The sequence below is a fragment of the Pyrus communis genome, chromosome 10, assembly GCF_963583255.1.
Source record: "Pyrus communis chromosome 10, drPyrComm1.1, whole genome shotgun sequence".
Taxonomy (NCBI): Eukaryota; Viridiplantae; Streptophyta; class Magnoliopsida; order Rosales; family Rosaceae; genus Pyrus; species Pyrus communis.
This window is the reverse complement of record NC_084812.1, coordinates 11,131,940-11,199,326: the sequence shown is the minus strand read 5'-3', so window position 1 is coordinate 11,199,326 and position 67,387 is coordinate 11,131,940. Positions and strand designations below refer to the sequence as shown.

The 67,387-nt window shown below is 37.1% G+C and overlaps 2 protein-coding genes across 3 annotated transcripts; one reads left to right on the top strand and one right to left on the bottom strand.

Moving 5' to 3' along the window:
- Nucleotides 1-41,806: 41,806 nt before the first annotated feature.
- On the top strand, nucleotides 41,807-47,560 carry LOC137748464 (filament-like plant protein 7). Of its 2 annotated transcripts, none has more exons than XM_068488617.1 (6): nucleotides 41,807-42,086; nucleotides 42,213-42,361; nucleotides 43,647-43,791; nucleotides 43,875-46,293; nucleotides 46,398-46,452; nucleotides 46,770-47,560. In XM_068488617.1, the coding sequence occupies exons 2-6, from the start codon at nucleotides 42,257-42,259 to the stop codon at nucleotides 47,238-47,240; spliced, it is 3,195 nt and encodes a 1,064-aa protein (XP_068344718.1). In that variant the 5' UTR covers nucleotides 41,807-42,086; nucleotides 42,213-42,256; the 3' UTR covers nucleotides 47,241-47,560. The 2 variants fall into 2 exon arrangements, with proteins under 2 accessions (XP_068344718.1, XP_068344717.1); XM_068488616.1 differs by having other exon boundaries at nucleotides 41,807-42,090.
- A 1,093-nt stretch (nucleotides 47,561-48,653) lies between these two features.
- On the bottom strand, nucleotides 48,654-51,103 carry LOC137747711 (protein IN CHLOROPLAST ATPASE BIOGENESIS, chloroplastic-like). Its single transcript, XM_068487872.1, has 11 exons — nucleotides 50,976-51,103; nucleotides 50,791-50,874; nucleotides 50,274-50,348; nucleotides 50,124-50,166; nucleotides 49,997-50,054; nucleotides 49,711-49,878; nucleotides 49,568-49,630; nucleotides 49,381-49,475; nucleotides 49,211-49,292; nucleotides 49,003-49,113; nucleotides 48,654-48,904 (listed from the first exon to the last, which is right to left on the bottom strand). Exons 1-11 carry the CDS (start codon nucleotides 51,088-51,090, stop codon nucleotides 48,764-48,766), a joined length of 1,035 nt encoding a protein of 344 aa, XP_068343973.1. The 5' UTR covers nucleotides 51,091-51,103; the 3' UTR covers nucleotides 48,654-48,763.
- Between the last annotated feature and the right edge of the window lie 16,284 nt (nucleotides 51,104-67,387).

The following is a 67,387-nucleotide window of genomic DNA, read 5'->3' as shown; positions in this document are numbered from 1 at the left end:
ACCTCTAACATGCTTTTTTGCCATCTCAAAAATTTTGGAAATGAGAAGAAATGGTAGAAAGAAAAATTGGAAGAATTGTAGGAGAAAAGTGAGTTTTGTGTGGATGTTTGAACAAATACATAGGTATTTATAGAGTTTTTGGTTGAATTTTAAGTTGAATAATTTTTTTAAATTATTTTAGCCGTTGGATTTAAATTTGGACCGTTAAATCTTTTTTTTTTTACCGTTAGATTTGATTATATTCGATCTAAGCCGTTGGATTCAATAAATATATAAATATAAAACTTAAAAAAAATAATTTGAATCTAAACCGTTGGATTAACCAACGGCCCATTTAAATGGAGCCGTTGGATGAAGAAAACTAGCCGTTGGGCTACTGTGAAACTGGCAGCAGATGGGACAGCCCACGTGGGTAGGCTTCAACTGCACTGTTCATCCCTGTTTGGCAGATTGGATTTTGGGGTGTGGGTCCCATTTCAATTTGTGGGCTAAATTTGTGACTAGTACTTGGGTTCATTTTAAGTTTTAGGTTTTAGGTTTGGTTTAGGTTTTGGGTTGGAGTGGATTTTGGGGGGGGAAAAAAAGGGAAAATTTAGGTTATAAGCCACCATTGGAGATGGTCTTAAGGATCATTATGTGGAATTGTATTGGGATTATTATGACATTATGAAAAGTATGTGATTATCTTGAGCATTTTTTTATGAGTATTATGAACATGTTTCTTATATTAATGCACTGCTTTGGAAACAATAACACTATGAGCATTTGTCAAATTATTAATTTGTTAGAGAAAACAAAAATGGTAGTACATGCTTCAAGAAAAAGACTAACTTAGCTACTTATGAAGACAATAACACCATATGTCATTTCTCATGCATAGGAATGAGAAGGAAAAATAAAATCGAGGATAGGAATTAGCGGAAAAAAATAAAGGGAAAGTTTTGTTTTGTTTTGTTTTTTTTCTTCAGTTTTTTAATCATTTTTAAGAGTGAAATGACTTAACCACCCTCACATGTTGTGCCATGGTCTCACTTAACAGAAATATGGATGGAATATATGAAAAACTAATGGTAGGGGGCAAATTGGCTAAAAAAAATTAGTTTGAGTCCTTAATTTTCCAATATAAATGTTCAGGGGAGAAATCGAAAGCTAGGTGATAGGAGCATATTCATGCGACTTAAATGGCTTGTTCTCGTACATTTACGTTATGTTTCTTTAGTTATTTTAGTCCTTTATGCTTCTTTCGTGTGTTTTTAGGTTCATATGGCTAAGGAAGCAAAAAGATGCATTTTGGAGCATTTTGGAGCAAAATCGGACTTGGAATGGATAGCTTATGTTTGGAGCAAAAGGAATGGACGAAATTGAAGACCAAACTATCATAACCACCTATCATACACTTGTACACTTATCATAACAACATATCATACACTTATCATAACAAAATATTATTCACTTATCACTTATCACTTATCATAATCATTCACTTATTCTTTCATCATTCAACCACCAATTCAACACATGCATCTTCAAACATATCAACCCTACATGCACATTCATCATCATTCACTCTAGTTTTAATTCACATGCAAACACATGCATTTCCAACACCACACACCTTATGCCGTGCACTCCCCTCCACATTCCAGCTTTCCTTCTCTTTGCAGCCACACTTCCACATGCATTCCCTCTTTTCCTAGCTGTTTTTCCATCATTATTTCAACCTAACATTCACCCACATGCACCCTTTAAACAAACCCAAACATGCAGCCACAAAAACTACACCTTTTGCCGTGCAAAACATCTCCATTTCAGCACACTCCACATGCAATTCCAGCTTTCCAACCTAGCCACATTCACATGCATTCACTCATAATCATTCACTAACATTGCAGCCACATTTCCACCCACCTCCTAGCTGTCATGTTCCCTCTTATTTACCTATAAATAAGCATCCATTGCAGCCACAATTCATTCATTCCATTCACAACACAACACACAACACAAACACCAACCCTTGCCGTGCATCTCCTTCCATTTCTGCACCATTTTCTTCTCCTCCATTGCAGCCACTCCAACCATTCCCCACTCCATTCCACATACACCTAAAGCCCTAAACATCTCCTTAGACCTTGTTCTACAACAACGAGGAAGAGAAGAGTGCCTAAACGTTCATACAATTCAAGTTTGAGTTGTTGGAATGTTTAGGTGTTTCTTTGATTTCAATGTTTAAATTCAATTCTCTTTGTTTTGTACGTATGAGGAATGGAAGAGAAGAGTGCCTAAACGTTCATACAATTCAAGTTTGAGTTGTTGGAATGTTTAGGTGTTTCTTTGATTTCAAAGTTATGAGGAACTAAACCCCCTTTAGCTAGGGGGTGATTCGAAACTATGTTTATATTTGCAATATGAATTGATTAACTTTCGTTGGAATTTCATAAGTTGTGGATTCAATTTGTTTAACCGTTTGATTGATAACTTATTTATGTACGTTTATTAAGAATGCGCGCTTAATTTTCATGCATGAATATGACGCTAGAATATAAGTGAGTTTCACCTAATCATTACGAACTAATATTCACAAGTAGTGGAGGTTGCTTATAAACAATCGCGTTAAATGAATTCTTGGCACGAGTTTCATGCTCATCATAGTAACGAATGCCTCGTCAACACTTATAGTTTTCATAATGCTTAATGATCTTTGATTGTATCTTTATTGTGCTTTTCACGTAAAGGACTTTTGGAGAATGTTGTGAATTGCGTTGCGCAAACCCATCCAATTCATTAACTTAAGGAAAACTTGACGGTTAATTTAAGCGGACCTAATTAACCCGGGGTGTTGAGTTTCATAATTTATCGAAAGACCAACTGAGAATCAATCTTGTATGCAAGTGTAACATGTGTGGAGAAGAACCCCTTGGCTATTCCATCATCCATATTTTTATCACATTTATATTTACGTTTTGCCTTTAATTACAATTTGTGCATTTTAGTTAATTTTCGTCAAATCAAACCCCACCCTTTACTTTCTTGTTCTTTAATGCTTAGAATTTGTTTAGTTTATGTTTTAAAGTATTTTTGAATTCTTTGAGTCTAGTATAGTGTTTTATATTGTGTTTTTACGTTTTTGAGTCAAATCCAAGTGATTAACAATCCCTCCTAATCCCCGGTCCAGAACGATCCCTACTTACATACTTACTACAATTGTCAAAAAGAGGGTTTAATTTGTGTACGTATAATTCTCGCATCAAATTTTGGCGCCGTTGCCGGGGATTGGCAAAATTGGTAATCCCTTGTCTTGAGTCTTGTTTAAATAGTTTAAGTTTCTGTTTTGTTTTAATTTTTTTTTGCACCTTGTGTATGTGTTTTGTTTTTGTGCCGTGTGGGTCAACTTGTTTTCTTACTTGTGCCAAGTCTATTAAGTTGGTTACTTATCTTGTTTACTCTTGTGTGTAGGTACTAGTTTATGACTCGTAGCTCACAACCTGTTCGTGAGCATATCTCCGACTTTGACGGTGATTTCGAGAGGACGTTGAGAAAGAAAAAGAAATCACAAGCATCTAATCCTCCTAGTCCCGAACCTGAATTTAAAGAGGAAGTACCAACCATGGCAGTGGACAATCGAACAATCAAAGAGCTTTCTGCCTCGGGTTTGGCCAATGCAGCCCCTCTTTGCATCCAATACCCCAATGCAGCCCCTGAGAAAACCGATGAGTTTGAACCTAAGTCTAGTTTATTACATCATATTCCTAAATTGCATGGGTTGTCCATGGAAGATCCTAACAAACATCTTAAGGAATTTGAAGTAGTTTGCTCAAGTATGACACCCATCAACGTTGATGGGAGTATTTTGAAGATGAAGGCCTTTCCATTCTCACTTATGGACAAGGCCAAATATTGGTTGTTTGAATTGTCCCCTGGACCTGTCAATTCTTGGGAAAGTATGAAACGTGCATTCTTAGAGAAATTCTTTCCCACTGCAAAAATCATTCTCTTGAGGAAACGAATTAGTGGCATCCAACAAAATCAAGGTGAGTCGTTTCCATCTTATTATGAACGTTTTAAATCACTTGTTGCTTCATGTCCATAGCACCAAATGAAGGAGGAGCTGCTCATTCAATATTTCTACGAGGGACTCCTTCCCATGGAACGTCAAATGCTAGATGCTTCGGCGAGTGGTGCATTAGTGGACAAGACTCTAGTGGATGCCAAAGCTCTAATTGCCAACCGAGCACACAACGCTCAACAATATGAAGGTGTTGGACAAAGAGAGGGGCCACGACAACAAAGTGTGAATGAGGTAAGTGCAATCTCTGATATTCAGTCACATATGGCTAAACTTACTTCTCTCGTGTCTCAGGTTGTCAAGGGGTCAAAACCACAAGAGAACCAAGTGTGTGGCGTGTGTTCAATGCAAGGGCATCCATCCGAGACATGCCCTCAGTTGATAGAGAATGGAGGATGGGAATCTGCCAATGCCATGGGCTATGGGAATCAAAACCAACCGAGGAACGATCCATATTCTAACAAATATAATCCAGGTTGGAGAGACCATCCAAATTTCAAATGGCGGGATCCTCAACAACCCCAACAATAAGGAGGATTTAGGCAGCAACCACCGGGCTTTTATACAAAGCCATTCATCCCTAATCAAAACCAAGTGCAATCTGCCCCAACAACCTCAAGTATGTCTTTGGATAATGATCAACTTGTTAAGTTACTTACTACTTTAACGCAGGAAGTACAAACTCAAAATAAGGAGTGACAATTCCAAAACACAAGGGTGGATAATTTGGAGAAGCAAATGGGTCAAATTGCCGAGTTTATGGGGCAAATTAGAGAGCAAGGCAAATTGCCTAGTTCAACCATTATAAACCCGAAGGGAGGATTTGAAACCGCTAAAGCCATCATGTTGAGAAGTGGTAAACAGGTTGGAACGGACTCAAATACACCCAAATCAAGTCAAGACGAGGAGGACAAGTTGCTGCAAGGAGAAGCACAGGGAGCAAAGCCCACGGCCAAGGATGACCAAACATTGCCGAATTCATCTAGTCCTCCTAAACCGTCCCAAACCACCAAGGTAAGTCCCAATTTGACTTTTTCTAGTTCTATTCCACTAAACGTGCCCTTTCCTAGCAGGTTTAGGCAATCAAAGAAGGTAGAAGCCGAGAAGGACATTCTAGAGACCTTTCGGAAAGTTCAAGTCAATATCCCGCTCCTTGATGCGATCAAGCAAGTCCCGAGGTATGCTAAGTTTTTAAAAGAACTTTGTACAACAAGGAGAAGAATTTCAAACAAAGAGGTGGTTCAAGTAAGTGAAAATGTCTCTGCTGTGTTACAAAGGAAATTACCCCCTAAATGCAAAGATCCGGGTAGTTTTACAATTCTGTGCGTTATTGGTAATACTAAGTTTGAACAATGCATGTTAGACTTAGGGGCTTCGATTAACGTTATGTCATACTCTATTTATGCATCTATGAACTTAGGTGAGCTTAAAAATGATGGTGTGATAATTCAATTAGCCGATCGTTCTAATGCATATCCAAAGGGTGTTTTGGAAGATGTTTTGGTACAGGTTGGTGACTTGATTTTTCCAGCGGACTTCTACGTGCTTGACATGGAGGATTCACCCCATTCCACCCCATTGCCAATTCTATTAGGGAGACCCTTCATGAAAACAGCCTGCACCAAGATAGATGTGTTTAAAGGAACTTTAACGATGGAATTTGATGGGGAAGTCATTGATTTCAATCTTTCTGAAAGTATTAAATTTCCTAAGGAAGATCATTCTTGCTTTTCTATTGATATAATTGATGATTTGGCATAGGAATTTTTCGATTCTTTGGGGAAGGATACACTCGAAACAACAATTGCACAAGGAATTGGGCAAACAGCTGGTTTAGCCGTACCTAGAAATGTGGAGGAGGCCGAGATAGTGGCTGCCCTTGAGTCACTACCTCAACACCATGGTAAGCCTTCCAACCCAATTTCAATTTCCATTTCAACTAATAGGTTGTTACCTTCTTTGGTGCAGGTACCCAATCAATTTCAAGGAGCATACAGTGGAGGACATACCCCTCCATACAGTGGGCTCTAAGTAAGAAATGAAGGTTTCGTCCGGCTGCAAGACATAAAAGAAAGCGCTACTTGGGAGGCAACCCATGCATTCAACAAAGAAGACTTAGAAAGCACTCCAATTCCAGATTTTGCATTCCTAAACTCTTCTTTTTGTTGCTATTTCGTTTCTGCCATGTTAGGTTGTTTAGTTGTTTTGTTTGTTTGTTTGTTAATAGTGTGAGTTTATGATTGGAACATTAAGAAAATGCTTGATTTATTGATAGACACTGTTAAACAAAGAAAGATGGAGCCTTCACAAAGGTCGTTTACTTGAAGCCCCACTACTTGGGAAAACTACAGAAGCGGGAGGCATCAAAGAAGAGGCCTCAATTGGTGGAACGCTGGATGAGCCAGGAAAAAGGTGCCTCTGGAAGTAAGCTGCAAGCCTTTGACGGTCACTTTGAATTCGACCATTGGATTCTTGCAGCTCATCAAGCTTCCTCTTCATGCTGGTCGAATAGTTATTTGCAAGCACATGCAAACTCCGATTCTCGTGCTTAAGCTGTTTGATCTCGTGCTTAAGAGTTTCCACCTCCGCCATCAAGGATTCCACTTGGCGGGAACGAGCAAGTAGGCGTTGGCCCATGTTGGACACAGAGCCTGCGCACTGAACACTAAGAGCTAGGGACTCCTGAACGGCCAAATCATCAGACCGTTCTGAAAGCAGCCGACTATCTTTTGGAGTGAGAAGGTTCCTAGCTACTATCGTAGCTGTTGTTGTGTCCTTCATCACAGAGTCTTCACCTGTCAAAGGGCCATTAGAAGAAAAGAAAGAAGGGCACCATACATTTACCTGCGGCGCACTCGGATCACTGCTTAGACTCAAATCTAAGCAAATGTTAGACGGGTTTGCCATTGTCAAAGGGTTAAAAGAGAAAGCTGGATGGAATAAAATCTGAAAGGGCCGAAGACGGTTTTCGCAAATGGGCAATCTTCAGAGTGTGCATGTTGGGGGTGATCGATACCTCTATAAAAAGCCAAGGCGACACGACCACCGATTCAAAGAGCCGGATTTTCCTGCGTGAAGTTCGGCGACGCTTTCGCGGCTTTTCAGACAACGCGTTCAACTTTGTCAAAAGCTCTCTGACAAAGTTGAAAACACGTGAAGGTTATCAGCCCAACTACGCACTTTTGCCAACACGCGGGGTGACAGAGCCGCACCCGTGACTACTTTTTCCATTCAGAAATCGAAGAGGCGCTCGCTCAGAAATCGAAGAGCCGTTTGCTCAGAAATTGAAGAGACGTTTGTCGACAAGGGTAAAAGAACAGTACCACCACTTGCTATTGAGAAATCCCTATATATGTCGACCTTCATCTCTTATGGCAAGGCAGACCTGAAGAAAATGCCCAACTCTTCCTCACCTCTGAGGGCGCACTCCCAGCAAAGCCTCTTGAAATACTCAATTTTTTCTCCCCCAAAGAAGATACCAGATACCTGGAGTATAAATGAAGCAGGAGGAAATGGTAGATTGAAGCATGTAGAGACAACCACAACAAATACATGTGCTGATTCATTCGCCGCTTCTTCAAAAGCAAAGGTATCTCATATCATCAAGGTCAAAAGCAAAAGTATCTCATATCATGCTCTTTCCCTGTCCTTTCATTTGTCTTTGTTATTACTCGCATGGCAAAGTGAAAGAGAGCAATCAGAGGCACTTGAAGTTAGCCTTCCGATCTGGAACCGACTACCTGGAATGTATTCCTGGTTGCTTACCTAGTATTGCTCTCGAGTAGTCATCTTCAACGGTTGATACACTTCCAGAGAAGGGACAGAGAAGACGGGTGACAATGAAACATCAATCTTTCCAATTTGTATTCAATACGAATTGGAAAGATTGAACAAAGAAGAGGAGTAAGCTCAGACCTTCGGGGGAGAACAAAAGAATCCTCCAGCCCAGTTCAAGAGTAGCACAAAGGAAAATCAACGATGGGAGGAAACCAGTTCAAGATTAAGCCTGTGGAATCACCAACATCAAGCCTCAATGCAATCAACAAGGAGAATATGGAATTTACATTCCACAAACAGATTTGCGTCTCTAAACTCTTCTCTTTGTTATTTACATTCTGCCATGTTTAGTATGTTTCGTTGCTATTTTTATGTTTACTTTTGTTTGGTGTGATTTTAAGCTTAAAACATTGAGGACAATGTTTGATTTAAGTGTTGGGGGGGGGGGGTAACTAAGTATATTTGATGCAAATTCGTGGGATTTTATCACCCATAACTTCAAATGTTGTTCCTTGCTGTTTTAAAATGTTTTTAAGCTGTTTTAGAGTGTTTTAGTATTTTTTTGTTTTATAACTCCGAAAAGCACATAAAAATTTGAAAAACATGTTTTGAAAAACCTAAAAAGAGTGTTTTGAGTCGTTTTTGTGTGTTTGTGTCTTAGGATACCTTCCAACACAATGACGAGGATTTGGTTTGTAATTCCATGACTGTTAAAAAGAGTTATAAACATGGATGAAAGTTTGATTTACTGTTGGTATATGCTTGGTTATGGTTATAATGTATGACTTCACATGCAATCATAAAAGAAAAATTCGTTTCTGTAACATGCTTGAAGGAAGGAACTCATAATAATGCTACGTCCCTGTGAGACTCGAGCCATTACTTTCTTTGGAGAGTTATAATCTGTGATTCTTTGTTTTCTAAAGTTGTTGCATGATCTCATTATTCCTTGCTTGGTTGCTACTTAGAATGCAATTGTATCATGATAGAACTAAATGCTAGAACTTATATCCGTTTCATTCAAAGCATGACATTGAATTGCATAACATATATCAAGATGAAGTTGTGTAGTTGCCATCATAGCCAAATAGCCTTACTTCCCATATTTCGTATATGTTGTAAGATTTAACCCCGTTGAGCCTTGTTTAACCCATGTTCTTTGTTAACTCATATCATCCTCACCTAGCCTAGTTTAGGACCATCCGTACCCTTGTTCTTGAAGTATAGTGAGCATGACTTAAATGAATTCCTTTTGAGTTACATTATGCAAGAAAATGAGTGTGGGGGAGTAAAAGTTTGTTCTTAAGTTTATATGTATGTTTTGAGATTCAAAAGAAAAAGAAGAAGAAAAGAAAGAAAAGGAGTGAAAATAAGTAAGAATGAACTCACAAGCGTTGATGGTTGAAGAAAGGGTCCAAAAAAGTTGAATATGGCCCTAAGTTTTGTGTGATTCCCCCTTGGGTGTTCAAAGTTGATTTTTGCGTTCTAAAGGGAATTCTAAATGTCTAATTCATTACTTTGCTCACTATTGCTTAAAGAACCTTTGTTTTCCATACTCCTTCTTTGTTATCCAAACACCCCAACCCCCAGTATAACCCGTGACTTCAATCTTGAGTGTCATGTATTTCAATTGTGGAGTTTGAACTTCGTATGAACATATGGTGTCACTGGTTCTCGCATCTAAGTAGTAGCATTCCATTCATGAGATCATATCTAAACATGCTTATTAACTCCAGAAATTGCTTCCTTTGAAATACATATATGTGAGTGTTCGTTTTTATGTTTACATCAATCTTTTCACATATAACTAGTTTAGGGTGTGTAGTCAGAAAATCTGAGTGAAAACAGAGTGCATATCTTGTAAGGAATTGAGCAAATTCTCTAAGGCATGTTACTACATTCAAAACATGGTTTTAAATGCTTAATTGTGAACTAATATGTGGTGACTATGATTAAGTATGTACTTAAGTGTAAGGATGATCAAAATCTGTGGGAATGATGATTTTTGACATGTCATGTGCATTGGAAATCCCTGAGGCAACGTTGGAAGGTTTAAGATTGTGTTTGGTTTGTTTCGTTTCGTTTTATTTTGTTTTTCTGTTTTGCTCGAGGACTAGCAAAAGCTAAGTGTGGGGGTATTTGATAGGAGCATATTCATGCGACTTAAATGGCTTGTTCTCGTACATTTACGTTATGTTTCTTTAGTTATTTTAGTCCTTTATGCTTCTTTCATGTGTTTTTAGGTTCATATGGCTAAGGAAGCAAAAAGATGCATTTTGGAGCATTTTGGAGCAAAATCGGACTTGGAATGGATAGCTTATGTTTGGAGCAAAAGGAATGGACGAAATTGAAGACCAAACTATCATAACCACCTATCATACACTTGTACACTTATCATAACAACATATCATACACTTATCATAACAACATATTATTCACTTATCACTTATCATAATCATTCACTTATTCTTTCATCATTCAACCACCAATTCAACACATGCATCTTCAAACATATCAACCCTACATGCACATTCATCATCATTCACTCTAGTTTTAATTCACATGCAAACACATGCATTTCCAACACCAAACACCTTATGCCGTGCACTCCCCTCCACTTCCAGCTTTCCTTCTCTTTGCAGCCACACTTCCACATGCATTCCCTCTTTTCCTAGCTATTTTTCCATCATTATTTCAACCTAACATTCACCCACATGCACCCTTTAAACAAACCCAAACATGCAGCCACAAAAACTACACCCTTTGCCGTGCAAAACATCTCCATTTCAGCACACTCCACATGCAATTCCAGCTTTCCAACCTAGCCACATTCACATGCATTCACTCATAATCATTCACTAACATTGCAGCCACATTTCCACCCACCTCCTAGCTGTCATGTTCCCTCTTATTTACCTATAAATAAGCATCAATTGCAGCCACAATTCATTCATTCCATTCACAACACAACACACAACACAAACACCAACCCTTGCCGTGCATCTCCTTCCATTTCTGCACCATTTTCTTCTCCTCCATTGTAGCCACTCCAACCATTCCCCACTCCATTCCACATACACCTAAAGCCCTAAACATCTCCTTAGACCTTGTGCTACAACAACGAGGAAGAGAAGAGTGCCTAAACGTTCATACAATTCAAGTTTGAGTTGTTGGAATGTTTAGGTGTTTCTTTGATTTCAATGTTTAAATTCAATTCTCTTTGTTTTGTACGTATAAGGAATGGAAGAGAAGAGTGCCTAAACGTTCATACAATTCAAGTTTGAGTTGTTGGAATGTTTAGGTGTTTCTTTGATTTCAAAGTTATGAGGAACTAAACCCCCTTTAGCTAGGGGGTGATTCGAAACTATGTTTATATTTGCAATATGAATTGATTAACTTTCGTTGGAATTTCATAAGTTGTGGATTCAATTTGTTTAACCGTTTGATTGATAACTTATTTATGTACGTTTATTAAGAATGCGCGCTTAATTTTCATGCATGAATATGACGCTAGAATATAAGTGAGTTTCACCTAATCGTTACGAACTTATATTCACAAGTAATGGAGGTTGCTTATAAACAATCGCGTTAAATGAATTCTTGGCACGAGTTTCATGCTCATCATAGTAACGAATGCCTCGTCAACACTTATAGTTTTCATAATGCTTAATGATCTTTGATTGTATCTTTATTGTGCTGTTCACGTAAAGGACTTTTGGAGAATGTTGTGAATTGCGTTGCGCAAACCCATCCAATTCATTAACTTAAGGAAAACTTGACGGTTAATTTAAGCGGACCTAATTAACTCGGAGTGTTGAGTTTCATAATTTATCGAAAGACCAACTGAGAATCAATCTTGTATGCAAGTGTAACATGTGTGGAGAAGAACCCCTTGGCTATTCCATCATCCATATTTTTATCACATTTATATTTACGTTTTGCCTTTAATTACAATTTGTGCATTTTAGTTAATTTTCGTCAAATCAAACCCCCCCTTACTTTCTTGTTCTTTAATGCTTAGAATTTGTTTAGTTTATGTTTTAAAGTATTTTTGAATTCTTTGAGTCTAGTATAGTGTTTTATATTGTGTTTTTACGTTTTTGAGTCAAATCCAAGTGATTAACAATCCCTCCTAATCCCCGGTCCAGAACGATCCCTACTTACATACTTACTACAATTGTCAAAAAGAGGGTTTAATTTGTGTGCGTATAATTCTCGCATCACTTGGTAAAAGTTCAGGGGGTAAATCGACAGTTTGCTCAAATATATAAACACCAAAAAAAAATAAAATTTATAATAATAATAAAATAATAATAATAATAATAATGTAACATGTTAGAGAACATATATGAAAAGAATAATGTTAGACTAATTTTTTTACACCACATTTGCAAATTATGGAATGTGTCACCAATAAAAAATAAACACGTTAACTAATACTTAAGTAATAATTAAATCATCAACAACCACGTCATAATTGAGATGAGTAGGTTACAAATAACATAAATGTAATAAATAAATAAATTATCATGGAACACTACGTATACTAGTTATCATAGTGAACAATGTAGCTGAGAATTTTTGATATGTTATTCTTCTGTGAACATGTTTTATTTATGGGGTTCTTGAATTTTAATTCTTCAAGAAGATTAAAATTTAATAAAAACCTGGTGTTATATTAGATATTGATTTTAATCCCTTAATGTGTACTTAATTCAAATTCATATTATCTTTTTGTTTTAATATTTAATAGATATCTATTTAATGTCATTACATTAAATTCATTATAATACACATTTTAATTCATTAATTTTATTTAACTTCCTTTAATTAGCGTACGTAAATGTTTGTATCATAATATATTTTACTAAATTAGTGTACTGAAATGTGCGTACCTAAATATATTGTAGTGAATTAGTGGCACATAAGAAAATATGCAAAAACATAATCGTACCAAAAATTTCATGCCTAACAATATGATACTAAACTAGTGTACCAAAATGTCGGTACCTAATATATTATACTAAACTAGTGTACTGAAATGTCTGTACCTAAACATATTATACTAATCCAGTGTACCGAAATGTTTGTACATAGATATATTGTAATAAAATTAGTGGCACATAAAAAAATATGCAAAAACATAAGTGTATTGAAAAATCTCTACTAAATATTTTCTTATATAAGATACTCACCATAATGAGAATTAAAATTTATAACATTTAAATAAAATTTAATTTATGGACATCATAAAATTACAAATAAAAAGGAGAGACAGTGCATACATATGCTGATATTAAATAGAGCCTAGGAATTAAAATCAATTTTTAATATTGTATAAGACATTTTTCTAAACTTCATCTTATTTAGAGATTGAAATCTAGTTTTCTATTTATATATTTATTCTTCTTCAATGTGAAGGTAAATTTCTGAGGCCCTCACCTAAAAAACGACCATGTGTACAAATTCATTTTACATCAATTTGAACAATTAAATTAGTTGTTACTAATATAATGATGCTAGTATAGGGGAATACTTTAACGTGATAAAAAAATAACAATGAATTAGGTGGAACGCTAAAACGGTCATAATTTGCAACAACACACAAGTACAGATATATTACTATTAAATGAAAAGTTTAGGGGTCAAAATAAAGACCATATTAATGTCATTTGTCTTGGGACCAATTTTATGTATGCAGTTAGAAAAAATTTGAGGTTTCACTGGAAATATAATTGGTAATATATAGGTAGAACTTTAATTACTTAGAAGTACATGTAAGGTCTCTATTTTTCTCGATGTGAGATTGATACTCTTAGCACACCTCCTCATGTGTGGCAAATTTTCAAATCTAGAACACGAACAACACAAATCGGATGGGAGTAGGATTCTCTCCCTCCTATTTCTATCCTCTCCTTTCACATATTATTTTTTGTCTTATTGTCTCTATAAAAAAATCAATATAAAATGATGACGTGGTTAAACCGTAATCGTTCAAATAGAAGGGAAGGGAAGGAGGGAGAGATTAGGAGGGGAGAAAATCCTCCTCTAATCGGGTGACATGGACCACTTGTGACCGTTGGACTTCACACGCAAGATAACCTGCTCTGATACAATAAAAAAATTGAGATTTCATTGTAAAACTAATTGGTAATATGCGAAGTAACCTAACTTACTTAGAAGCACATAAAAAATCTCTCATCCTATCAATATGAAATTCATTTTCAATGCACTTTAGTTCAATTTGAAGGAGGGTTTCCATGAATGTGGTTACTTTAAATCGTTGGAAATCGGTTTTTTATTTACTGAGTTTCATTATTGGAGTGGCGCGTCATTGTCTTCTCACGTTGTTTGTGTCTGATAGATACCCATTTTACATATTTTTCGGTTGAGAAGATATTTTTTTGATGATAAGTTATGAATGTGACTGTCACTCAGCTGTGAGGAGGGACTCAGACTGGGACTTGACTCTGGAAGGTGCCATTGCATTGCACTGCATTGGTCCTACAATTATATATATATATATATATATATATATATATATATATATTATACAATATACACACACATACACATACACATATATATACTGTGTTAGGTCGCTTTCATCATTCACTCGGACAAACTACTTCTTCGGTTCCCTTTCTGGGACGCGTTTAAGCTTTTCCACTCACAACTCCCTCCCTCCATCTCTCTCTCTCTCAATCTCTCTGACTCACTCTGCCCTGTTTCCTTATATGGAATTGTTATTGTGTCCACAAAATTTATGCCCATCTGCCCCATCACGCCTTCCTTGCACGGATCTCTTTAATCATGTTTGCAACATTGAAGTGCTCTAGCCCCACCTGCACTTCAAGGAGAGTGCCATATGCTCTTGTTGTATTCTTTTCGTTTTCCTTTTTAGTCAAAATTATCTTTGACATAACTTTTTACTTTGATTCATGAGATTTGAGATTAATAGAAATGGTCATTGCATTTGTTCATCATTAATTATTTTGGTCATTCCATAAAAATTCTATTAAATAATGACCAAAATGATAAAAATACCCTCAATATAATAAACAATGGCCAAAATAATTTGACAAATTTTTTTTTGTCATTTTATCTTTATTTAATTGAGATTTTTCATGAAATAACCAAAATGATTTATGATAGATAAACGCAAAGACCATTTCTATTGATTTCAAATCTCAAGAACCAAAATGAGGAGATATGCCAATCTCAGAAACCATTTTGACTAAAAAGCGTTTTTGTTTAGATCGAATCAAACTTTAGAAGAATGAGTAAGAACTTACATGACACATGCATATGAAATATGGACCTCAAAGCAAATATTAGCTAGAAAATATACAAGGGAGATCCCTAGCAAGAGCTCCACTTGTGTCAATTACACAATTGTAAACTCATTAGAAGTAATATTCAATTCCTTAACTACGAATGACCTATAGCCAACAAACAGATAAAATAACACTCGCGAAGACTAAAAATTGCAAGCCAAAGAACTACTATAGGGGCACCACAAGAAAAAAAAGTTATACAACTGTCTGATGATTTTCTAATTGTTGGTGAAGAAACATTGTTGTTATTAGTCGCCTCCCGTAAACATCGAACTTCCTCCTCATAGTCATTTTTCAAGCGCAAAAACCAAAATCTCATATTTCAACAACAAACGCTCTAAGATTTGAAGTTGAGCCGTCCCATAAGCGTTACAAAATGTTATCCTTAACAGAGCGAGAGAAACCACAACCACAACCACAAAAGCTTTTCTCATAGAGCAAAAGAGTACCACGGAACAAATCATAACAACATAATCATGATACTATGATATCAATTCATTTATGTTCTAATATTAAATGATTACCACGCGGTGGTGTTATAATTACTTACAACGAAAATTATTACTTAAAAGAGTTTTTGCTTAAAGTAATTTTTTACACTTTACTAATAGTGATTTTATTAAAAGAATATAGGTTTGCAAGGTGTTTGCAAGTTAGTTGGTTAAGTTTATTTTTTATTTTTTATTTTTTTATGGAAATTATTTTATATTTGAGGTTTGGTATATGATTTTCTTTTCCTTAATATCGCTTGTATAGAAGAAAAACATATATAAGTTTATTTCATTTATACAAAGATTCGAATACTTCTTATACTAGTGAACATTCTCGCTTCTCATATTAAGATGTAACAATGCACACTACATGCACATTACGGAACAAATTTCACAAATTTCTACAATTGAACACTTGAACTAGAAAATGTTCTTTCTCAGTTTTGTAGCACGTCAAAACTTAAAATTTATTCAACAACCCATATGCCCCAACATGAAACACAAACCCTAATTTAACTTCTAAGTATTAATTCAAATTAAAGAACTCATTTATTTCATAAATCATTGATGAAGGAACTTGGAACTAAACACCCTACCTTATTATGCCTACCAAAGCTTCAGTCGTCGGAAAAAATGGAACTTTTCGACTAAAACAGAAAATATAGTACAAACATCCTATCTTTAAGGATGGAACAATTTGTTGTGTTTGGTTATGGAAGAATAACACACATAGCTCACAGATCTAAGCTAAAACCCGAAAACCCCGACCTCACTCTTCTCACCATCTCTCGACATCCCTGTGTTCAAAATCAAAGGTATGAGGTCAACTCAAAAACCAACTCACTCTTCTCATCTCTCTTTGGACCTCTCTCTCTTTGAAATCCGAGCTAAGAGATCTGAGCTCAACCCAAAAACTCAAAGCTCACAGAGCTCTTTCAACATCTCTATCTTTTAAATAAGAAAGTGATGCATTGAGTTGATGGTTTTTAGTAGTTATATGTGGGTATTTTAGTAATTTCGCTTTTGTGTATGGTGTGCATGCCTTATGCATGGCCGATTGTCCGATATCTGTCCCAAGATTAAGAAATCATTTTTGTCTATTTCTTTATATTCTTTTGCCTTTTTACCGTAAATGGTCTCTATTGACATAATTTTTTGGGTTTAATTTGGTTTCTGAGGTTTGAAATCAATAAAAGTGGTCATTCACCATCAATAATTTTGGTTCTTTCATAAAAAATTCTTTTAAATAATGACCGAAATGACAAAAATACTCTCAATTTAATAAACAATGGGCCAAATAATTGACACAAATAAAGGGTATTTTTGTCATTTTATTTTTGTTTAATGGCGATTTTTCACAGAATAACCAAAATAATTGATGATTGACAAAACTTAGGAACCACTTCAATTGATTTCAAATCTCAGAAATCAAAATGAGAAGTTATGCTAATGTCAGATCGTTTTGGCTAAAAAGCCTTTTTGTTTAGATCAAATGAAACTTCAGAAAAAATGAGTAAGAACTTACATTACATGCACATGAAATATGGATCTCAAAGCAAATCTTAGCTAGAAAAAATATAAGGGAGATCCCTTGCAAGAGTTCCACTTGGGTCAATTACACAATTGTATACTCATTAGAAGTAAAATTCAATTCCGTTACTACGAAAGACTCATATCCAACAAACAGAGAAAATAAGACTTGCAAGGACTGAAAATTGCAAGTGAAAGAATTGCTATAAGGGCACCACAAGGAAAATAATGTACCACTCTGATGATTTTCTAATCGTTGGAGTAGAAACATTGTTGTTAGTCACCTCTAGTAAATATCATACTTCCCCCTCATTAGTCATTTTCCAAGCGCAAAAATCACAATCTCATGTTTCAACAACAACAACCATTCTAAGATCCGTGATTGATCCAGTCCTATAAGCGGTACAAAATGTTGCCATTAATACAGAGTGAGAAATCACAACCATGAAAGTTTTCCTCGATAGGGGAAAAGAGCACCATGAACAAAATCGTAACAACATAATCCTAACACTATGTTATCAATTCATTTTTGTTCTAATATTAAATGATTATCATGCGGTGGTGTTACAATTACATACGACAAAAATTCTTACTTAAAAAGATTTTTGCAGAGTACTTTTTACACGCAAGATTTTTTTAATTAGTAGTGACTAGCACTATTCTAAAAATCTCTGTCCAGCGCTGTCTAGGTGTTAAGCTGTTGGCCACTGCCCTGATTAATACCTAGGCGTTTGAAAATTAATAAATGGTGCCTAGACCTATTGAGGCACCCGCCTAGCCCGCCCAGACCTGCCTAGACACCCGCCTAGGTTGTGACTCACTTAGATAGAAAATAGATAACTTTCATTTTACATTTTATTTTTTCAATAAATTGTAAGAGACTTGTTGAATGCTTAAGGGAACACACATTATATACTTGTTCTTCACGTTTTCATTGTGTTCCAATAGCTCATAATATATATGTCATTTCATTTTGTAGTTCATGATGAAATCATATATATTTTAAGTATAAACAGACACTTATTTACATGAAATATAATAGATTTAATTAAATCCACCTAGTCCGCCTAGGCACTAGGCCCCAGCCTGCTGACTGACTAACGCCTAACGTCTTTTAAAACCTTGGTGACTAGTGATTTTGTTAAAAGCATATTAGTTTGCAAGGTGTTTGCAAGTTGGTTAAGTCTATCTTTATATATGAGGTTTGGCGTTCGATTTCTCTTTTCCTTAATGTCACCGATTCACTTGTACAGAAGAAAAACATATATAAGTATATTTTATTTATACAAAAATTCAAATACTTCTTACACGTATTCACCTACAAGCTCTTACTACAAGGATAGATATTTTTCTTTGAAACATCAAAAAAAAAAATATATATATCGTTAGTCAAGTTTCTATTACAAAACGTTTTTGGTTATATGATGGACATACAAACATTTGATACTATAAAAAATACTTCCAATCAAACCTAGCTACGTACACTGCTTGTTATAGAAACCTTACACGTGTGAGACCTGAAATTGCGTGGAAGTGAACCATAGATGGAGCTAACTTAGGAGCTGGCTATGTAGTTGCATGTGAATACTTGTTCAATCTTATGCTCCTTGTTTTCAGGCTACCCAAAATATAAGCTGCTTCCATTGTAATGCCAAGAAAATCGAGCCACTTAGGTTGTACATCACAAAAAGGTACTAGCTTCGACTCTTCGCTCTTGGATAATGCATTTTGTTTTATAGGTATCTAGGGTTATTAGGTTATTCAGTTAGCCAAATTATTGAGAATAAGAATGAGAGAGATACAGACCAGTTGTTTGTGGTTTGGAAGCATCTTTGTTTTCTTGAGTATGTCTAGGATCTACTGTTTTTTTTTTTTAACAAACAATATTATCTATAATAATGGGCTAGCAATAATGTGGCTTAAATTTGCATTTGATGAGAATCGAATATAAGACCTCTCACTTACAAGTAAAGAGAAATACCACTAAACTGTAATATTAAATGACGGTCCAAGATATACTTAGACTGAGAGAGATATAGACCTGTTGGCGTGTGAGTCACTTCCATTCCTAAGAAGTAATGTAAAGGCCCATGATCCTTTATAGAAAAATGCTTGCCACGTTGAGTTAGTTTAGAAATTTGATGACCACCACATATATCAACAAATAACAGGGGATATGTTATAAAACGTAAAGATTTTTGGGCTAAAATGATCTATGAGATTGTCATAATTTATTACTTTGGTCTCTAATATTTAAAATCAATAGAAGTGGGTCCACCGTCAAGGAATTTGTTCTGGGAAATTTTATTTGAACTCATCTAACCTCTTTCTATACCCAACTTACTCTCTTCATTCATTTTTTTTAATTAACGAATTAATATCTCTTTAAACCCAAAGTTATTACCTAAACTACCATCTCAAACCCAATTCAAAATGTAAAGTTATCTTTACACCCATTCCCTTTATAAAATAACATTTATAACTGAATTCTTTTTTTTCTTTTTTTTTTCTTTTTTTTTTTTTGTACTGCTACCAAATTCATCCATAGACTTGGGATCCAAGAGATCCTTCCATAGATTTGAATTTGCCAGATAATGCAATGCAAGCTCCAGTTCAGTCCGTCACTTGGCCAGAAAAACATTTGACCTTGATGCTTTTGATTTGGTTGGAGACATGTCACCCGCTAGTGAGTGGTCCAGGTTTATGAGGTTGGGCAATTGTTATTTGCACCAAGAATCAAAGAACCTACAATTGTGTCAATACCTCAGATGTCTAATTATCTAATCCACGGGTTCTTAAATTACAAAAGATAATGAGCTGTTTCTGAATTCCATCGGTCTCACATTTAGCAAGTGGATTGGACCACAAGAGGAAAGTACTCGTTGTGAATGCTACTGCTAGACGTAGAAATTTCAATCATGGTCCCGGCCTTCTCAAAAGAGTTAGGTTGCAAATTTGATGCTCTTAAAAGTTAAAAGTTAGTTGCTACTTAGTACTACGATCTAATGATATTTTTTTTTCACTTTTAAGTGAGAGGTCTTAAGTTTGATTCTAGTAAAAGGTGAATTGAACCACATTATTACTAGTATATTATAAAGCTAAGCCTACTTTCTTCTTTTTAGTATAAATAATATTATTCGTTCAAAGTTAAGTTAGTTAATGAAATTATAATGCAGTAAATAACGTTTGCATAGTATGCATGCCGTCCAAGACCCGGCATCACCAACAATGTAGGTTTTGTCCACAGATAAAGATCTTTCACAGAGAGGTGGGTCCACAATAGCAACAGAGTTCCGTTTAGATTGAGTTCTGCACGTTAGTCTTGTAGACACAAGGTGGACAAAACCTACATGGTTGGTGGCAATTCAACCATGCCAAATAACGTTTGGCAATTTGGCAATTTGGCATGGTTGAATTGCCGTCAACCATGTAGGTTTTGTCCACCTTGTATCTACAATACTACAACAAACAAAACCAATCTAAACGGAACTCTGTTACTATTGTGCCATACATAGAGTTCAATTCCTAGGAATTATTAACTTTTGGGTCGAACGGGTAGTTGTGTTGCACATATCAAAAAATATTATAAATGTTGCACGTATAAAAAAAAAAATATTATAAGGTAGGATAATATGTTCTTTTTTTTTTTCCCTCTGATGTTTCTCTCCATAGTCAGTCCTCCACCACTGACCCTACTACTCGGCCCATTATGTTTTTTTTTTCCGGTGGCGCACTTTGATGTTGGATGGTTATTAAAGTGTTTTTAGCACTATTTCGTAGGATTATACGAGTGCTTTTTGCGCTAGTGGCATGCTCACCCTATTTTCCATTCATCCAGTTTGTTTGTGGGTTCTTCCTCGTAGTGGTGGCGGTGGATCGGCGATGGTGGCGCAGCTGGTGTGGTGGAGTCTGCATTCTTCTATATCTAGGTTTTTGTTGTTGTGGGATTACTATTTTTGAGCTTTTCTGTTGTATTTACTTTTGGATTATGCTTCTATTTTAATTTTCTTTGAACTTTCTATGTCTTATATTAGTTTTTTTTTTTATTAATGAAACGTATCTAGTTTCACAAAAAAAAAAAAAAAAAAGAAAGAAAGTGGCTTATTTTTCTAATCATTCCTCAATCCATGAACAACAATTACAGTATTGTTTAAAGAAATTCAACTTTTTTAAGTTGGAGGTGTGAAAATTTTGCAATGCAATGATGTGTTGCATACATTGTGTTTTTGGATCCACTAGACCACCAAATATTATGTTTCATGCATTTAAAACATATGAATCAAGCCGTTGTTTCTACCGATATATATTGCATGTATATAGCATATATAGTAAGAAAACTCTATTAGTGTTAGATTAGCGTGTAATAGTTCCTAGACCTTATTTAGTACAGATGATTGGATTAGTATGAAATAACCCTCCAAATTCAAGGTATTTTAAAAGTAATGGAGAATGATTTTAATTTTGAGAGAATGAGACACATAAAAAAACTTATTTCTTTTAATCCTCTGATTTCGAGGAAGACTAGAATAAATAAGTTTTCTTCCTAATAATCAATCACTTACTACAAATTATTCATTTTTTTTATTTAACATACCTTAAAATAGTTACTTATGCATTCTTATGCAATCCTTCGAAACAAGCCCTAGTTTTTATCCCCACTCTTATCCTATTGTGTGGTTGCACCTTCCTTATTCCTAATTTTGACTCACTGTAAGAAGATTCTGTGTTTCTTATCATGCTTCTTCACCGGGTGCTGCTGCCCGCAGCTGCCGTACTGCAAACTGCAAACTGACCAACTCATAAAATAAATTGAAAATATGACTTTAACCTTTAAAATTTAATTTTCTTACATAAAACCCAATAGTACATGTAAAATAATTTACTTACACAATAAAGCAAACCCAATAGATGCATAATACATGCAAAATAATGTATCTACATAAAAAAATAATATTTTTTATTCAATACTAGTTTACTTATTATTTGTACATATAATAATAAAATGTGCCCAATATATGGCACAAACAAAATAAAATACCTACATGATGAAGAATGTTATTTGATTCAAAATTAATTAATTTACTTACAAAATAAAGCAACTTTATTTGATTCAAAATTAATTTACCTATTATTTATACATATATCTTATAATAATCAAATGTGCCAAATATATGTAAGAATACATGGAAAATATATTACCTACGAAATAAAAGAATGTTATTTGATTCAACATCAATTTACCCACAAAATATATGTTAGTTGCTCATCATAAATTTACATATAGGTAGATTAATTAGTATAATATGTTTGAACGTATATGTAGTATTGTGCATATATATATATATATATATATATATATATATATATATTATGAGCTTATGGTAGTACTATATACATTTGAACGTGTGTGTGTATATATATATATATATATATGTGTGTGTGTGTGTGTGTGTGTGTGTGTGTGTGTGTGTGTGTGTGTGTATATATGTTAGGGGTAATAATATGTGTAATAACTATTTGTTCATTGTAATTAAGATGAGTAATTATATTTATTGATTTATTTTGAATATTATGGTACAATTTGTAAATATCTTGTAATAATAGGTCAATTATTTTTCTATTTGGTAGTCATTTTCAAATTTGGGTTTTATTTCTCTTCACATGCACATGGTATTATTATTGCCTACAAACAATAAAATTGACCCATCAGAAACCGTCACCTTTAGACACAGATAAGTTTTTAATTAGCAGCAAGGAGAACCAGATGAGTGACATGAGAGTGGCAGAAAGTCCCAAAAGTTTCCATTCCAAAAATGGAAACATTGTCGACATAAACTTGGCATGTTTCATTAGCGGCCAGGAAAAGGAACTCATCTGTGGCCATTCGCTCCCGATGAGGTGGTATTGATGTGAAAATGAAATATTGGGTTGGATTTTATACAGTGGTTTTCATGTTGGGTCTGTCTGCTTCCCCACTTTCACTCTTTCCTCTCATAAAGAAAAGGTCATGTAGGTGAAAGCTTAGGAATTGAGTCACCCACACAATTAAGCACACATCAACCAGAACAATTTTACTGGATTATTGGCACATCAGGAAATTCATTATTGTTGTAGGCCTATTTTATTGAGAGAAGAGAAGGAAAAAATGTCGGCAAGGGCAAGAAAGAAAAAGACTTGAAGAATTCTACATGCCATAATCCCTATGCATTGTGCCCTTATTTATACTAATAATAGAGAGATAGTTCTTGCTTTCCAAGTAATACAATTACAACTAAGAAATTATCTAAAAGATATTGTAGAATCCCACACATTATGATTTACACAATCACACTCCCAATGAAATTAGGATAGTGACACTTCCCCTTGAGTGTGTAAATACTCAAATAGATGGCACATCAGGTATTCATGTGATGATGTAAAAATAGTTGGTGACGTCATTCCGTCTAGTCGGCACAATGAGTAAACGCAAGTCTAAAAAATAAATAGAAGAATGCATAAGAAGTAAAACTCACAAAACCTGGCTATAGAAAAACCCAAGATAGGATTAAAAAAACTCATAGTCTAAGGAGAAAAGTGAGAATTTGTATTAAGTCAAAACTAAACGTCATGCAAGTATAACACACACAAGAGTATGACCAACTCAGGATAGGTGCCTCGTCAAAACCTCGTTAGGTAGCAAAAATCCAATGGGAAAATGCTCATAATGGGTAGGGAAAAAGAGTATATTAAGGTCAAGTTGTATCTTTGCTACGGATGATATAGAAATTCAATTTCTCCAACGAGCAAGCTTAGCAAAGTGTGCGTGTGGGTACATGATCCTTACTTCAGATAAGAAGATGCTTCGTGTAGTATGTGGCATCATTGTTCAACATAAGTGTGGATGCAAATTTCCTCCTCCTTGTTCTTGGACAAAATTGCACCTACAAAACAAATAACACCTTAGGTCAAGACCAAGAGCCTCACATGCCCACGATGAATTTTGGGGGGGGGGGGGGGGGGGGGGGGGCGCTTTGACCGAAGAACCTCCGATGCCAAAGTTAGAATTTTGAGGGAAAAGTGTTTGGAGAATTTAGCAAGAGAATTGAAATTGAGTTTTGGAGAGAATAAGATGGCTTATATAAGGATGTGGCCAGCCACCTTGGGAGGAGATGGACCGGCCACTTGGATGGTTTTGTGGGTTAGGGTTCTTGATTTGTGGTTAATTAGCTAATTAATAGAATAATTATTTAATTAATTAGCTAATTATTATAATAAAAGAAGAAGGATTTGGGGATTACCTTGTGCAGAAGATATGATGAGTATGGATGAAATAAGTTGTAAATAAATACCTATTTGGGCACTTTTGACTTGATTGAAGGATGATTGTCCACTGCTTGCATATAGGAGTTCCGATATGCCTCGAGGGTAATTTTGTCATTTTTTACCCAAAAATCCATGTGTCACCTCTTGATTATTCTTGGCTTCACAAATGCCCCCACACCTGTTAGGCTGCTTGCTGGAAAAGGCAACAGGTGTAAAGATCTTCTTGATTGAGGAAACATAAGATTGTTTCCTATTTTGATGTAGATTCCCTCTTTAATTGGAAATTAGATCCTTCTAGGAAAGGGAAATAAATTTCTCTCAAAGCTTATTTAAGTCCACCTTAAGTGGATTATTAAATCAACTTTGGAAAACGATTTATTCTACCCTACAAGAGAGAGAGAGAACTTAGATGATATTTATTCCCCCTTATCTAGCAATATTCTACATCTTACCCGTGCAAAAGATCGTTTTTCGTTGCTTGCTTCGTCCTCTCCGCGTCGCACCGAGGTAAGAAAATTTTAATTTTTCTCGTCCTCTTATTGGATAGTGTTGTCACGGGGCAGTCGTCAGGGTGGTGAGACACGTCAGCTGGCAAGAGCCAGAAGTCAGCTCGGCATGGGCCGAAGATGTTGTGGCAGGGGCCACTGCTTGGGTTGCCACGTCGAGATTTGAGCCTGTGGCGCCTGCCACGTCGAGAATTGCTAGTGCGATTGATGATAGGATTGCTCAGTGCAAAGGTCCTGTCATGCCCCCAGTGCCTAAGTTTGTACCAAGATGTCTGTTGGGAGCTAAGTCTAATTCACCTTTGAAGAGTCTTGTTATTATGAAAAGTGATAAAGTGGACTCTGCTGCTAAAGTTGCACTAAGGCCCACTCTTTCTACTGCTGAGAAGGATAAGACTGCTCGCATGGGCAGCTGTTAGAAATCCACTAAGCCTGTTTCTGTGGAGGCTGCTGAGATATATGTGTTTTTGAAACCAAATCTGCTTGAAGACATGGACGTTTGTTTCTTTATTTCTTCGGAAGGCTTACTTGCATTTACTTTTGAGGCTTCCATTAATGAAGTAGTCAGAAAGATTGGTGCCTAGGCTAAAGCAGTTGGAGATGAAGTGTTGTATGATGCCGCTGCTAAGAATGTCACAGCTACTGAAGATGTGGCGACTGAGTAGTTGTGGAGTGTCCAAGTTGCTGAAGAGTAGTCTTCTAGGTAGTCTTTAAGATTTTCTTTGTGTTCCTTGTTGCTTTTGCTTTGTTTGAAATCCTTTGGTCTTTGCTAGTCGCTTATCAATTTTGCTAAAAAGTTTAATAAACTTGTTTCCTTCACTTCTTTTGTTCATGCCCTAACCTTTAGAATTTATAGACCAGTGGTAGGCGTGCTACTTTTCTATAAGCAGACAGGCTGTGTAGCCTATGCAACCATAGGTGTTGGTGTAGAACTTTGCAAAGTTGTTAGCCATAGAGTCGGCAGCTGGACGCCTTACTTACAGAAGCAGACAAGTCCGCGTGACCATTAGGCTGTTAACCTTGACTTTTTCCAATTCCGTAGGTTCCGTAGCAAGTATCACAACACTTTAGGATTTGGTGTAGGTCGTTCTGTGCTTAACAGAGGTGAAGCTTATCGACTACGTAGCATGTCGGCAGTGAATAAAGCTTCATATATGCACGCTAACTTGTTTAACCCTTCACAAGAATATGCGGTTGTATAAGTCTAGGATGGCTTTACTGCTCGAAGGGCAAGCTGTAGCCAGTCTTCTGGAAACCGTAGGTTACTTTAGTGCACTTGGTAGCAGCTTTAGGGTTCTAGGGCAGCCGTTCATGGGGCGTACTGCGTAATGTGCCTCCTCCGTCTCTAGGGCCCAGTTCCCCGCAGATTAGGCCAAGAGATCCAAAATTCTTCCATTAATTAAGCCTTGAAAAAGACTATTGTGGCTACTTCTTGGAATCCCAACGCAAGCCATGTGCACCTAGTTATACCTAGGCAGCCTGGCTCATCCATGTTTGGATATTCGCAGTGTAAGTTTATCTTCTTGCCTTCGAGAATAGACCCATGTAGGTGTTGAGGAATTGGTTTACCCTGTTGCACTGGAGAGCAATTAGTTTATGTTCTCGCACTGGATAGCAAACCCATGTGGGTGTCGAGGAATTGGTTTACCCTCTCACACTAAAGAGCGTGGTTGGTCCCTTGAAGGGGCACAATTCATGCAATGAGTCCCTAAGAAGGACACGGTCTTCTTTTGAAGTGCATAAGTGATCAGTTGTTGTAAGCATGTAGCCGAGCCAAGTTGTAGATTACTTCTAAATTCTTCATTGAAAAATGAGTGAAATGAACGAATAACTTAGTTGTAAGGGATTGCATAACAACTGGATAGTCCTTGGCTTGCGAGATGGTGCCCATCGAATTGCTTGAGTCTTCAGGTCTGGATATAGTAGGAGGTTACACATGGTTCTTCCTCGGCTTGTAGACGTTCCATTGCTTCTAAATCTCTTTGTCGTCTATGGTAGCGAGGGTGTAATTACTTTTGCTGCCTACTCTGCTGATCTTGTATGGACCTTCCCAGATAGGATCCATCTTTTTGGAGTCTTCTCTGCAGATAGTGATGAAGGTTTTTCTTAGGACTAGATCTCCAGGTTAGAACTGTCGGATTTTGGCCCTTTTGTTGCAGCTGGAGAGAAGTTGATGCTGGCAGGCTGCGATGCGAGTGTTGGTCTGCTCGCGTTTTTCCTTTGCCAGATCTAAGTTTGTGGCCATCTCCTTACTGTTTTGCTCAATGTTTAGCAGTAGAGTGCTGATACTTGGCACGATGATATTGGGATGAATGATTACTTCTGAACCAAATGCTAAAGAAAAATGAGCCTCACCTATTGCTCGTCTTTTGGTGGTGCAATATGCCCATATACATCCAGGGAATTCGTCTGGCCATTTTTCCTTTTTATTGGTGAGGGATTTCTTGAGACAGTACGGGATCGTCTTGTTAGATGCTTTAAAGCCTAGAGTGATCGCCTGCTCGGGCATTGAGCCGTCTGGGGTGACAAGGACCACGCCTACTCCCGAACCTTTGTAGTTGGATGCGCCGTCAACATACAAATGTCAGAAGTCTTCATCGGGTGGAGTAGGAGCGGCTAGGGCGTGCTCGGCTACCTCCGGGGGGTCATGGGGCAATTTTGTTGCGTTGCCTAGGCTAGGCTTGAAGGCGTAGTAGGGAGCCGTGGAGCCATCGTTGGGTCGCCCTGTTACACGCAGCAGGAGATGCTCAACTATCTGTATTAGGCCACTTTAGAGTTGAATTATGGAGCAAGGGTCCGCTGGGGCCGTGTGACACGTAGCAAGAGGTGGTGTTCAACTGCCGGTACATGTTTCTCCTATGTAGAATCTTTTAGGGTGATGAGGACAAAACTTAATTCTGAGTGTGTCCTTCTAGGGTTCGTCTACCCTTGGCGCGCCTTTTGGGCCGAGTTGTTACGTTCGTCAGAAAACTTTGCATCTGCCAGTGTCTGCGCATTTATCGTTACACGTCTAGATTGGGCGGAATAGTGCGTTATATGGATAACTACGTGTGTTTAAAGGTAAAACTTGAGCTCCCGAGTTGCAACGACAGTCGCCAAAGTTAACTTTTGAAATTATGGCAACATCGATGAAAGCTTTTGAACTGTGGAATACAGGTAGTCGGGCCCCTAGCTCTTCTCGTATGATGGTAAAGCTTATTACTCCTTTAGATATTGTCAAACATGCAAATAAGTCATTTGTTGCTTCCGGTTTGGATAGTAGGAAGGTGATGTCGAGTACTTCTTCAAGTCCTTGAATGTGCATTGGCGAGCCTCGTCCCAAAGTGCATGCTTATTTGCCAGAGCGAAAGAGTCTGCCAAAGTTAGATCTTTTTGGAAGTCCTTTTTGGAAAGCTGCTCTAGCTATCGAGTTGTTGCATCCGACTATCCTTGCCTTCTTTGCTTTGAACCTCTTCACATAGTCGCAAAACGACTACTTTGGGTTCTTCTTGACGTTGAACAAGTGGTCGAACTTCTTCTTGATTGAGTGATAAGATGAATATTCTTTGGTGAAAACCAAAGAAAGTTCATCGAAACTCTGGATAGATTGTGGCAGTAGGGTGTAGAACCAATCTTGCTCTTCGTCTTGTAGAGTGGTTGCGAATATCTTGCACATGGGATCATCGTTGTTTCGATAGAGGATCATTGGCTTCGGTAGTGCTTTAAGTGTCTCTCTGGGTCTTCATTTCCTTTGAATGATGTGAAATGTGGCATGCTGAACTTGCATGGAGACTTTGTTTGCTGGATTTCATCCGTGAAGGGTGACCTGCTTATGTGGGTCATGACCCGTTGTAGTGCCTCGTCAATGACCTCGTTGCATTAGAAATCGCATAATCGCTTAGTTAGGAGCATCTCTACTTCTTCCTGAATTTGCCTTTGTTAGGGTAACAGAGCTTTCAGCTGCCCCCAGTCGTGACTTGCTGGTCTAGGCTACTTTTCCATATGTTTTGCTCATCTATACCATGGATGTGGTGCATGTGGTACGTTCCTGGTAGGCGAGTGAGTTTTTCGCATGCTGTTGATTGAACTTGAGCTAGATTGAGTAACTGCTTCTCTTCGTCCGTCGTGCTGCCTACTCCGATGTGAGGTGGAGAATGCTCATTGTTGGCCTAACCATAAATGAACACTTCGCCTAAAAGGTTGCTTATGTTAATTATCGAAGTGTGACCCCAACCGTGAATGTATTCTCGTTCGTGGGCTTGACCGAGAGTGCACGCTCCTCTGCACGCTAAGACGGGACTATACGCTATCTCGGGGCCCAATTGGGAGTGTACATTACCCGAACACTCGGTTCGTGGCTGGTTAAGTGACTGCTTGCCGGGACGCTGCTAGAAAGGTTCTTCGTCTGCCCTTGTCTTACTTCGAGACACCTCGTTTGGGGCATGTTGCATCTCGATACCCTGTAAGAGCTGGTTCACCATGGTCATTTGCTGTGTGAGGGCGCTCGTCAATTCTATGACTTGTCAAGACATGTGTTGTTCTCTATTTGGGTTAGAAGAGCTTGGAAATAATACATCTCCTTGAGCAGTGGAAGTATGGTATACTTCAGGCACGAGGTTCGAATTGGTGAATGTCAAATCCGCATAGAAATGTGGTGAAAATGCCCCTGGCTCTATGGTAGGTCTGGATGGTTGAGATAATCTTAGGCCTACTTAGGCTGCTTAGGAAACCATGAGAGCAGGCTGGGTTATGGGAGTAGGTTGTTCGGTGTGTGGTGCACACGGATGCGAAGCTTGGGCTCGGCTCGGCAATGCATTGGGCTCGTATTGGATTTGGGCGACACGAGCCGGTTTGCCTTGGGCTTGGAATGCCACGACTTAGGCCGTGGCCTTGGTACCGTGGGCTTTGGATGGCACGGCAAGTTTGGATGACATGGCTTGCGTCGTGGTGGTAGCGTCATGAACTTCGTCGTGGGTGGCTACCGTGGTGGAGCCTTGTGGTGGTGGTGCCGTTCCACTTATTGTCACGTTTAGCCTCATGGATCACCATGGTCCCATCGCTTGAACATTGAAATTTTCATTCATTGGAGTTTCCAAATTTCTTGCCATTGTACTTTTCTTTTACGTTTTACGAAAGAATTTTTGCAAATAATAAATTCTAAAAATAAGAACGTACGAAAAATCTACAAATGGACAAGAAAATAGACCTTGAATGTGAGAGTCTTCTACGAGTGTGGGACTCAACTCTTAATGAAAGCACCAATTTGTGGATGCAAATTTCTTTCTCCTTGCTCTTAGACAAAATTACACCTACAAAACAAATAACACCTTAGGTTAAGGCCAAGAGCCTCACGTACCCACGATGAATGAGGGGGTGCTTTGGCTGAAGAACCTTCAATGCCAAAGTTATAATTTTGAGAGAAAAGTGTTTTGAGAATTTAAAGAATTTAGCAAGAGAAATGGAATTGAGTTTTGGAGAGAATGAGAGGCCTTATATAGGGATGTGGCCGGCCACCTTGGGAAGAGATGGACCTCCCACTTGGATGGTTTTGTGGGTTAGGTTCTTGATTTGTGGTTAATTAGCTAATTAATGGAATAATTATTTAATTAATTAGCTAATTATTATAATAAAAGATGAAGGATTTTGGGGTTACCTTGTGGAGAAGATATGATGAGGATTGATGAAATAGGTTGTAAATAAATACCTATTTGGGCACTTTTGACTTAATTGAGGGATGATTGTCCACTGTTCGTGCGTAGGAGTTCCGATATGCCTTGAGGGTAAGTTTGTCATTTGCACCCAAAAATCCACGTGTCGCCTCTTGATTATTTTTGGCTCCACAATAAGTGTCCCAATTGGTCATGTCAAAGCAAGTAAACTGCTCGAATTAGCAAACTCCAAGCCTACCACATGTGGTGCATCCTAGTTAAGAGGCAGCTCATTAACCCCAAAACATAGCTTCAAGCTTCATATTTTGGAGCTGGTGCAAAGATATTCCACACTATTTTCTTCGGTGGTTTCACTCATGATTATTGCTTTCTCGAATATCCTTTAAACTCAACGAGGTTCCTTCGGAACAAAGTGTATATAAGGCCCTTTAACGGGTATTCAATATCATTCATACAACGAGCAGTTGTGTTAATGACATTTATTAGGTGGATATACTTGAATTTGTTGTTAGAGATGTGTTTTAGGTATGAAGTTAGTGTGCGTAACAATACATTCATCTAGACAACTAATTTCCTCACATTTCTACCTAATCACGTGTTAATTGAATTCAGTCACATGTGTAAGAAACATGATTCAATCAACTCATATTCGATAACAATATTCATAGCATTACCATAACTAAAACAATCACCAAACTTGAATCCGGGAAGATAGGAAATTGTTCACAAAGTAAACCAGAATTTACTAACAGGATTTGACCAATTTGGCCCTTCAATTTCAAAATTTTGCTTTTCCCAATATGTTACATACAACAAAATTAGTCTCATATATTGATTATGAGAATGATTCAACAACGTTGGTAAGGTCACAAAAAAGTTCATAACCAATGATCTTTTTTATCGAAACAGAAATAGATTCTGCAAGATCAAGGTTTTGGAATATTCCCTTATTCTTGAAGTTTTGGATCTTTGGTGTCAAGAATTATGCTTATGGTTGTGATTCCACCATTTGGCAGACTCTGATTCTACCATATGTTGTAAAACAAACTCTAAAGTGGGTGAGAGATAGACAAACTCACATGCTTGTTAGGTACTCCTCAGCCGAAGCTAGATAAGCAGATTCAATAAGTGTCTGTTGAAATAAAGTCATCTGTTTGGTACCCTTTTTCCGAAGCAGAGCATTTCCTTATGTACACTTTTACCGAAGTAGAGCATGTCTTTCTATACATCCCTGCCGAAACAAGGCATGCTATTAAGTGGGTTCATACATAAACTAGGCCAAACCTTCTGGTAGACTCTAGCCGAAGCTAGGTTTATACAATTGGGCATACACCAGCTTAAGTCTGGTCCACACCATTCGGTACCTCCCAGTCAAACTAACAAGGTACCTCTCTTTCACTGTTGTGGTAGTATCAGATCCAAAAATTTGGTAAGCTTCCACTTTCTATATTGTTGCTTCAAGAGCATGTTAGAGACATAGAAAGACAAGAAAAATCTTCTCCAATCAAAATTCGAATGCATTCTATAAACTTTAGAAATGTATTTATTCATGGATGTTTTGCTTCAGGCAAGATCATTTTTCATGATCAAATAGTAGAATTAGTTTTTACCTAAATCGAGGCCAAGGGATGGCCAGAGGTGGCCGAAAAATGGCTTGAAAGTTTCGGCTAGTTTAAGTTTTATAGATTATGAGGTGGATTCGAGCATGCAAGGGTTGATGGGGAGTCGGGTGGTCTCAAAATTGCCCAATTCAACAAGAATTGACAGAATCACTCGTTATATTCTCTCGAGTTCAAACTGAGCTGGAGGATTCCTTGGTTTGGCTTTAAGTTCGAGGGCTCTGTTTGTCTCTGGGTTCGGGGCGAGGAGAATGAGTTAGTGGTAGTGGTATTCTCGCCGGGGTGAAGTCAATGATGAGGGTGATGGTTTGTTGTCCTCAGGAAGGAGAAGAGAAAAGAGTTGAGGGAGAGAGAGTGACTCGGGAGAGGAGAGAAAGAAGTGGGTCCCACTAACAGACAAAACAAGATAGAACAATAAAAGAATATTGGTAGTGCACAGACGAATTGTGAAATTACAAGAATGCCATTGACTTCGTTGTTTCATAGATTCTTCATTTTACTCCGAATTTTGTTCCTCTTAAGCTCATGCCTTTGTAGTCACAAGAGCTACAAGAGTATGCTAAAAGAATGGATATGTTCACTGTGTGTGTGTTTGGGTCAAGCCAAAACAATAAATTAATTATGCATTAGGCCTAATTAGAAAATGATAAAATAAATTAGCCAACTTGTCTCACAAGTCCAGCTAGCAAACCAACAGTACTACAGTCTATAGCCAGAGATACTGACAGCTACTGATGTCTTGGAAAACAAGTTGTGGAGTCCCGAAAGGGCAAAATTACCATTTAGCCCTCACCTTGAAATGTACGCAACTCATTTGTAAGGACAAGTACTATCTAAGTAAGACGAGAAGAGGGACGAACTCAAATGTTTACGTAGGATTTCTACTTAGCCCTCTGAAGGCATTTTTGTAATTTTATAGCATCCGGATATAAAATACAATAAATCTTAAGATGAATGTAGTAGATGTCTCGTCATGCTTTCATGCTTGGATTCCTACACAATAAATGGGCTTTGATTGATTATATTATTTGATACAGTTCTTTGGATTCCTACTCGTTTAGTTTTCTTTTTTGGGATTAATTTTGGCATGGGCTACACTCAATCATTTCCATAAATAGAAGTTACTTGGTCTTTAAAGCCAAGCCTTTCTTGTCACCCAACCACCAAATTTAGTCTTTTCTGTTTTCTAAGCAAAGCATATTGCCTTCATTTGACATGTATTTGGGTTTTGCTTGCAACTTCAAAGACTAAAGAACTTACCCAAAATAAATTATCTTTGAAATATTGAAAAACTAGCTAGGTTGGTGGCAAACAATGTACCCATCTCTTTTCTAGCAATTTTGGAGTTTTTGAAAAGCGGTTTCTAATAGTTTGCCTTACGTTTTTGAAAACACCAAAAGTGGTATACGGGGAAGTGATGTTTGTCGACTCCAATTTTGAATAATAGGTCTTAAATTGCATGCAGTCAGTCCACAAAGAAGGAAGCCCAACAACTTTTTAGGGTTTTAGGTCAGGTGAGAGTAGAAGGGGTGCAAAATGTGCAGTGACACAGGGTTCTGAATTTTTTAAGGGTCCCAAAAATATTTACCCTCCTATATATTACATATGTATAAATTTCTAATAAAAAAGTTTTAAACTGAAAAGAAAAATCATCATCATATGATTTAATCTATATTACAATTGATTAAGTGAAGCTTATATTTAATATATTAATTTTCTACTTTTCTCTAGCAATAAAAACTTGTGTATTACTTTCTCCCACCAATACAAATGTATTTCATATCTCTCTTTCAGTTATGCTCTATTTGTATTTTTTTTATATAGATGAACCCTAAATCATGATTTTATGTTGGAGCTTAGAACATCTCCAACGGAGACGTCAAATTCAAAATATCAAATTTAAACTTGATGGCTGACTTGGCAATTTGACATATTGTCTATATTTTTTTTCCACCCGATATGCCAAAATTTATTACTTCATTTATGTTTTTTTTTTTAAACAAAAACAATAAAAGTTGGGTTGTTGGTGGTTTAAAATAATAAGAGTGAGATGCTAATTTCAATTAATTTTGAATATTGGTTGTTGAGCTTTGTATGAATATATTGTCCAAAAAAATATTTTTTTTTTTTAATAAGGAGGGCCTTTTTATTAAATTCGCACAGGGCCCCAAAATGTCAGAGACGGCCCTGGGTGGGAGGTTTTGTGACATCCCACATCGCCCAGGGAAGTGGATCCTCTATGCTTTATATGTATATTCTCATCTCTACCTAGCACGAGGCCTTTTGGGAGCTCACTACCTTCGAGTTCCATCGGAACTCCAAAGTTAAGCTAGTTGGGGGCGAGAGCATTCCTAGGATGGGTGACCCACTGGGAAGTTCTAGTGTGAGTTCCTAGAAACAAAACCGTGAGAACGTGGTTGGGGCCCAAAACGGATAATATCGTGCTATGGCTGAGTCGAGCTCGGGATGTGGTGGGGGCCTGTGCCGGGATGTGACAAGTTTAGTTTAAGCTAGGGTCAGGCCTATATAGCCTAAAGCCCTAGAGAGCTTCAGCTACAGAAAAAGGAAGATCATATGACCCAGTAGACCTGTCAATATCTTGCACGCCCCGTTAGCACGACACGAAAATAACGGGTTTCGAATTAACACGATAACTAATCGGGTCACATGATAATAACACGTTAATAACGGGTCCTTAACAGGTTTATACGAGAATGACATGCGGGTAACCTGTTTCAACACGATAAGAAAAAAGTTATTTTGATGATTTTAATTTTTTAAACTACTAAAAAAAAACTTACTATAAAATACAATAGATATAATGAATATGTACATATTGTTTATTAATTATTATTCTATATAAATTTTAAAATTTAAGTTTTATTTATTTATTTTTATAGTATATTATAGGCAAAGATTGAGATTAAAAATCATAAAACACATTAGAAATAAAAATATCAAGTAATTTAATGTGACATCCCACATCGCCCAGGGGAGTGATCCTTATATGTATATTCCCATCCTTACCTAGCACGAAGCCTTTTGGGAGCTCACTGGCTTCGGGTTCCGTAGGAACTCCGAAGTTAAGCGAGAAGGGGGCTAGAGCAATCCCATGATGGGTGACCCACTGGGAAGTTGCTCGTGAGTTCCCAAAAACAAAACCGTGAGGGAATGGTAAGCCCAAAGCGGACAATATCGTGCTACGGTGGTGGAGCGGGCCCGGGAAGTGGTCCCGCCCGGGCCGGGATGTGATATTTAAAAATATCAAACATATTAAAAGAAATTATAATAATTAATTTACATGTGTGAAAAATATGAAAAATATATGCAAACACTCGTAGTCGCATCATCTACGCTTTGAGGATGGGTATATGATCGTTTGAATTTTTAAAACCATACAAACTCTCCTGAATAGTATTTTTAAGGGAGTTCAAAATAAACAAAATTTATAATCATTAATGTATAAGTGTGAAAGATATGAAAGCATAACAAACTTTTATAATTGCATCCTCAACGCTTAGACGATGGTTATATGGTCGTTTAGATTTTTAAAACCCTCCAAATCTCATGAACAATGTTTTTTATTTGAGTGCAAAATTAATAAAATTAATAATAATTATTGTTGAAGTGTGAAAAATGTAATCACTCGTAATGAAAAGGTTTACCATTTTCATGAAGGGGTTAACTCTGAAATTTAGTATGTATATACTAAATTTTATTGATTTAAAATATATTTTTCTTAACAGGTAACAGGTCGGGTCATATTACCTGATAATATTAACAGGTTTTATTTCGGGTCTGATCATATTATCCGTTTACTTTAACGAGTATTACATGACACGACCCGTTAAGCTATCGAGTATGACACGAAAATGATACGAACACAAGAAAAATGACACGAATGTCAGGTCTATGACCTAGTAAGGTATGAGCAGTGATTTGACTTCTATGACTGTTGCTGCCAAATTGCCAATGCTTTCTTTTAACCTTACAAATCTAATAATTGTAATCGGAACACCACATGATATTATCCAAATTGGAGAGATATTTGAACAAAAAAATTTTTTTCCTAATTATATAATGATATGTGGTATTATGTCTTGTGTTATGGACACACTAAAAATCTATTGGACTCGACATCTATGTTCCAAAACTTCACTGTTCTCAATAACAGAATGGAAGAAGCACCTGAAAAAAAAAAAACTAGCTGTAGTTAAAACCACACAAGTGTTTCAGCAAGACTTGAGTAAATAGATCACTTGTTTACCTTTTGCATTAAACAAGTTATAGGGAATCTTCAGTAGTGGTGTCACATAGTCGGTCATGTAGAGCAAACCAATAAGACGAGTTTGAAGGCAAAACATAAATCTACACGAAAAGTATATAGGCAAAATATCTTGTTTCGTACAAACTTATATTTACAATCTTCAAGCCCATCTCTAAATGGTTTCTTTCCACCAAAAACAAAAGAACCCCAAGTTTCCTAGATGGGTTTTGGGTTCTTACAAATATTGGACCTTCCTTTAGCTATACAAAGCTTGATCATATAAATAAAGTTTTACCGTAGTCTGTATGATATGTTTGAGCTTCAGGAAGGAAGCCCATATGTATTGGGCAAAAGCAAAACCCTACCTCAATTTGAATCTTTTGGTGTTTTCCTACCCTTCATTGTTTTGATACAATTCCATTGGAGAAATGGATTTCGACTAAATCATAATCAGCTATTGAACTTGCTATTGATGAAAGTTGGATATGAGACATTTCATTTACAAGTGTAGCAAAATACCGTTAGAACATGGTCTTATCTCAAATTTTAAAATGTCAAATGATGTGGTAACATCTCATTAATTTGTTTCTACTTGTGCCCATTTTCAATCTCATTTATTTCTACCTCGCAATTGACGTGAGACAACTTACTAAATTGAATTGGATTAGATTCAATTTAATTCACACCAAAAATCCATCATCTAATCCAATCATGCCAATTTTGAAATTTAGAGATTCAATCCAATTTTTCAAGTTACTGAAATGATCAAAATTCTTAATTTTCTCTACACTCGATCCATACTTCACACTTCTTTATTTATTTATTTTTTTTTTTGTTCGAAAATAATGCACGATAACGTTTTATGAGTGCAAATGATAGCTTCCTTTCATTTTCACACGTACATGTAATAATTAAATTGAGTCAAATTTCGAACCAACTACTCACTAAATTACTGTTGCAGTTTCTAGGTTGAATGCATTTACAAGGAGAAGAGCCCAAATGGTACCTTAAATTTCACGAGAACTAGATGTTTCCTCGTTAGGTATGGGATGTGACTTTGGCCTTTATCAATCCTTGTTTTGGTTGGAAGGATATATGTACTATCTTGTTTTCATTAGATTCGAAAAGGGTAATACTATCCACACACTCATTTTTATTTTTTATAAATTATTTTTAATTTTCAATCGTTCGATTAAATGATAACTTCTCAAAATGTTATATTTTATATTTTTTCCTTTAAAACTCAAAAGTTGTAGTATCGTTGCCAATACAAGTTGTATGTTTATGTTGATATTGTATTTGTTTCAAAACAATGTCGTTTCATATTGGTATTTGACATAATAAAAAATAAATTATACTAGAATTTTAAGATAAATCAAACCCAAACATGACTTAATTTTAATAAATCATAAGTAAAGGTCATAAACTCGATCACAAGTTCATGTTTGAATAATGTGAAGTTTGTTGGTCTAAGCCGTCAGTCATGAAGATGGGCTCGTTTGGAAGTTCTTTTAAAATGACTGACATTGCTTATAGAGAAAATATTTTTGGATTCTAATAACATTTGAAGTGCTTTTTCCAAGATTTACTTACGTTTTTTCTAAAGATTTTTTCAAAAATAATTTCACAAAAAATATTTTCAATCATTTTAAAAATACTTCCAAATTTCACATCATGCCTTAATAAAGTTAGCAACAACCGTCCAATTTTACCAAATTTGTCAAGGACATATAGTTAATTGCCACCTTAAATTATATGTACCAAATATATTTAATATCAACGTATGATAACTCCACCAATTGTACGTATCACGTGTGGTTGTCTTTTGTTGTACCACCCCATGCACTCGGAGCCAAACAAGATAAAACACACACACACACACACACACACACACACACACACACACATATATATATATATATATATATATACACACATATATATATATATATATATACACTTACATAAAATAATTGAACCACCAACAAAGAGCGTGAGATGAATCACAAGTGGTATAGTGATAAAAGACACGAACTACGATTTTTTAATAATAAAAAATGTGAAACGTTTTGGGTTCGATGTTTCGAGTTAGTGAGTTGTTTGACTATGACGATAGGCAGAGAGAAATTCCCATAGCCTCTTTGGGGCCGAAATAAATGAATAACCGTGATTTATCATCCGTTATCTTCTATTTTTAGAAAAATAAAAACAAAGAGCGTAACATGGGTTTTGTCTTAGTGCTTCGTAGTATGTACTACCAAAAAAATATAAAAAGTACTTTAAGAGATGCTATGAATTTGTTGTGATGAAGTCCTAAAATAAGTTTGTATAAAGTAGATAGAAATTAAAAGTCGAGAGAAGAGTTATATAGAGTGAGCGTGGTTGATTAAATTATGAAATTACTTAATCGTACATAATTAAATTCAAGTTTTAGACAACTAATACATATATATATATATATATTTTTTTTTTTTCAAATTAAAATGAGGTTTTAGAGTCATAGGAACGATGCTAACATTACAACGAGTTTGCAGTGAGGGAGCCTAACTGGCGACCACTCATATAATGACATGTGTGAAATTTTACTTGATCTTAAAGGTTTTTGTAATTTTTTTTTTCCGGCTTGTAGATGTATTTTTTTTTTTTTTTAACAATCGATATTATCTACACTAAAGAGAAGGTGGTGAATTTAATCTTATAATGAGTTAGCAATAATGTGGTTCAAATTCGCTTTTGACAAGAATCAAACTTAAGACCTCTCACTTACCAAGTGAAGAGGAATACCACTGGACCGTCATATTAAGTGGTAATTTCTAGTTGTATTTAATTTAAGAAAAATCACATGTCCTAAACCCAGATCTAGATCGAATTCCAATTTAGATCCAGTTCTCTGTCTTCCCATTAAATAATCTTCGATAGATTTTTTTTGTTAACAGAGGTTGAGACACAACATTAAAATTTCGAGGGAGAAAAGCAAAGGTCTTCTGATTCATAATTTGTTTGATGTGAAATTCATATTACTCTGAAATTTAATGAAAACTTATATATGATGAATTGTATTTTGGCATGAAAATATGAATTTCCGGAAAATATTTGTTGGTGCTAAAATGGAGGAGCAGCCTTGCAATTGTTGGCTCTCGGTTTCTAATTTTTTTCTAATTGTTTTTAAATTTTTTTTATCAACCGTTCAATTTGAGATGAATGAATATTAACCGTTTAATATACACTACGCTAAAGATTTTAGTGTATATAATTAAAAAAATAATAATAATTTGTTGATTTGGTGGCAATGGCATTCGACACGGAGTGGTTCGATGTCGATTTTTAATATCATGGGTGGAAAAAGACGGAGCCCAGGGCAACTATATGATTAAGGTTATTGATCTCTTGCAATTTTAGCTTTTTGACTTGCCTCCCCAAAACTATATCAGCTGTTACATCGCCAATTTTAGACTTTAATATTTGGAATTAACTTGGCTTTTAATAGTGGAGGAGGAGTTCCTCCTCAATTCATTTCATAGCCGATTCACGAAATTTCATATTTGTAATTGGAATTGTTAATATCATGAGTGGCTCTTTAAAAATATTTAACAAGACATCATTAATATTAGATCATTTAATCATCAAACTAAATAAAAACAGATGGATGAACGATCTTAATTTTAATTAATTTTTTTTGTAGATATAATTTTTACATATTATTTATAATATAAACGATTCTGATCATAAACACAATTGAATATTTTGCCTCTGTTGGACACTTACCCACTCGTTAAGTCTGCCTTCGTTTCGAGGCTTGCCTCACTTGTTTCTTCCACAATCGTTTCCTGGAGCCACGGATTGTCACTTCTTTTGTTCCTTAAGCTAAGTTTTCTCAGATGTCGTTGTAAAGCGTGTAAAAGGACAATACTCTTTCCTCTTAACTTTTTGTGATTAGTTCTTTATTAACTCGACTTGAATTCCTCATGCCTTGAAACTTTTTTTTCAATCTAATTTATTACTAACATAATGAACACAAAACAAGAAGTTCACTGACCCCATCACCATTCTAGCTAGAACAAAGAAAACACCCCACTTATACAATAAAGGGAAAAAACAACACTAATTGGTCACATGTAATTGTTTATTTGCACGTACATAATTTACTTCCCTTTGTCTCGCATGAAAAAACTTTCTTTCATAGTTTTTTAAAGGAAAATTAACGAAAATTTCAAAAAAATTTAGTTTTAATAAAAATGACAAATAAATGTGTAGTGAGTAGTACCACGAAAAAGGTAAAAATGTGATTTTTCGTTAAAAGTGAACAGTACCGAGAGTGTTTCGTTTAAACTCTATTTTTGAAAACATTTAGAAAATTGGGAATATATATAGATTTTATTATAAGTAATTTTAGATGAAAATTTTAATATGCATGTGCCAATTTTAATATTCAAATACTAAGTATGATTAAATATAATACGATTACATTGAGGTAATATGTCATTCTGAATATCTGACAAAATCAGTCATGTGTAAATGCGTAGTGTTAATATCTTCACCGTGCGTACAACTCGTTCTCTGTGTAATCACGCTCACAATGACCAATGCTAGCACATATTGCGATTGTATTGGACAATAAAGTACAAATTTTTTTGTTCTTAATTTTTTCCACTAAATGAAGTATCAAAATCAAATTAACCTTCATGGGAACGAATTCCAAACCTATATTTCATAGCACATTATGAGTATGTGAACCTTTCTGACCTTCAAAAGGATGGACTGCCATTTCTACACTAAAGAGATCAGGTGGGCTTAACCTCACAATGAGCTAGCAATAATATGGTTCAAATTTCTTTTTGATAAGAATCAAATTTAAAACCTCTCATTTACAAATAAAAAAAATATTATTATACCGCAGCACCAGATGATCTTATTTTCAAAGAAAATCAAAATCGAACCATATTTGTTCACAAAAAAAAAAAAAAAAAAAACAGTCGCAATTGTTGAAGACCGTTGTCAACAAAGACAACGACTTCCGCTCTTCCGGTACGTCAGATGAACGCAAAAACGACCAATAAATAAACGGAACTCGACGACTCACCAGCTACACGTACGCTTCGGCTCTCGTGTCAGAAACTCAGATCCATTTCCAGCTCCCCCAACTGTATCTTCCTCCATACTCCTCTCTCTCTCTCTCTCTCTCTCTCTCTCTCTCTCTCTCTCGACATTTTCCCACTCTTTACTTTCCCCGCTTTTCACTTTTCCTGTTTACCAAACGCACGCACTCTTTCTCTCTCTCTCTGACTCTCACTTTGTCTCTCTAGAAAAGCTAAAGCTTGGTGGTTGGGTCAGCCACTCAGCCTCCATTTCGTTATCATCAACTCCTCCTTCGAGTCCGCTCTCTCTGCAACCAAATCAAACTGTCGGTGGTGGGATCGGACTGCGTTGATGGTTTCTTTCTGCTAAAACTTCTCTCTCTAATTACCGCAATTTCTACAGAGAAATAGAAATTTCAGCTCCTCTGCATTTTCTGGTATTGGGATTTTGCTCGTTCATGCAATGCTCACCTGGTTGGTACTTAATCTGTTGATTTTTTCTTTTGGGTGTAATTATTTTTGGGTTTTGAAATTTGGGTTTAATCTGTTTGTTTGCATGCATCTGGTTGTGATTGGATTGAGTGGTTGTTTGGATTTTAGAGAGGCAGCAAGTGGGTTGAGGAGGTTGGTTGGGGAGGTGAATCATGGACCACAAGCCATGGCTTTGGAGGAAGAAAGCTGCAGATAAAACCAACGCAGCAGCAGAAGGAGACAAAGTCAATGTCTCAGTCAAAGGAAATGAAGAGGAGGTACACATTTTCCTTAACTTCTCTGTTAAATTCATAGTTTAGTGAAATCCATGATGTTTTATTCCAATCTACATTACCTGTAAGTAGAAATGTTTATGGTTTCTTACGCTATTATGCTAATTCCCCTTAAAAGGAACACTTATGTAAGGTCCAAGGTTGTTCTTGTTCCTTGGAGATTCACTTGAAACATTCTTAAAATCGAATAACTTCTCGCAGTTCAAACAACTATATTGGCTTAAGGAGGCCTTTTTTTTTTTTTTTTTTTTTTTTTTGAAGAAAACTGGTCATGCATTACACTAGTGAAATATAGAAACAAGAAATTGTAGCAAAGGTCCTTAAGCTATACCATAAGTTTAGTTTTGGTCCCTGAACTCTACTAACAGTTGCTCTCGTCCTCGAATTATGCCCCGTGTTGCACTTGTGATCCTTTTGTCAAGTCCTTCGACTTTTTTGTTAAGTTAAGGGGTAAATTGGATATTTTAAGGAGTTTCAATCATACGCACGAAGTTTTGTGAATAGGTCACAAGCTATTTTAAGGAGTTCCTCCTCAATCCCCTCAACTTCAAGGAAATGTTTGGAGAAACTATTAGTAGAGTTCAGGACGAAAACTAAACTCGTGGTATAGATCATGGACCTTTGCTAGAAGTTAGTCAGTATATCTTAGTGGGTTTTGATGACCAGAGAATAGAGATTTTACAGGAGAGTGGGTCAATTTTGACAAAATTTTCTTTTCAATATGTTAAGCCTTCAACTTTTAGATAAATATTTATATCAATCAGAAGTTTTCGACAGCAAGAACTGTGATATATCTTAAGGTTAAAAAACTAGTGCTAAAGTTTCAAAGTTTCTCCTATGTCGGAAATTAGCATTAGAGAAAGACACTAGATTGGCCCCAATTATCTATTCCACAAACTAAGCTTACAATAATATGATTGTCAGTCAAAAGGACATACTGCATGGGGTAAATTTCATAGAGCCATCAGGTATGCGTCCCCTGTGTGGCATCGGGGTTTCTGAAACCAGTTTTAGACTTTTGATGATCCTAACCAGTCAACTGCTGTCAAAAAAGATTTCCTCGTAATGTGGACAGTTTTCCTAAGAGAGTAATGGTTATTAGTTATCATCGTTTACGGATGTTTATGATGCCTGTTGTTTGAGGTTGCTACATATGTTTTCATTCAGAACTATGTTTTTTTTTCATATATTTTATTTCGGAACTGTTCAATATTCTTGGAGGCATTAATGATACTATTTTTCGCTTTACTTTGTTTTCTTTATTTTTTAGGTAGAAGCACATCAGGCTGAGAAGGCAGAACTGGAGAACAACCTGAAAGCTCTAAGCGATAAGCTTGCTTCAGCTCTCTCTGAATGTAACAGTAAAGATGCACTTGTGAAAAAACATGCCAAAATGGCACAGGATGCTGTTCAAGGTAATTCATGAGTCGAAAAGTTCCAATAATCTGTGCATTTTGTCAGTATATTGTCTTCATTTTCATATGGATGTTTTATATAGGCTGGGAGAAGGTGGAAGCAGATGCGGGGTTTCTGAAGCATCAATTAGATAAATCTTTCCAAGTCAGAGCAGCTGGGGAAGAAAGAATAGCTCAATTGGATGGAGCCCTGAAGGACTGCATGCAGCAGCTACGATTTGTTCGAGAAGAGCAGGAGCAAAGGGTTCATGAGGCTATGATGAAGGCATCAAGAGAATTCGAGAAATCCAAGATGGCGTTAGAGGAGAAGTTAGCAGAGACTACTAGAAGGCTTTCTAAAATCAGTGCTGAAAACACCCATCTTAGTAATGCTCTTTTCGTGAAGGATAAGTTGATAGAAGATTTAAGAAAACAATTGACACAGGTGGAAGCTGATTTCAATGCACTCACGCTCAGATTACAATCCACTGAGAAAGATAATGCTTCTTTGAAATATGAGGTTCGTGTGCTTGAGAAAGAGCTTGAGATCCGGAATGAAGAGAGAGAATTCAATCGTCGAACTGCTGATGCATCACACAAGCAGAATTTGGAGGGTGCAAAGAAAATTGCAAAGTTAGAATCAGAATGTCAGAGGTTGCGGCTCCTAGTCCGGAAGCGGTTACCAGGCCCTGCTGCTTTGGCAAAAATGAAAAATGAAGTGGAAATGCTAGGACGGGACTCTGTTGACATGCGGAGGGGAAAGTTGAATGATTCCACAGTTGATAACTTTCCTGAGACTCCCAGCCAAAAGGTTAACATTTTGACCGAGCAGTTATATGCTATGGAAGAAGAAAACCAGACTCTCAAGGAAGCACTCAATAAGAAGTTAAATGAACTCCAGTTCTCCAGAAACATGTATGCTCGTGTAGCTTCTAAATTATCACAATCTGAGACACCGCTTGAAGAATCGTTAAAAGGCCATGCAACCATGGAGTCAATGAGGAGTAATCTTCTGTTACAAGAGGTCTCTGTAGCATCTATGTCTGATATTGGCAGCGATGATAAGGTTAGTTGTGCTGATTCATGGGCATCTGCCTTGATTACAGAACTGGAGCACTTCAGAACTGAAAAACAAAAAGGATCTCTGACGAACAAAACTGTAGGAACTTCAGACATAAATCTGATGGATGACTTTGTTGAAATGGAAAAATTAGCAGTCGTTTCTGCTGACAAACAAAGTGCTGGTCCTCCTGTTTCTTCAGTCCATGCATTTGCACCCCCCTTGGAATCTGAGTATTCCTCCGAACTTGTGGGCAGCAAGATGGTCCCTATTTCGGACGGTGAGTCAGGCTTCAGTTTGTCAAACAGGGAGACCAGGTTTAACAATATTGTCAATGGCAAAGCTCCTCATTGGGTTGAGGATATAGTGAAACTGGTGATGGAGCACAACCGTGTTGCAGGAAGAAACCCCGAACAGATACTTGAAGACTTAAGAATAGCTTTGGCATGTACAGAAGAACCAAAGCCTGGTGAATTTGTTAATGCAAGGACAAATCGAAGCCATCTTGATGCATTGAATCCTTCCTCTGTTAAGAGCTGCACCTCATGGAAAGGTTCAGATAAATCTCTAGTAAATGCTTCACCCAGAGGAGTAAGTGATGTGGACATCTTAAACCCACAGAAGAGTAATCCGCAGTTCCAGCCAGATCTGAGTAAGTCATTATGTAAACTAATTGAGCTTATTGAAGGAATCCACGTGCCATCTCCAGATAATAACCCAGAGGATGGGTCCAGGAAGGATGGAAACGTGTTGACATATAAAAACTCGGAAAATGCAGGCTACATGGTTCGTGTTTTCCAGTGGAAAGCTTCTGAACTCGGTGATCTTTTACAACAGTTTGTTCATGCTTGCTATGATCTGTTGAATGGAAGGGCTGGTCTCGAAAAATTTGCCAAAGAATTAACTGCTGCATTGGACTGGATTTTAAACCACTGCTTTTCACTTCAAGATGTTTCAAGCATGAAGGATGCAATTAAGAAGGAATTTGATTGGGATGATACACGAAGTGAAACCGAAGGAGAAGCTGGAGCGGTTGGTCACTTTTCAAATGGCCATATTATACAAATAGAAGAGCTGCAGGCCAATCTGGTAAAAGAAAACAGAAAGTTAAATAATGAACTGGTGAATTTAGAATCTGAAAGGAGGGAGTTGGAAGGGAGACTTCAGTCGGCTAGTGATAAGAGCGAATACCTGATGAACCAGCTCAAGGAATCTGAAAAAGCTATTGCCAGCTTGAGAACAGAGTTACAATGTTTAAGAGAGTCAAAGGAAATCGTTGAAGATCATTTTAAAAATCACAAGATGATGAATGAAGATCTTGAAACGCAGCTTACTGAGGCCAGAGTTGAATTAAACGAAGCTCTCCAAAAGTTTTCATCCCTAGAAGTTCAACTGCAGAATAAATACAACTGCTGTGCAGAGTTGGAGGCTACATGCCTGGAACTACAGCTTCAGCTTGATAGGTACAAATGCTGACATAAACCACAAATACACACACGCACATACAAATTACAGCTTTACTTATCTACAATATTCATATGCATTTGATGTATGTTTTTATTGGCAGTGTGAAGAAAAACCCAAATTCCAATCTTAATCAGGAGGAAAGGAAAGCCCAAAATGTGAGTTAATATCCTCTTGTTGTACATACATTTACGTTTGTTTGAGAATCTTTAATTTGTGAATGGTAGCTGCTGTAAGGTACCTAATAATTCTACAGTGAAACAGTAATCGCACTAGAAACACCATCGAAAGTGATCAACTTAAATGTAGACTGAGAATTCAGTTTTGAAAGAAAACAAGTGCAAGCGAAAAATGTTTCTACCGTGCTTTCTTGTCATTCAGCTGCAATATTACACGAGTAACTGTTTTTACAGTTCAAAGAATTCTGATTCTTTACTTCTGAAGGTAGATATTTTTTTTCCCCTCAAAATTTCAGGATTGGGAGATAGCAGCTGCTTCAGAAAAGTTGGCCGAATGCCAAGAGACAATACTTAACCTCGGGAAGCAGTTGAAGGCAATGGCTTCACCAAGAGAAGCAGCCCTTTTCGACAAGGTCATCACTAATCCTTCTGATACAGACACCCCCACAGCCAAAGCTGCAAGCCAAACCCCACACAGGAACTCGAACCAACGATCCTCATTACTAGATAAAATGTTAGCAGAAGATGGTGCTAGCGTCAAGGACTTTACGTCTCTAACGACAAAAGAGTCTGGCAGTAATTCGACTTCCACGTTGGGTCCTAATATCCTTGTTCTAAATAGTAAATACCAGGATGACAATGCAGCGGCTGGTTCATTAGCTATAGAGCCCAGCAAGAAACGGGGAGGTGGGAGCCTATGGAGAAAGCTAGTGTGGAGAAAGAAGAAAGGTAACAACCTAAAGACACCCCTTCCGATTGCCCCATGATCAAATCTCAATCATATGATAACGCGATAACAACGTCGGTGTTCCTTGCTGTGTTTTGATGGCAGTTTTGTTTGTTTCACACATGTATTTGGAAATAATAAGGTTATGACTGGTGTTGGTGATTTGAGAGATTGCCGAGTGCGTCCGAGAGCTCATATTTTGTGTATTACTCCTGTGTATATATCATGGATTTGTAGGCAAATCGGAATCTGAAGCAATGTCAGCACACGACATGTTTGACAATTGTGTACCCCATCATGTATTTTCCAGTTTTTGTACACGTGTAATCTTCCCAGTAAATAAATATGTTTCTTTTTCGTCCTGATATATTTAAGTTCCTGCAGCAAAGTTATTACTTTTATTTCGGTCTGTTTAATAACCATTTCATTTTTGCTTTTTAGTTTCTTGTGCTAGAGGTGAAAGGAAAGCAAAAACGTTAAAACAACTTAAAAAATATTTTCGATTTTTTGTTCATTTCTTCCACTAGCCTTCACTCTTCTTCATTTCTCCCTTCTCCCACATATTATTTCTCTACCTATAACAATGTTTTAAAAGGCTCGCCTCAGGGCGTGCCTAGGCGCCCTGTGAGGCTGGGCTTGAGGATTGACGCCTCTGTTTTGGGGGAGTGGGCGGAAGGCACAGGAAGGCATCACTGGAGCCACCTAGGCTCCAGAAGGCGCCGTCGGAGCTGCCTAGGCACGCCTCAGGGGACTTCTTTTTTTTTTTTAATACTCCCAAACCCAAATTTTGGGTAGGGTTTTAACTACCTCATACCTCTTCCTTGCACTATCATCTCTCTGCCTTGTTTTCTGATTTTTATTTTTTATATAAAGGATGTGTGTGCCATCTACGTGCATTATTATATGTGTTCTCATTGTGCTTTTCATCCTCTATTATATATATAATATATGTATATATATGTGTGTATATGTATATATAATATATGTATGCTCAGGGTGATTATTGATTAATAAAAAAAAAATTTAAATATAATATATGTGCATGCTCAGTGTATATATTAAAAAATTTAGGTCTCGTGAGGCTTCGCCTCATGCCTAGGCTGGGCTATCCCTCGGACACCTCACCCATGCCTCACGCTTTTAATACATTGATCTATAATACAAAAATTAAAAACAAAATGATTACCAAACGAGCTCTTGGATTTCTATAATGCGGCTAATGCCTCAGCAATCTGGACAGGAAATCAACCAACTTTCACAAGAAAATTAGCTAAAAAGTTACCCTAAAAATGCAGATTAAGCAAAGTCATGGTTTGATAATATTATTTAGCTTCCTGGAATCTGGAAATGCCTCAGCAATAGAGAGAAACAAACAGAATTAAGAAAATTAAGAAAAATGTGATATGTATGTAACATATAATGAGTAAAAAAAAATTAAAGAGAGAGAAATTCAGAAAGATGGTGCACATACTAATTATTCAGCACAAAAATCGTCTCCGGTCATGAAGCCAATTTCATGACACTGTATATTCAGTTTTCACATAAATCTCTTTATCTCCATCATCAATCTCTGTATAATACGAATCCTGCAATATCCTGGAGGCCCGCCTCTTTATATCGATCAGCAACCTGCTCGACATAGTCATCCCAAGTCCCGTCAATGGAAGCTAGATCCAGCAAAAATGCTGCTTCATCCAATGCAACCTGCAAATGATGGAACTCTTGAGGATTAGAAATTATTCTTATTTTTTTTATTTATTTTTTCTGTTCTGAGAGTTCATAAGGAATGACGGGTACAAAACCTGCGCAGGGGCCTTTCCCTTTTTAATATCCGCCTGCCTTCCCTCCTCAGTCACCTTCTCCTTAATGTACTCTATTTGCTCGTCCTCCCATTGCGCTATGTCAGCAACTTCCTGTATCGTAAGTACTCAAGTGAATAATGTCACAAAAAAATCCTGCAGAGGAATGGGGAGCTGCGACAATCTAGGAATGATCACCAAAAGTAGAAACCTGATAGCTGCAACCCAGTGTCCACCATGGTGATTTTAGAGCTCCCCTAGCGGCGTCTTTAGCTTCAGCAGTACGCCCGACCCTATAAAACATTTGATCTTAGAAGTTGGAACTTGAGTAATTCAGAACAAATGCATGGGGGAAAGTAGCTGGAAAAGTTTCCTACGAACTTCAGCAAAACCTCAGCATTGAATACGTAAGGCCGTGCAAAACCAGGAAAATGTTCCTTCTTCGTATAGAACTCTCCCGTCACCAAGGCCGAAACCTTTCAAAAGCACACAAAGGAATTAGAATTGTAGATACACACTAATCAAAGATGCCTACAGGCAGTAAACAAAGTGAGGTGATGAATCTTACATAGTCCCCTTCCTCAAAATGCCACTTCACTTTGCGCTCTAAGACATCTGGAAATAAACCAACCTGAAAGGGAACCATTTGTTAAAAGAAAATAAAGGAGGAAGCGGGGTAAACAAAGTGCAATATAGAATTTTCTTTGGTACTTTTCTTAAAAGGTAGAAATCTAGTTTTGAAATCTGCGACTTTGCAAAGTCACCCTTCGTATAAAGTTTCTCCCCAACATCAGCAGAAGCCTGAAAGAGCTCTTCATTTCTTTCTTCAGAGTTCTTAGCATCTTCTTCAGCTAGGATTCTGTGAATAAATTGGTCCACCTGCGGATTGAAGATTGGACGTCTGCTCTGAGAAGAATTGTATAACAAGTACATAAATGCATTCACAGTCACATTTAGACATGTATCGCACTCGCACCACTGGCATTGCTTCACTTACATTCTTGGCTAAAAGCCACACCCCATGCTTCCTGACCTCAACGACTGGCATGTCCATACTGCAGGTATTGGACTAGATGAATCAAACTTTTAAAAAAGGATCAAATTTGTTCTTTCCAAACACTTACCCTGCCGGAGCTGTAGGCCACCGGAGCAGTGCAGTTACAGCACCTATTGACGAGGAAATATTTACAAAATTAGAACAGCTTGAACCGCAAGGCAACTTTTGGGATAATGGGATTGGTCAAATTCCAAATACAAGTAAAGGTTTTCCATACCTGAGCTGTTTCTGGCAAGTGGTATGGCAAGGGGGATTAGCCCTTCCTTGGCTCCCGGAGAAACAATAGATTCACCTGTTCCATAGCAATGTATGTGAAAATTTACATAGAATTTCCATTATTTAAAAGATTTGAAGACAAAAATGCATGGACCATGTAAAAAGCTCCTCTGAGCCAGTCCTTTGCAAACAAATCTCGGTCTGACATGCGTGCAAAAACTTTTCTTTTTGTGATTTTAACAAGTTAGTTTGCAAATGCGTCAGACTGTAATTTAAAATAACTCTAAATTATGGACCAACAGTTAACACATTGTCACATGTTGTACTATAATCCTGAGAATGTAGCTGGGCAAATTGTTGTACTATAAATCATTGTCTTTTACAAGTGCCATTGTCACATTAGCATAATTTAAGGAAACAGACCAACATATGCAAATCCGAAAACACAACAAAGTGAGAGAAACCCAACAAATTGATGATGTTTGATGTTAGAAATGTGAAAACTTGAAGAGACCCACCTCTTGTCTTGAGCATTCTCAGCAACTGGCTCAAATGCTGCGGCGGCTGAGTGGAGGCAACCTCCTTGATGAAAGACACATGGTCTGCAATTTCCGACCACAAAATCAATTCCCAAACTTTACAAAACAGTAACATTAACAAGCACTTTCTAAAAAGATCCAAGCCAAACAGTGCCTCAAGTTACCATGCGTGACAGAGGAATAAGAGCAGCGCGGCCGAGCTCTGCCGTGCCGAAGAAGAACAGTGGGCAGAGCGGTGGCGCGAGAGCCTCCGCACACCAATCCGCCGCAAACTTTCATTTTTGTCGGTCTCTGGTGCCCTCTGGTTTGTTTCTTGTTTATCTTTTATCTGAGCATTAAAATTCTCAGCCGCATTAGATTGGGCCACAAAAATTCTAAATTGACTACCGAGCCCAGGGCGAGAAGCCCCTGGCCCAGAAGTGCTATCTTGGGCCTCAGCAAAAGGTACCGAGTTGTGCAAGTGACGTGTTTTCAACTACAGTAAACTCAGTCGTCAGCAATGGTATAGCCGAGTTTGTTCAGAGTACTCACCATTGTATGCTAATTTTAACTTCGATTCACGTCTCTAAATTTTGAGGTAATCAACTTTTGTCTACATGACAAAAAATTGAGGTTTTAAGTAACCTAACAACTTATAAGTCCTTGCATGGTTTAATCTCTCTAATTAACCTTCGTATTCTTACACATCTTCTCAAATGTGGAGAATTTTCACGTTTAACATGTGGACAATGCAAACGGGACGATTTTTAAAATATGCCATATGAGGTTTCCATTTTCTTAGGTTGCACTGTGAAAATTTTAAAATATGCCATATGTTAGTCAATATAAGGGACTCAAGCTCGCACTTCATTGGTTTAATTAATCATCATACAATTAGCCAGACTTAAGGCACAGGTTAATACAATTTCATTACTTTATAATGTTATATGAGAAGTTAAAATTGTGTGACTCATTTTAAAAATCACTCTAAACTTTAAGAATGTAAAGTATAATTAAACGATTGAGGAGGTTTAAATATCCTATGCTTCTTTTCTCGTTAGCTCACCGACAGAGGAGCAGAAGCCAGGTTTGAATCTCCTAAGTCCACCTTCAGGGACTTTTGTTAAAAGAAGTTGAAGTGTGGCCATGTTACAAAAATGATGACTGCCTCATTTCAACCAAATTACTCAAACAGAAGCGTCTGGTTCCCATTAGTTGTGTATTTGAAATACAAAACCATATCTATATATATATATATATATATATATATATATAGACACACACACACACACAATGTGTCATAAACAAGTGAGCAAATACTTAAAAATATATCTTCTTCTGCAATAATATTATAACACATAATATACAAGCTTGTGTTTTGGTACATGAAAAATCTTTTCATAAGCAACAATTAAGGAGACTCCAATTTCTGCAATAATATTATAACACATAATATATAGAAAGAGAGAAGCAGCTGCCAGAATTACACATGAATTTTTTTACAATATATAGAGTAAGGAGGAGGAACTGATTCTGAAGTCTAATTTTACATGAAGGTGAGATTCCAAATCTTTGTCGCTTTTTTTGGTGGGAAATTTTGTTGCTTGTGACTTGTGGGTTACTATTTTACTTTTATATTATGTTTTGCTTTTTAACGCATCAATCGATATTCAAAAAGATTAAAAACTTAAAAATAATTAACTTCACTTTACTATCTTATTTGCTGCAACACAACCTTCAGGATGTGGTACCTCGGATATAATTTCTTTTCTAATGTAATTCATATCTCAACCTCAAAGTTAGACTTAGTATTTGTTCGGTTAGGGTGACAAAGAATTTAGGTTATAATAAAATAGAACAAAACCACCGTACTTTAAACATGACAAGAAGTTACGCACATATTTGATAACCATTTTGTTTTTACATTTTAGTTTTCACCTTTTTGGTAGGAATAGAAGAGATATACGAGGGAGAAAAGCTAGATAAGCAAAGGTACGTGACAGAAGGGTGGTGTATAAATTTGGCTAGCTAATGGGTAGCCATATTTGATCGTCTCTGCATAAGGAGAAAAGAACATTGCGGTTTCGAAAATATAGAGAAAACAATGGGAGGCATCAGGATCATCACAACTAGTTCAGTGAAAGCAGCAAGTCCAGATAAGAAAGTCTCAATTCCAAGAGTTGAGTTAATGCAAGTGCCAGCGGAGTCCTCTAGACATGGGACAAAAGGTATTCTTAATCATTTGAAGAAATGCCCGGATTCTAGTCTCTACGAGGCTCCGGATTCGAAACAACTATTGTTGTCACAAGGGGTGTGAGTCAAGTTGTCGCTCACACTTTCAATAAAAAAAGACTTGATATAAAATGTGTGAAATGGATAATAAAAGCGGAGATGCATTTTAGGGTGGTTGATCAAGAGGACTTTAGAGATTGGATTCATGACTTGAATCCAAAGTACAAGCTTTCAAATAGGCACAAGGTGGCGGCGGCGGTTTTAGAATTGTATTTTACAAAGAAGGGAAAAATCAAGAGTGTGGTTGATGGTTTGAGGGTGAGTATCACTACCGATACTTGGATCTCAATCCAAAATATTAATTACATGGTGGTGACAGCACATTTTTTGGATAATGATTGGACTTTGCATAAGAGGATCCAAAACTTTGTTCAAATTACGTCTCACAAGGGTGATGATATTGGGGGGTGTCTAGAGGTATGCTTGAATAATTGGGGTATAGACAAGGTATTTAGCATTACTGTTGACAATGCTAGTGCCAATGACACCGCCATTGCATACATGAAAAGAAGGCTCAAGTCCAATGGTACTCTTTTACTTAATGAGGCTCACTTGCACATGAGGTGTGCTTATCACATCCTCAATTTGAGTTAAAGATGGAATGATGAAGCTTAGTCGTGAGATTGAAGGGATAAGGAATTATGTCAAGTTCATACACTCATCCCCCGCGAGGTTGGAGACTTTTAGGGAGTATTGCATCTTGATGAGATTTGATAAGATGTTGAATATTCCTTTTGATGTTGTCACAGGGTGGAATGCCACCTGTGAAATGCTCAATAGTGCCTTCAAATTTAATCAAGTGTTCTCAAGGATGGCAGATGAGTACAACACTTTCATCTTTTACTTTCAAGATGAAGTATCTAAAGAGATTAATGGGGTCACAACCAAGGTGAAACGGGTGGGTCCTCTGGTGGTGGAAGATTAGGAAAGGGCAGTGAGTTTTTCTCACTTTCTTAAAAGGTCTTATGATGTCACCTTAACACTTAGTGCAACCCTAACTCCAACTTCAAACTTAATACTCGGCACGGTGATTGCATTGCAAGTGGAGATAGAAGAAAAGATTTACAATTCCTCTAATGCCACTTTGCAAAGTGTGGCAACTTCCATTTGACAAGTATTGGGGGGACATTGAAAAGGTTAACCCTATACTCTTTATAGCTCAGGCACTCGACCTGAGGTACAAGTTTGAAATGTTAGAGGCAAGCCTAGAGGAACTCCGCTATTCATGTGAGGCAATCTTGGATGGGAAGACAAGTATTAAAAAAAAACTTGACACATTTGTTTAAGGTGTATAAGGAGGGAGAGGTTTCTAGTAGTAGTAGTGTTACTGTGGATCAAGGGCCAAGTGTTGTGGTAGATGATTCTTCGGGGTTGGAAGATGATGATATTGGTACAAGAATGCAAAAAAAGATCCAACAAAAAAGAGCGGCGGCCCAACAAAACAAGATATCCAATGAAGTGGTTATGTACTTCAATGATCCTCACCTAGGGGTGGAAAAAATTCCCAAAAATCCCGAACCGAACCGAAAAAATCCCGATCCCAAACCAAAAATTTCCCGAACCGAAATTCCTGAAATTTTTGGGATGCTATCCCGAACCGATCCCAAAATTTCGGTATGGGATTCGGGATTGGCTTCTCGATATTTCGGGAATCCCATACCGAACCGAAAATATATAATATTAATTATTATATATATATATATTATTCTTTTATAATTGATGCTAGTAGTTTCTAATTCATGCTCTGCAACCTGGAATGCCCTACACCTTGCATATTTTTCATGTTTTCTTTGATATTCATGTGGATTTTATTATTGTTGTTGCCATGGTTGATGATTTTAGAAGGCTTGATTCTTTTGTCTCTCAACATATTGCAAAAAGGGTTTAATTAATTTGAATTTTGACTGATAAAAACAGTCAGACATGCCAGTGTTCAATTAAATGGTAGTGTGAATGAAATGAAATTCCTAGTTCATGAATGTGTTCTTGAATTATATATTTGAAGAACAATTCATAATTTCATATTTCAATTTGGGATTCCCGATTTGTCCCAAAATCCCGAAAATATTTCGGGATTCCCAAAATTTGGGATTCCCGAAAATTTGATTTGAAATTGGTCTTTAAATTCCAGTCCCGAAAAATTTTGGTTTGGGATTCGGGATACTAGTTTCGGTATGGTATCCCATACCGAACCACCCCTATCCTCACCAAAGCTTAACATACGAGGGTTTCAATATTTTGGATTGGTGGAAAGGCAATTGCGGAACATATCCAACTTTCAATAAGGTTGCTAAGGACATTTTTGCTTTTCCTAGTAGCACCGTTGCTAGTGAGAATGTCTTTAGTCTTGGTGGGAGAGTTGTAGATCCTTTTAGAGCTTCCCTAACACCGAGAAGCTTTAGTGTGTACAAGTGATTGGCTCAGGGGGAATGAAATGTCCTTCTACAAGGAGCCTACAATCGACAACCTCATGTTCTACAAGGAACTTGAAGACTTGGAGAAAGGTAAGTGAAGTATTTGATTTCATGTTTTTATTTTCTTAATTTTATAATTTATACATTCACTTTCTAAATATATTTTGTGTTTTATTATTTTTATTGTTTTTGTTGTTTTAGAGTTGCCTAATTTGGGAGGTGAGGAGAATCCTACACAAAGTGAAATGCCACTTCCTCCACCCCCTCAAGTTCAATGACGCCCATCACTACTTCCACGACCACCCATTTCAAGAGCATTTACACCAATTGGAAGGAAGGTTCAATTATCAACAAGAGGAAGGGGTCCACCATTAACTGCAACGGGTCATTCATCAACAAGGGGAAGGGGCCGTAGGGGCGAAATGGAATGAACTTACTTAAGCTTCATTTTGGTTGCATGCACTTTTTTGCTTATAAACTATGTTTTGCTTTTGGTTTGTAACTTAATCTAAATTCATTCGGAAGTTTGGTTAGTAAAACTTAACTTATTTATTTCATTTTGGTTGCATGCACTTTTAATTACCTAGTTTGGTAGACAATTGTGAACTTAAGCTTAACTTGTTAGTTGTTGCTTGCTCAGTATGAGAATTGAAATTATGAGATGAGATTGTGGTGAATTTACATGATTGCGAAACAGGTGGGTTGCAAGCTTGCAATTGTTAACTTTTTTTTCCCCTTTGAAAAATGGGTAGGCTTACTGTTTAAAGAGCTTAAAATTGTAAAAAGCTTAAAAAGCCCAACATTTTAGGCTTCAAGACCCAATCCTGAAGTGACCCGAAAATCCCGAAACAGTTTCGGGAATCCCGCATTTCAAGAATTGAATAGTTTCGGTTCGATTTTGGAATATAAAATTCCATCCCAAAATGTTTTTGTTTGGAATTTGGATTGGGGGTTTCGGTTCGGAATCCCGACCCGAACTAGCCCTAGTTTTAACCCAATGTGTAACTCTAGCCCTTTTCTCTCCCGTTTTCCCAGTTCACACTTCGCGCAGCATCCTAAGCCTCCTCTTTCTCTTGTTCTTCAATTAAATCACTCTCTCAAACTCTCTGTCTCTCATTCCCAACGGCGACCCTTCTCAGTCTCAATCGCTCAATCTCTCACATCGAAGGTTTGGTTTGAATGTTTGCTCTCTGTGTTTGTTTGGATCTTTGAGATAGATGTATGTGAGTGGAAAACATTTGGGGTTTTGATCGATGAAGGTTCGATGCATGGATCTAACTCTATATATATATATATATATATATATATATATATATATGGTCTGAAAATTAACTACATGATTTGGCTTTAATTATCTGGAAGTATATATTTTCGTTTAGGGTTTTGATTTCTTGATGCCTGTATGTATATTTGATAGGAATCTTAATGCCTTGCCAAATTCTTGTAGTTGAACTTGTTTCTTTGTTGGATAAGGGAATACTTCTGTTATTAGAATAATTAATCTGTGTTTCTGATTGTTCTAATTTATTGTGGTAGATAATTTTATTTGATGATTATTGCAAGCAAGATAAACCACTTTTTTACCATTGTTTTGAATGATAAGAAGTTCAGTATGCTGAGTATCATCATTTTAATTCTCTATGCAGTTTGCCATTAATGAGAAAAGTGGGAATGCAATTCTATTTAACTGGCTGTGAGTTTTAGTTGGAATATGTGGTTCTCAAATTTTAATCCGCAAAATTGTATTTGAATGAACTCGGATATACTTCCTGACTTCTTTCATTGGTAATAGTATGCAATCCCTTGAGTGCACTTAAATGTGACTAAGAACCTGGAATTAATAGAACAGTTCTATTAGTGCACTTAAATGTGATTTCTTTCATTGGTTGTTCGCGTTAATGACCCCTTTTTTAACAGGTGAATCAATCGAAGAGATCTCTACTAGACCCAAAGCCTATTCTGCGCAAGAGAAGATCATTCAAGCGACAACCAAGTCAATCTGGTAGAGGAAAACAACCAAGTTTCTTGCAAGGTAATTTAAATCTCTTATTGCCCAATCCTTGCGGTAAACCAAGTTTCTTGCTGTAAAATATGTATTTTTTCGCTTTTGATATCTGATCTTAATCTTCTTCCTTGCAAGTACTTCTGAATTTATGGATATTACATGCTATCTAGGGTTTTCCAGCAGTGGTGGGTGAGGTAGCTATATATATATATATATATATAGAGAGAGAGAGAGAGAGAGAAAGAGGGAGAGAGAGAGGTAGGGTTGGACTAGATTAGAAAACATAATATACAATCAGAACTAGACTAGAACTAGGAGTAGAAGTTGGACTTGGAGTGTGATTGTTCTGCATCAATTGGAATCAGACTTGCTTTATCACGGTATACACCTGAAGTGGATCATTGGAGTCTTGCTGTAAAAAGATGGGAAATTATTAGAAAAGGAATGGAGGTCTGAAATTCCTATCCCCGGGGAGGACCTCATAGGTCTATTCTGTCTTATTCTTGCTGTATTTTTGTATCATTGGCCTTGAAAAATGATCACATAAGATTAAATCATAACTTTTTAACTTTTATACCAATAACCGAATCTGCATTGATTGGAATATGCACCAATTTACTTGTGTACAAGTTTGTAGTACTAACTACTATCCTCTTATTATTTTGTGTGAATTAGATGAAGTCAAAGGCGTTAAACGTCTGAAGAGCCTCAAGCTCAAGTTTAAACTCAATGAGATCAAAATCAAATGGCCCTCATGATCAAACAAACTCATTTTCGAGTACACATTGGAAGTTAAAAAAAAAAAAAAAAAAAAAAAAGGCTGCAAGTTGTTTTTTAGAATTTTAATTTTTTTATTTTTTAGACTTTGAAAGATGTATTACAAAATGGCTGCAAGTTGTTTTCTTAGAAATTTTTTTTGGTATTGGGAAAAAAAAAAAAAAAAAAAAACCAAATCGGGTCGAAACTGAACCGAATACAAACCGACAAAAAACTGAACCGAACAGTAATTTCGGTTCTATTTCTGATTTTAATTTGGATTAAATGAGTAGGAGTTAACTTATCCCACGTAATAGAGTTGTAAATTAACTAGGATGTATCCCATCTCAAATAAACCCAATTTCTGAACTCATCACCACGTTTAAACAATTTTATTTCGATCCAGATTCTATCCATCTTAAAAAAAAATTAGTTTGATTTATGGTAAAATTTTGACTTTTTCCATGCTGTCTGATGCGTGTTCCATGATTAAATTTGTGTTGTCCACGCATGGACGAAATTAGAAATCTGCATGGATGGGGCATCCTCAAACAAAAATGTCACAAATTAAAAAAATTCAAGAATTTACTGACTAAAACAGTTATATATTAATCCATGAAGTTTTTCATACAGCATATTACAACAGATGTCAATGTGTTTTTCATGTCCAGAAAGTGTTGAATGACAATACCATCAAATATGTCTTTCTCTATAAAAATAATCATGTTATCATTTATCCATTGTTCTCCCATCACATTTCTCAATCGATTGTTTAGAAATTTCATGGCTGAAAAAGCTCTTTCAACCTTGGCAGTAGCAACTGAAAGAGTCAATACCAATGTCACAAGCAAGTAAACTAGTGGATAAACCTTATCTTTTTTACATTGAACCATTTTTTTTGTAAGATGTCCAATCTCAATGCTAGACCACACATCATGTGAAGTAAACTCATACAAAGCACCTTGTTGAGTGAAGTTTTTCAGTCAAATTTTGATACTTGATTAGTTGAACCCCAACGTGTTTCTTTCTGAAACCCTCAATTTAATTGAGTGTTTGTTTTTTTTTTTTTTTGGTGAACTAGATACTTCATTACCAAGGCAAAGACGCCAAAGAGATACAAAGAAAGTCTACAATGAGGCAAACAACCAGGTTAAAACATGAAACACCAAGTAGTGTAAGGGGGTACAAGAATTCTCGACGCCGCATCTAATGCTAAGAAACGTCACCCTTCACACTACCAAAAAGGACCTAGGGAGGGCAAGGAAGCCCACCATTACAGAGAACATGAACTAGGGAAGATGGAGGTCAATTAACCCAGATGAAATCGCACATTTCCCTACAACACCGCAACGCTAAGTAGTCAGCAGTCAGCTGCCATATTGGCTGATCTTGGGATCCAAGACCAGCAATAGTCTTGGAAAGATTCCCCTTCTTTTGCTCTTCACCAGAGCGGGAAAAGCTTCCCAACTGCCCTTGGTTAGCGTAAGAAATTGATTTCGATGAGTCGAACTCAACGATAACTGAACTCCAGCCCTGAGAAATACCCAACTCGCATCCGTGGAGGATTGCCAACGCCTCCGCCATAGCAACACTTGTGGCTTTAACGTTATATCTGCATGCAACCAAGAATTTACCCTCCGAGTCCCGTTCCACCACACCTGCAAAACCTGATTCCGTAGTCAACACCCAACTAACATCCACGTTGATTTTTATGTACTCCGGGTAAGGTGTGATCCAATGGACCGTTGCATCAACAGTAGGATTATGGGGCAGAAAACTAATGACTGGCGGGTAGACCGCCTCGGTGAAGGCTCCAACCATGGTGGATATTGCTGCTATTACCTATCTTAGGTTGATCGGTTGATGGTTAAAGAGAGCGCTACATATTGCTTTCCAAATTTGCCGGCACGTAAAGGCAGCATAGGACATATTTATTCTTAAATCATGTTTTGATCCATTACCGAAACCCGAAATGGCAATAAGCCAATTGGCCTAAGTAGTTATGTCATCACGATTTATCTTGAAGTTTCAAGCTCTACCAAACCAAACCACCTCCACCCAAGGACATAGAAGGAAAAGGTGTTCAATCGATTCTTTATGCAGATTACATAGAAGACATAAAGGTGATGGAGAGGCTCTTCATTTAAACAAATTCGCCATAGTAGCAGTGTTCTAAAAAATGGTTGAGGCGGTCACCTAGGTGGCGCTTGGGCGCCAGGCAGCGGTGCTCCGCCGCGATTAACTCAAAATCTTTTCTTAAATCAACAAGGTATGTGTAGACGCAGGGAAGGATCTATTAAGGGACCTGGGTGGTCCTAGGACCACCCAAATATAGGTATATGGTGGAGGAGAGAACAGTGGCGACGACTGCTCTGTTATGGCCTTCTGCAAACCAGAAGGTGGAGAAGAACTGAAGAAGACGACTAACCATTTAGCAAAACGGTGTGTTTTTGCTATTGGTTTGAAAACAGTCTCCTCAGCCACGTGGGAGGCTTTTTAGCCTCGCCATTTTTATTAAAAAAAAACTAAAAATCACGTGGGTTGCTTTGCTGTACAGTCCACTTTATCAATTCTAGTATGTTTTCTCCTCCACCACTTAATCCTCTCATTCCTAAATTTAAGTGTTATATTTTAGTTTAAATTAATACTATAAAATGTCTTGAATTATATTTTATCTCTTTGAATTTAATTTATTTAACTTACTAATCATTCAAAATGTCTTAAGTTATATGGTATATATGCTTAATATGTTTTTAAATTTTGAACTTGTTGGATACTCTTTTTGTATTTTATCATTATTTTATTATCTTATCCAAGAATTTCATACGAATATAATTTTTTATGTGTCAATATGCACTTGTGTACAAGATATACAAGAAATTCACCTAAATCCGCCTAGGCTGCCTAGGATCCCGCCTAGATTCCGCCTAGGCGCTAGGCGCTAACTCGCCGCCCGACTAGCGCCTAGCGTTTTTTAGAACCTTGCATAGTAGCAAATAGCTGAATGAAGAGCTTTCCACATGAAGCACCTAATTTTAGCTGAATGAAGAGATTTCCACATAAAGCACCTAATTTTAAGGATGGTCTCCAATTTCCACATGATCTTCGAAAGAGAACTGGGGATGGAAGCAGAAGATGCATACCACATGTTCCTTTGAGGTGGTTTCCTTAAGTAAGCCAGTGGTATCTAGATTTGATTGAAAATATCCTTTTTTTATCAAAAGGACACACCAGCCTATCCCGGAGCAATGGATCCCTAATACGAGTCTCCAAAATCACATCAAATTCCTCAACTAAGACAAATGGTTTCAAAAAATCAATATTCTACTCATCGTTTGCAAGGCAGATCAAAGAGTTAACCCTTGTATTATGACTTACCTGCACCGTGCCCATCAGAAAAGGCCGACCTAAGGGGATGGAGATGATCCATCTATTAACCCACACCTGAACCTCGCTACCATTCATAATCCATCTATCAACCCATACCTGAACCTCACTACCATTCATAATTTGCTAATGTGATCCCCTAAGCAGGATATCTTTTCAAGCAAGTAAGCTAAACCAAGCCCAAGAAGCTCTTCCACCCCACTTAGCATCAAGGAATGAGCAGTTAGGGAAGTAACAAGCTTTTAGCACCAAAGCCCACATGGAATTCAATTCATTAATCAACCTCCAACATTGCTTAGCCAGTATGGCATCGTTGAAATCCACAAAGCTTCTGAAACCAATTCCAGCTTTTGACCAACCCAATTTTTCCTTCAAGACCTAGTGAATGCGTTTTCCCCCCTTCTTTTTGCCCCCACCAAAAGTGTAAGATCATAGCATCCAACTCATTGCATAGAGTCGTGGGGAATTTAAATAGATTCATCGGGTATGCAAGAATTGCTTGTGTTACTGCCTTTATCAACACCTCTTTCCCAGCTTCTGATAAGGTAGATTGCTTTCACCCTTGAATTTTCCCCAATAGTCTCCCCTTTATATATGCCAATCCACTTTTCTTTGATCGGCCCCAAATAGCGGGATACAAACCAAGGTCCACGATCGTGTCTATGCCAAGAACAGTGGTCAACTCTTCCGACAATACCGCTAAGATGTTTCCCCAAAAAAAAAAAAAAAACACTTGACTTCTGCAAGTTAACTTGTTGTCCCGAAGCCGAACGATATGCATCAATTAATTAGAGAAAGTGTCTGCAATTTTCCTTCTCAGCCTTCAAGAAGATAAGCGTGTCGTTCACAAAAAATATATGAGAGATAATCGGGCCGGTGGGGTTCATTCTGTTGGATAAGAAGTGATAAGACTTCACTAACCAATAGGAATAAGTATGTGGATAGGGGGGTCCCCTTGGAGAAGACCCCACGATGAAGCAAATTTGGAGTCGGGCTGTCTGTTGAAGAGAATGGCAAAGTTCATTGATGAAATACATCTCATAATGAGATTTCTTCATCTACTGTCAAACCCCAATTTTTCCATCACTGCCAATAAAAAATCTCACTCCACTATATCATATGCCTTGTGCATATCCAACTTAATTCCAAGCTCGAACTTGCATTTTGTCTTTCTCATTTTGAGGAAATGAAAAATCTCATGCGTTATACTGATATTATCTTATATTTGTCTTCCGGCCACTAATGCATTTTGAGTAAGGGAGATCAAGGCCGGTAATAGTGGTTTAAGACGGTTTGTCATAACCTTCGGAATGACCTTGTATGAATAATTGCACAAGCTAATAGAGTGGAACTGCTAAACAGTTTCAGGATTTTGTACTTTGGGAATCAATACTACATGTGTAGCATTGATCCGGTTAGGGTTCTGGATACCATTCATCAGGTCTCTAAATAAATCATTCACATCCTTCACTATAATATCCAATAGGAGTGGTAGAAAATACCCTAGAAACCATCAGGACCTAGGGCTTTTAGCCCCTCTATCTGCAGTGCCGCATCCTTGATCTCTTCAACCGAAGCCAGGGTGGTAAGGGATTCATTTATCTCATCAATAACTTTTGGGATGATGCAATCAAAGATAGATCCCTAGTCCTGCTGCCCTGTCGAAGTGACGAGATTGACGAAATGGTTGTCAATAATGCCCCGAACCTGACTTGAATTGTCCACCCACTCCCTACTGTCATCCTTTGACAAGACCACTTTGCTCCTCTTTTGCCTGTGCAGAGTAGATTGATGGAAGAACGTTGTGTTGGCGTCCCAATCTTTGAGTCATTTTACTCTAGATCTCTATTGCAAAAGACTCTCATCTTGACTCCACAAATAGTCTTTTTTTTTTCTTTTTTTTTTTTTTAACAGTGCATCAATTTTCTGAGAATTATTAACTTAGAGCGGCAATCATTAACCTTCATATTCCAGCGTTCCAAACTGTTTTCATCACGCCGATTTGCCTAGCAATTTTTCACAATCTCACAGCATTCTGCTTCCTTAGACCAGAAAGACTCAAAGCGAAATAGCTTTTTCCTGCTCCCAGCATTCAGCTCACACCAAACTAGAACATGGTCGGACCCTAAAACAGTATCGTGAATGATCGTTGTATTGGGCGAGCGCACCTATCAATGCCCATTAATCAAACCACGATTGAGCCAAGCCTTCACCAATTGCCCATTTATTGTCCCTCTCCAAGTGAATTTTGGACCATTAAAATCCAAATCCATAACCTTTAGGTTACTCATGAAATCTTCAAGGTATCGTGGTCGATTATATCTAACTTCCGCACCTCCCGATTTCTCGTACTCCCATAAAAACTCATTAAAGTCACCTCCACATATCCATGAGATGTTATCTAGGCTAAACTTCTGAATCATCCCCTCTAGAAATCAGCCTTTTCAACCTAGTAACTAGTTCTGAAAACTCCCGTGAATCGAAACACGCATTGGGAATCAACACAGATGCACCTAGCATTAATAAAATGTTTCGAGGATTCCATAACTTCCACTTTTAGTGAGTCATCCTACCAGAGACTCAAACCACCCACTCTCCCTAGCATAGCAACATTAAACCCCTCAAAATAACCCATACGTTGCCTGACATCTTCAATTCTATGATCTCTCATTTTGGTTTTCGACAGAAGTATCATAAAAGGCCTATGTTTCCTGATTAGCCCATGTAGGGCCTGAACTACCATGTTTGAAACAAGACCACGGCAATTCCAAAGAGGTGTAACATGGTGATCGTGCGGCTATTGAAAGCCAGCTGCCATCACCTCGAGATGAGTTTCTCGCATTCCTTGCCAACAAGGCCTATTTGTCCCCCACAGAGATCTCTTTTATGTAGTCACATATGTCTCTATCGGGATTTCCTGCAATTCCTCCTTCGCATAGATCATTATTTCCATCATCAGGTATCTCTCTTTTATACTCATATTCCTCAGTTTTTCTGTAACTTTCTCCTTTTTCTCATTTGTACTTTTTCTATCTTCCTTGCTTTTTGTTTTGTTCTATGGGGAGTGCACCATCTCCTGCTCCTATATTTCTAGCCCTCTTTACTCGCCTCCTCTTGAGAAACCCCAAAACTCTCCTTGTAAATCCTACTCCATACTTATCTATTCCCTCCGTTTTATCTGCTGAATTTGATTTTGAGTTTGAGGCACAACAACCACACCCTCAGCTTGATTATAAGTCTCTTCCTGAATTTTCTCGATCATAACCGTAGGGTTTTTTACCTGTACCCCTTGCAGCTCCACGGGCCCATAGTCCCTAATAAAGCGCTGGCTTAACTGAGGCTTACATCCTTCCATAATCAACTAGGTCGGGTTGAAATCCAATACCTCACTTCTTTTCTGAATCTATGCCATTTTTTTGTTTGTTTTCCTATGTCCTGAGTCAGTACCATTGGGTTGTGGCCCCTAGTGTCGTTGACATGTTCCATCTTTTCATTCCCATGAATGTCATCCATACGTTGCTGATTGGGAAGCGTAGAGCCCATTTTTGTTGCTCTAACACACCTTCATTGCCCCGAGCTAATAGCCAAAGGTCTTGGGGATTCTACAAAATCTCGAATTGGTGCAGCTCTTGTCCACTCCTCGGACCATGTAGTCGTACTCCCTTTCATGGGTTCAAATGAGCATTCGTTGTTGGAGTGTCCAATTCTACCACATCGATAGCAGAAGTCCTGTAATCTTTCATATCGAAACTCTATCCAGGTATCATTACTATTATCTCTTGGAAGCCAACACCCAATGGTTAGAAGGTTTGAGGTGTTGACAAATACCTTGACCCTCAGGAATCCCCGAGCTTTCATTGAGTCTTCAAGCTCTTTAAACCCTCCAATTTTTGTTACCAGAAGCCTAACATTTTCTTCCGAGTTAAGGTATAGCGGGACACCCCTGATTTGAAACAAAAAAGACACAATTTCCATCTTGACTTCCTTCAGTGCTAGCTCATGTAGCCATCTTTTAATAGAAAATTTTTGTTTCATAACTACCCACGGCACCTGGTTTAGAATTTTTGTAGCAGTACTTTCATCTTGTACAGTGATAATAAAGGTGTTATCCCTGACCCACTTTACTTCTGTCTCCCCCATCTCCTCCCAATAGGATATAAGAATATTCTTAACCCCTTCCCCCCTCCCCTAATTTGTTAAGGATTTTGTTAAACAAAGTTGTGCCCACTAGCTTGACCTATTGCTTCATTGTTGACAAATCCATAGTCCTAGCTAAGTGCACCACTAAGGCCATCTTCAACCGATTCAGCCAAAGGGCTATAAGGCTAAAAATAGCTCAAAATGACATGAAAATCGTCTCCAACTGTGGGCTAGGCCAAAGGGCTTATGGGCCTCACCAGGCCAAAACCAGCCAATCAGGCCAACTAGCTGGCCATCTTTAGCTAGCCCGATAAGCCAAGCCCACATTTTTTTTAACGAATTTTTTTAGCCCAACCCACTTTTTCTTTTGGACGATTTTTTTTTTTTTAATTTCTAATTTTTTTTCCTACACCATTTGTCACATACTTTTTACCATTCCATACTCTGTTACATCATTTTATTTCAATTTTTCACATTCTATTCTCTTCCAATAATCTTTCCTTTAATTTTTTCAATAATTTTCAAATGACCACCTTTTTCAATACTATTCCAATATGTCTGAGAGGTAGACAATGGAGGCTCTACTAGGAATACCACTCTTTATTTTTGTCTTCTCTCCTTCGCACCTCACAACTTTTTTGATCCAGTTGTAGGTACAGGAGGACCACAAAGATAAAATGAGGTTGTGTAATACTATTGGATCCGAATTTGAAACATAACTTACAATTAATGCCTGATCTCATGGTAGCTGAGTAGTTCGCCATTACATCATACGCCATGAGTGGTTGGAGGTATTTATTTCTCATTCATTTGCCATTGTTTGGTTAGAGGTATTTATGTTTATTTCTTTGGAAAATGATCCTCTTCGGATCCTCTCTGTGGGAATTCGGGGGATCAATCAATCACGGTCGTTCATCGTACATCGTGCGGTCAGAAATCATTTTAAATTTAAAATTTAAAATTGAATATAAATAGTATCTAACAAAAACTGACCGCACGATATACAATGAACGACAGTGATTGATGGATTCTCCGAATCCCTACAAAGAGAATCCGGAGATGATCTTTTTCCTATTTCCTTTGCCATAGATTCAAGATCTGCTAGCATCTCTAGGCTTTCCTTTGCATTTATCTCTGATAGGTGGACCATTAAGGCCATCTCCAACCGATCCGGCCAGAGGGTCATAGGGCTAAAAATAGCCAAAATGACACAAAAATTGTTTCCAATCAAGGGTTAGGTCAAAAGGCTTGTGGGCCCTACCGGGCCAAAACCAACCAATCAGGCTAATCGGTTGGCCATTTCCCGCCAGCCCGGTGAGCCCAGCCTACTTTTTTTTTTTAATTTCTAATTTTTTTCTACACCATTTCTCACATACTTTTCACCATTCTATACTATCTTACCTCATTTTATTTCAATTCTTCACATTTTATTCTCTTCCAATAATCCTTCCTTTAATTTTTCAATAATTTTCAAATGGCCACCTCTTTCAATATTATTCCAATATATCCAAAAATCTTATTTTAATATGGTTGTTTAATTTAATTAACTATATTAATTCAATTAAAATAATAAATTATGTTTGGCCTATGACCTTTTGGCCTT

Excerpts from the sequence above, each read along its gene's own strand:
- LOC137747711 (XM_068487872.1), bottom strand. The coding sequence starts at position 51,090 with ATGAAAGTTTGCGGCGGATTGGTGTGCGGAGGCTCTCGCGCCACCGCT. Across the intron at positions 50,055-50,123 it reads TGGCCTACAGCTCCGGCAGG|TATGGACATGCCAGTCGTTG; the intron begins GTAAGTGTTTGG and ends CAATACCTGCAG. Across the intron at positions 49,631-49,710 it reads ATTTCTACCTTTTAAGAAAA|GTTGGTTTATTTCCAGATGT; the intron begins GTACCAAAGAAA and ends GTTCCCTTTCAG.
- LOC137748464 (XM_068488617.1), top strand. The coding sequence starts at position 42,257 with ATGGACCACAAGCCATGGCTTTGGAGGAAGAAAGCTGCAGATAAAACC. Across the intron at positions 42,362-43,646 it reads TCAAAGGAAATGAAGAGGAG|GTAGAAGCACATCAGGCTGA; the intron begins GTACACATTTTC and ends TTTATTTTTTAG. Across the intron at positions 43,792-43,874 it reads GGCACAGGATGCTGTTCAAG|GCTGGGAGAAGGTGGAAGCA; the intron begins GTAATTCATGAG and ends TGTTTTATATAG.